Source organism: Somniosus microcephalus, chromosome 1 (assembly GCF_052327205.1).
Source record: "Somniosus microcephalus isolate GS21.2 chromosome 1, FLI_Smic_1.0, whole genome shotgun sequence".
NCBI classification, from domain to species: domain Eukaryota; kingdom Metazoa; phylum Chordata; class Chondrichthyes; order Squaliformes; family Somniosidae; genus Somniosus; species Somniosus microcephalus.
Genome location: NC_140987.1, coordinates 454,548,939 through 454,621,027, shown reverse-complemented (window position 1 = coordinate 454,621,027; position 72,089 = coordinate 454,548,939).

Sequence of the window (72,089 nt, the reverse complement as noted above, 5' to 3'; positions counted from 1 at the left end):
ACTCGAGGAACGGGCGTCGACCGTCAATCATCGATTTAAAAACTTGCAGGAGCGACTTTCCAGAGCCAGGCTGGGTTCCTCGGTCCGTGGTTTCCCAGCTAATCGGGCTGGTGGCAGGTAGTGCTCTGATCCTTCCTGGGTTGCGGCGGGCTGAAGCTCGATCGGGTGGCCTTTCAACGGGGCCGGGCAGCGAGTCGGGAAGCAAAGAGAGAGAGAGAGGGTGGAGTATACAGGGCGTGGCCAGTGCTTCGAAGCCGGGCAGCGTTCGGACCTAAGAAGAGGGAGGGAAGTGTCCCAGAGGGTCCGCTCCACGACGGGAAAATAATAAAAGAAAAAGAATACGCGCAAGAAACCGTGGAAAGCAGCGCTAACAACAGCGGGGAAGAAGGCAAAGCGCGGGAGGTGCCATTTTGTTAAATCGGGGAAGAAGGCAAAGCGCGGGAGGCGCCATTTTAGATTTGCAAGATGCCGAAGACTGGCTGTATCACTGCTTTTGATAATACATTAGAGGACTGGACCACGTATGTGGAAAGAGTCGAGGTATATTTCGAGGCAAACGATATAGTGGAGGGGAAACAGGCATCGATATTGCTAAATTTAATGGGCGCTAGAACATACGGCCTATTGCGGGACCTGATTACTCCAGCCAAACCGAAGGCGAAGAGTTTAAACGAAATTGTTGCTGTCCTCCAGGAACACTTAAACCCTGCACTGCTGTAGATAGCAGAAAGATTTAAATTCCACAGGAGAACTCAGCACAAAGATGAGAGCAATGCTGAGTATCTTACGGAACTACGCAAGCTATCAAAGCACTGCCAGTTCGGAGCAGGACTGGCAGATACCCTACGGGACAAATTTGTCTGTGGACTCCTGAGTGAAGGAACACAGAAGAAGTTACTCGCAGAAAAAGAGCTGACGCTAGATAAGGCTTTCAGCGTGGCAGTATCGTATGAAGCAGCAGCCAGGGGAGCTGCAGAAATTCAACAAAAAACACAGGAATACGGCACCCACGAAATGACACGGGGATTTGCAAAATGTTATCGCTGCGGCAGAACTAACCATGACCAGAAGGACTGCTGGTCCAAAGACAAAATATGCAGACAATGCGGGAAGATTGGACACATTGCACGAGTTTGTAGGTCTGGGAAGAAGACCAGCAACAACAAAAAGGCTACTAAGGAACCGTACAAGAAAGTACAAAAGATGACGGACAGTAGTTCCGAAGACCAGATGAGCGATAGTGAATCCGAGAACAGGAGATTAAGCTGTCTCAAACTTCACAATGTAATCGCAAAAGAGGATCACCGAACCATTTGGGTCACCCTCACGATAGCAGGGTCCCAAGTTAAAATGGAATTGGATACAGGATCAGCGCTAACCGTCATGAATCGATGAGACTACGAGCGGCTATTTTCACACATACCCTTGAGAGAGACATCCATCGTCTTGACGACGTATACAGGGCAAAAAGTATACCCCAGAGGAAAAATAAGGGTGCCTGTCGAATACAATGGCAAGAAAATACGGAAATTGTATCTCTACATACTGCCAAATGGTGGACCACCGTTATTGGGATGGGAATGGATCAGGAAGATAAACTTAGATTGGCATTCCATTCATGCAATGACGGTGGACGGTAAAAAAGTTGAAGACGTCACTCCTGGACGATTGTCAACAATCTTAGCTAATGCCAAAGAGGTATTTCAACAAGAACTGGGCACGCTTAAAGGCGTAACCGCCTCGATAAAAATAGAAGAGAATGCAGTTCCCAAGTTTTTCAAAGCGAGACCGGTACCATATGCAATTCGCCCAGCTGTCGAGGCAGAGCTGGAGAATCTGGAGAAGGCGGGCGTGTTGTCTAAGGTCGACTGGAGCGAGTGGGCGACACCCATCGTTCCTGTCATGAAGAAAACGTTAAGCAATAAGTCCGGAGAGCCAAGGAAGATTCGCATCTGTGGGGATTTCAAGGTGACGGTGAACCCTGTCCTTCGCACAGTACAATATCCTCTTCCAAGGATAGAAGACATCTTCGCCTCGCTGTCTGGAGGAAAGCGTTTTACAAAAATTGACCTGGCACAAGCATATTTGCAGATGGAGGTTGAAGAGTCCTCTAGGAAGTATCTCACGATAAATACTCACAAAGGCCTTTACCAGTATCATCGATTGGTATTCGGAGTAGCATCGGCTCCGGCGATATGGCAAAGAGCGATGGAACAAGTCCTGCAAGGGATTCCGGGGACTCAGTGTTACTTGGACGACATCCTTGTAACAGGTGAAGATGACAGTGAATACCTTAACAACCTAGAACAGGTGCTCACTAGACTACGGGAACATGGGCTGCGAGCCAACCGCCCCAAGTGTGAATTTTTTAAGAAACAGATATCGTATTGTGGCCACGTGATTGATGAAGAGGGGTTACATAAGTCCCCTGACAAAATTGAAGCGGTTGTTAAGGCCCCAGCACCTGAAAATGTGTCGCAACTGAGGTCATTCCTTGGGTTGGTGAATTACTATCATAAGTTTTTGCCGAATTTGTCGACAATTCTGCACCCACTGAACGCCCTGCTACGAACGGGGGTAGCATGGAAATGGAGCGATGATTGTAAGCGTGCTTTTCAGAAGAGTAAGGACTTAATCACTTCAAAGGAAGTATTGGCTCACTACAACCCAGCACTGCCAATCAGGCTGGCGTGTGATGCGTCTCCCTACGGCATTGGGGCGGTACTGTCACATAAATTCCTTGATGGTTTGGAGAGGCCGATAGCTTTTGCGTCACACTCGTTAACTTCTGCCGAGCGTAACTACGCCCAGATTGACAGAGAGGCCCTCAGCCTAGTGTGGGGGGTGAAGAAGTTCAATCACTACCTGCACGGTCAAAAATTTACTCTACTAACCGATCATCAACCTCTTGTCTCCATTTTCAACCCTCAGAAGGGCATACCGATAATGACAGCACAACGGCTGCAGAGATGGTCCCTTTTCCTAGGGGCACACCAATATGACATCGAGTACAAAGGAACTAAACAGCATGGAAATGCTGATGGATTGTCACGTCTACCATTGCCGACGGTGGAAGAAGAAGACCTTGCAGTGGATCCAATGGAGTTATTCCACTCGACCATAGTCGAATGTCTTCCTGTGACGAATGCAAACATAGAAAAGGAAACACGGAATGACCCGACACTATCACGGGTCTATGATTTAACGGTGAAGGGATGGCCAGCGCATGGCGAACCACTGCTGCCAGCATTCTCGCCGAGAAGAGAACAGCTGTCAGTGTGCAGCGGAACCTTGATGTGTGGATCCAGAGTAGTAATTCCACCTAAGTTGACAGATAGAGTGCTCAATGAGCTTCATGAGGGTCATCTGGGTGGGGTAAAAATGAAGAGCTTAGCCAGAGCGTTTGTGTGGTGGCCGGGAATCGATAGAGAAATCGAAGAGATGACCAAGAGCTGTGTAGGATGCCAGAAGGTCCAAAACGCCCCACCACAAGCTCCTCTGCATCCATGGGAGTGGCCCTCATCTCCATGGCAAAGGGTGCACATTGATTTTGCTGGTCCCTTCATGGACTCGATGTTTTTAATTGCGGTGGATGCACATTCAAAGTGGCCAGAGGTAATAAAAATGTCCTCAACCACCACGGAAAAAACTATCACAGTTTTACAAACCATATTCGCCAGGAATGGGCTGCCTGAACAGATTTGCTCTGACAATGGACCACAGTTTGTGTCTGAAGAGTTCCGGAGGTTCTTAAAGAACAATGGTGTTAAGCATTACACATCTGCCCCATATCATCCAGCCACTAATGGATTGGCCGAGAGGTTTGTCCAAACATTCAAGAAGGCTATCAAGGCAATGTGTAATGAAGAGATACCCCTACAACACAAGGTGGACAACTTCTTGTTTGCCTACCGGAATGCGACACATGCGGTTACCAACCAAACTCCAGCCATGATGTTCTTCAATCGAAGACTACGATGCCGCTTGGATTTGGTTAAGCCAAACGTCCGAAGAGATGTGGAGAACAGGCAGTTTCAGAATATGAATGAAAGGCCGACCAGGAGTTTTAAGATAGGGCAACCAGTTTTGGCCCGGGACTACCGCACTGAGAAATGGCAGCCAGGAACGATTTGTACACGACAAGGACCTCTCATGTATACCGTGGACGTTGGGGAGAGCATTGTAAGACGCCATGCTGACCAGATTCTAGAGTCACTGGAAAACGTCAACTCCACACCACGATCTGATACACCTGGTAATGAAATCGACGTTCCAATTGCAGCTACCACAGAACCGATAATATTGGAAGCAGATGAACCAAACAACGACATTGATTCCGACTCAACATTGCCAGAAGAACCTGTTACCCCAAAGAGGTGTTATCCAGACAGAATCAGGAAGCCTCCTCAAAGACTGAACTTATAATTGCTTAAACTTAACCAATGTATCTAGCAACAGTAATTGTGATTGTAATTCGTTATCATTTAGTTGTTAAATGAATGTTTTGTACTGTTTATCTAAAAGGGGAGGAATTGTTGTGTATGTACCTTTAAGAGAATAACTGGTCTCAGACTGCAGTACCGGCAGTGACCACCCCTGTATAAAAGGCACTAGAGAGCCTCTGTTGTTTAGTTTCGTTATGGACTTCCACCAGTAAAGATCTGTTTGTTTTCACTCCTGCTAGTCCGTGTCTCAATCATTCATGGACTTAACAGTAGCCATGTCTTTTCTCTGCTTGTTTACCAGTTTTTTGTTTAATTTGTTCATGGGATGTGGCTGTCGCTGGCAAGGCCAGCATTTATTGCCCTGGAGAAGGTGGTGGTGAGCCGCCTTCTTGAACCGCTGCAGTCCGTGTGGTGAAAGTGCTGTTAGGGAGGGAGGTCCAGGATTTTGACTCTGCAACAATGAAGGATCGGCTGATATATATTTCTAAGTCAGGATGGTGTGTGACTTGATGGGGAACTTGGAGGTGGTGGTGTTCCCATGCGCCTGCTGCCCTTGTCCTTCTAGGTGGAAGAGGTCGCGGGTTTGGGAGTTGCTGCCGAAGAAGCCTTGGCGAGTTGCTGCAGTGCATCTTGTAGATGGTACACACTGGGGATTAAAGAGGTGCTGTATCTTTTTAATATAATGAAAGGGGGGAGTGATTATTAATTTAGATTTGAAGGACAACTGGGCATTTCCCACAATTTGCCAGCAGTCACGGTGAAGTGAGAGCCTTAAATGTAAAGTACGACAGATCTATCTGAAACTGGAGTTGAGGTGCAGAAAGAAAGAACGTGCATTTCTATAGCGCCTTTCCCGACCTCAGGAAGTCCCGGAGAGCTTTACAGACAATGAAACACTTTTTATAGTGGAGTCACTGTTGTAATGTAGGAAACGCGGCAAACAATTTGTGCACAGCAAGCTCCCACAAACAACCATGAGATAAATAATCAGATAATCTGATTTTTTTAGTGATGTTGGTTGAGGGATAAATATGGCCCCAGGGGAGAACTACCCAGCTCTTCTTCAAATAGTGCCATGAGCGGGATCTTTAACATATGCCTGAGAGGGCAGACGGGGCCTCATCCGAAATGCGGCACCTCCGACAGTGCAGCACCCCCTCAGTACTGCACTGGAGAGCCTCCCCCTAGACTTTATGCTCGAGTCTCTGGAGGGAGACTTGAACCCACAACCTTCAAGGTTGACTCTGTGATCAGCCATGATCTAATAGAATGGCAGAACAGGCTCGAAGGGCTGAATGGCCTCCTCCTGTTCCTATGTTCTTCTGTCCAGCACATGCTGCCTGCTTGGGACCACAGGAGGGCCAGAAGACCACAGTGTGACCTGAGGATGATTATATCAGAACATAAGAACATAAGAAATAGGAGCAGGAGTAGGCCTTAATTGAGAATGCTCCGCCATTCAATAAGATCATGGCTGATCTTCTACCTCAGCTCCACTTTCCTGCCTCATTCTCAAATCCCTTGATTCCCTTATTGCCTAAAAATCTATCGATTTCTGTCTTGAATATACTCAATCACTGAGCCGCCACAGCCCTCTGGGGTAGAGAATTTAAAGATTCACCACCCTCTGAGTGAAGAAATTCCTCCTCATCTCAGTCCTAAATGGCCGACCCCTTATCCTGAGACTGTGACCCCTGGTTCTAGATTCTATGCACTTGCACTCTTATTTTTCTCAATGGGAGAAGAAATAGTGAGGGGTCATGTAGGGAATGTGGTGAATAAATAGAATTTCTTACCGACCTTCTTCTCTTCTATCACCCGTGGGACTGACTGGAGTGAGCATGGCACAGGCGCCAACCGGTTCTGATCAAAAATGGCAAGCTGGGTCCTATTTACGTCATAGGACCCCGATTACCACGTTAAAAGGGGCCAGAACCAGGGGTCACAGTCTAAGGATAAGGGGCAAGCCATTTAGGACTGAGATGAGGAGGAATTTCTTCACCCAGAGAGTGGTGAACCTGTGGAATTCTCTACCACACAAGGCAGTTGAGGCCAGTTCATTAAATACATTCAAGAAGGAGTTGGATATATTTCTTAAGGCTAAATAGATCAAGGGATATGGGGAGAAAGCAGGGACAGGGTACTGAGTTTGGATGATCAGCCATGATCTCATTGAATGGCGGAGCAGGCTCGAGGGGCCGAATGGCCTACTCCTGCTCCTATCTTCTATGTTTCTATGTTTCTATTGCCTGAAACAGGCGGGCATTTTGGACTCCTGGTGGAAGGCCGCATTTCACTATGGAGCCTGTCTCATCGCCGGTGTTAATGGGACGGTGAGCCTCCCGACCCTCATTACCGACCCCCATTACCGACGTCATTACCGACCCCATTCTGAGGATATCACTGTCCCCCCATTAACGCCCGGCGAAGAGAGTCAAAATCGACCCCCAGTGACATTTAAGTGAGAGTACAAGGAGGAGCCCCTGCCTCTGTCACGCTGTAACGCTATGATTCACCAGGCTGATACCTGGGATGGCAGGAATGACGTATGAGGAGAGATTGTGTCGATTGGGCTCATACTCACTGGAGTTTAGAAGATTGAGAGGGGATCTCATCGAAACCTATAAAATTCTGTCAGGTCTGGACAGACTAGATGCAGAAAGGATGTTTCTGATGGCCGGGGCGTCCAGAACCAGGGGTCATAGTCTAAAGATAAGGGGTAAGCCATTTAGGTCTGAAATGAGGAGGAATTTCTTCACCCAGAGAGTGGTGAACCTGTGGAATTCTCTGCCACAGAGGGCGGTGGAGGCCAGTTCATTAAGTATATTCAAGAAAGAGTTGGATATATTTCTTAAGGCTAAAGGGATCAAGGGGTATGGGGAGAAGGCAGGGACAGGGTACTGAATTTGGATGATCAGCCATGATCTCATTGAATGGCGGAGCAGGCTCGAAGGGCCGAATGGCCTACTCCTGCTCCTATCTTCTATGTTTCTATGAAAAGGCCACAAAATGTCTCTGAATTTCCCCACTCCCTCTGGGGAGCTCCCTATCTCTCATCCCACAGCTGAAATAAATAATTCGCTATACAACAAGCAATAGGTTATGACCAATACCCAGCCACCCTATGGCAAAGCTTGTCCAGGAACTATTCTAACCTTCAAACGTTTTCTGCCAACTGAAAACAAATGACGCGTAACTCTTTTTTCCCCACAATGAAACCATGCATGCAAAAATTCTGGTAAGTGCTTCTGAGGGGTGAGGCTCCCCACCAGCAGCTCGAGATCAGGAAATTACCGGCACAGAGCTAACTTCAGACAGAAGGACAGATGGTCCACTTTGAGAAAGTGCTTTGGTCTGTAGCCGAACTGTGCATACAATGAACATAAAAGTAAATTTAAAACAAGTTCACCTGAGCTGCAGTCGTTGATGTAATCGTTAGTTCATCAGAGTTGACCTCAGCACATTGGGATGGTGATAGGGGAACTGAATGCCGCATATACAATTATAAAATCAATAGCAAGGTAAACCAGAGGAAATGAAACTCCCCAGAGCTTGAATAGGGGAAATAAAACTGATTACCAGTGCTGTACCTCTTCATTAAACAATGCTACTGGGTGAGAATAATCTCAATTGTCTTAAAGCGATAGCATTCTACCTACTCACCCAAGCAGTGCTTAGCGAGCTGTTGTGATCTGGAACGCGCTGCCTGAAAGGGCGGTGGAAGCAGATTCAATATAACTTTTGTGGTGTATGTAACCTGTTCCACCTTAAGAGAACTTAAGCCTGGTCCACCTTAAGAAAGGTACTACTTTCTTTGGCTGCTGTATACGTAATACCGGTGGTGACCACACCGGTATATAAGCACAGTGTAATAATATTGTATTCAGTTCAGCCCTGACCTTCGACTAGTAAAGACCTGTTAAAGTTATTCTTGTGGTCTGTGTGCAGTGATTCATATTAACCATAACTGGAACACACAGACTTAACAGTGGCGACGAGTACGATCTTACCCTGCGGCAGAGATACATCCAAGGCAGTTTAACGGGCGTCGAGAAGAGGCATCCGCCCTCATCATCCTGCTGAGAAAAGACTCGGGTCTGAAGAGCAAAGGAAGAATCCTGACTCGAAGCCTTCCATCAGCGACAGGCAGTGATCATCCCTTCTACCACGGTGGTGGGTAAGCCGATCAGCGACGAGCAGCAAGTCGGCCACGTTGGCTGTGGAGTAGGGGAGGGAAAACGGAGGATATAAGGGCGGAGAACTCGACCGCGGCCGGGGAAAAGAGCCGGACAGAAGTCGGGGCCAGAGGCGCTGAGACTGGGGCAGCGTAAGGCACGGAAGCCGCGGTGAATGCAAATGCAGCCGGTGTAAAAGACCGGGCTGCAAGCGGGCTGGGAGACGCAACAGCGTCGAGAGAGAGCTCGACCGCGACCGGTGAAAAAGGCCAGGCAGCTACCGAGGCCGCGAGGCGCAGCGACCGGGACAGCGTAAGGTGCGGGAGAAAAAAAAAAAAAAAAACTGCGGAGAACTCAGCCGCAGCCGGTGGAAAGGACCGGACTGCAAGAGGGGCTGGGAGGCACGAATTGAGAACTGCTGGGGAGGCGCGAATGGCAGCAATACGGCAATCGCCATTACAGCCAGCGGGGGAGAAAGGCAAACGCGGGAAGCCGCCATTTTCGTAGGCAGGGGAAGAAGACAAGCGCGGGAAACCGCCATTTTAAAATAAAAGAGAATTTTTTTTTTTTGTTCTCAAGAAGATTGCAAGGATGCCTAAACATGGGAACATTAATGCCTTCGACAGTGATATAGAAGACTGGGCTATGTATGTAGAACGCATACAAAACTATTGTAAGGCAAATAAAATTCCTGAGACAGATAAAGCACTAACATTACTAAACTTAATGGGTGCGAAGACATACGGGCAATTGAAACACCTGTTATCACCAGATGAACCGGCGGATAAGACGTTCGAACAGATTGTTACTGTCCTAAAAAATCATCTTAGCCCCACGCCGCTGATGCTAGCGGAACGATTTAAATTTTACGATAGAAGACAGCGGCAAAATGAAAGCAATGCTGAATATTTGATGGAATTACGTAAGCTAGCAATATATTGTCAGTTTGGAACGGGACTGACAGAGGCACTTCGAGATAGATTTGTGTGTGGTTTATTTAAACAGGATACACAAAGGCGACTGCTCGAGGAGAATGAGCTGTCTCTCGAGAGGGCGGTCACTATGGCAGCAGCACACGAGGCCGCAGCGAGAGGCACGGCAGTAATGCAACTACGGCCACCGGAACTCGGTACAAACAAATTGGGTTTGAGTTCTGTCAAATGTTATCGTTGTGGAAAGGCAACGCACGATCAGAACCAGTGTTGGTTTAAAAACCAAGAATGCAGAACGTGTGGCAGGTTTGGCCACATAGCTAAAGTATGCCGGTCAGGAAAGAAGACCAGCAATAAAAAGTCACCGCAAGGAAAATATGCAAAGGTACACAAGGTGACAAAGAACAGTTTGACTGAACAGAAGTCAGATTCAGACGCTAGCAGTAATGAACTGGATAGCTTAAGAATACACAACGTTGGTAAGGATACAGACCTCCAGACAATTTGGGTCACTCTTAAGATTGCAGGAGTCCAAGTAAAAATGGAATTGGACACTGGATCGGCATTGACGGTCATGAATAAGAAAGATTACAGAAGGTTATTCCAACATATTCCCTTACAGGATACGGAGATTATATTGAAAACGTACACGGGGCAAAGAGTGTACCCCATCGGAAAAATAGAGGTAGAAGTGGTCCACAAGGGCGAAGGAAGCCAAGTAATGGACTTATATGTGCTACCTGAAGGAGGTCCACCACTACTAGGACGGGAGTGGATTAGGAAAATGAATATGGACTGGCACTCCTTGAAAGCACTAACCGTAGATTCCGGGGAAACAGCTGTCAAACCTAAACGATTGTCCAGAATATTGGATGAGGCTAAAGAGGTGTTCCAGCCGGGACTGGGAACACTGAGAGGAATTACGGCAAACATCAAGATTGATGAACATGCACAACCAAAATTTTTTAAAGCCAGACCGGTTCCCTATGCAATACGACCTGCGGTTGAAGCGGAGCTGGAAGCACTAGAACGTTCAGGGGTACTGTCTAAAGTAGATTGGAGTGAGTGGGCTACGCCCATTGTTCCCGTTATGAAACGTCCTGCGAACAATAAGCCAGGAGATCCAGGGAAGGTTCGCATCTGTGGAGATTTCAAGATCACCGTTAATCCGGTGCTTCACACAGTGCAGTATCCGCTTCCACGGATTGAGGATATTTTCGCTTCACTGTCTGGCGGGAAACACTTCACCAAGATAGACCTGGCGCAGGCGTACTTGCAGATGGAGGTTGAAGAAGAGTCACGCCAATACCTCACGATCAACACGCATCGAGGGTTGTACCGGTACAATAGGCTGGTTTTTGCTGTGGCATCGGCTCCAGCAATTTGGCAGAGGGCCATGGAGCAGGTATTACAGGGAATTCCAGGCACACAATGTTACCTGGATGACATTCTGATCACAGGTGATGGTGATGAACAGCATCTCGCTAACTTGGAACTGGTGCTCAACAGACTGAAAGAGTATGGACTTAGGGTAAATCGGCAGAAATGTGAGTTCTTCCAGAAGCGGATCTCGTACTGTGGTCATGTCATTGACCGGGAGGGGCTTCATAAGTCTCCTGACAAGATAGCGGCAGTTGTAAAGGCTTCCGCTCCGGAGAATGTCTCTCAGTTGAGGTCGTTTCTAGGATTAATTAACTACTACCATAAATTTCTGCCAAATCTATCCACGGTGCTGCATCCGTTGAACGCTCTTTTACAGAAAGGGGTACCATGGGACTGGGGCGAAAACTGTAAGAAGGCATTTCGCAAAAGCAAAGAATTGATCACCTCAGAGGAAGTGTTGGCTCACTTCAACCCGACACTGCCTATTCGGTTGGCTTGTGATGCTTCTCCATATGGTATTGGGGCCGTACTCTCACATAAATTGCCAAATGGCACGGAAAGGCCAGTCGCGTTTGCATCCAGATCATTCACCTCCGCTGAGCGCAACTATGCGCAGATCGATAGGGAGGCCCTTAGCCTTGCATGGGGAGTGAAGAAGTTTAATCATTACCTACAGGGCCAAAAATTCACACTTCTGACGGACCATCAACCGTTGGTGTCCATTTTTAACCCTAAGAAGGGTGTTTCGGTGATGACAGCACAGCGTCTCCAGAGATGGTCTCTTTTCTTAGGGGCACATCAATATCAGATAGAATTCAAAGGTACGAAACAGCATGGCAATGCTGATGGCCTGTCGCGCCTGCCACTACCTGAAGATGAAGACACGACGGAAGTTGATCCTGTTGAGTTATTTCATTCGACCATTATCGAGTGTTTACCTGTCACCAACGCAAGTATTGAAAGAGAAACCAGGAATGACCCGACACTGTCCAGAGTCTACGAGGTGACAGTGAAAGGATGGCCAACACGGGGTGATCCTCTGTTACCGGCATTCTCGGCAAGGCGAGACCAGCTGTCCGTCTGCCATGGTACTTTGATGTACGGGACAAGAGTGATTATTCCTCCCAAGTTAAGGGAAAGAGTTTTAAAAGAACTACATGAAGGTCATCTGGGGGGAGTTAAAATGAAAAGTCTTGCTAGGGCTTACGTATGGTGGCCGGGTATTGACCAACAGATTGAGGAGTTAACGAAAAGCTGCGCTGGGTGTCAAAAAAGTGCAAAATGCACCTCCGATTGCACCGCTACACCCATGGGAATGGCCTTCAGCCCCATGGCAACGCGTACACATTGACTTTGCTGGTCCATTCATGGACTCCATGTTCCTAATCGCGGTGGACGCACATTCCAAATGGCCAGAAGTCATCAAGATGAATACCACTACTTCAGAAAAGACAATTGCGGTGTTAAGAACAATATTCGCAAGGAACGGATTGTCAGAACAGATCTGTTCGGACAACGGACCACAGTTTGTATCGGAAGAATTCAAACAATTCTTAAAGAAGAATGGAGTTAAACATTATACCTCTGCCCCATATCATCCGGCGACAAACGGGTTGGCTGAAAGATTTGTCCAGATATTCAAAAAGGCTATTAAGGCCATGAATGATGGTCAGATTCCACTGCAACACAAGGTCGATAAGTTCCTGATGTCATATAGAAACGCCGATCATGCCGTGACTAACCAAAGTCCTGCTATGATGTTTTATAACAGGAGGTTGCGGTCCAAGTTGGACTTGTTAAAACCAAATGTGCGGAGGGAAGTGGAAAACAAACAGTTTCGGCATATTAACAGCAAGACCACTCGAACTTTCGACGTAGGACAACCAGTGATGGCAAGGGGCTATGGAAACGACAAATGGCAGTCCGGAACAATCCGGGCCAGACAAAGACCTCTGATGTACACCGTAGATGTTGGTCATAATGTGATAAGGCGTCATGCGGATCAACTGGTAGTGTCGAGAGCAAGGGTCGAACCCATGGTTGTGACAGAGACAACTGTGGAAGACGTTCATGAACCTAAAGCATCTACCTCGGCCGAGAATGTATTTGATGATGATGACACCCAATACATTGGCAAACAACTAGAGGAGGCACCTCAACAACAAGAATCAGAGACCACTGAAAGGCGTTATCCAAGCCGAATCAGAAAGCCTCCTGAGAGACTGAACCTTTGAACTGTTATACCTGAAGTTATATATGTATATATGTTATGTTTATTTGGGGATATGACTGTTAAGCTAAAAAGGGAGGATTGTGGTGTATGTAACCTGTTCCACCTTAAGAGAACTTAAGCCTGGTCCACCTTAAGAAAGGTACTACTTTCTTTGGCTGCTGTATACGTAATACCGGTGGTGACCACACCGGTATATAAGCACAGTGTAATAATATTGTATTCAGTTCAGCCCTGACCTTCGACTAGTAAAGACCTGTTAAAGTTATTCTTGTGGTCTGTGTGCAGTGATTCATATTAACCATAACTGGAACACACAGACTTAACAACTTTCAAAAGGGAATTGGATAAATGCTTGAAAAGGAAAGATTTGCAGAGCTACAGAGAAAGAGCAGGGGGGAGTGGAATTAATTGGAGAGCTCTTTCAAAGAGCCGGCACAGGCACGATGGGCCGAATGGCCTCCTTTTCTCTGCTGTATGATGCTATGATTCTGTGACATGCAACAAAAGCAGCATATAATCTTTGGCCCTGAAATTCTACCGTGTATGAATACTTAATGCAATTTTTTTAATTCAAGTGGGCATTGCTGGCAATTCCGGCATTTATTGCCCATCACCAGTTGCCCTTGAGAAGGTGGTGGTGAGCCATCTTCTTCTTGAACCTCTGCAGTCCGTGTGGTGAAGGTGCTCCCACAGAGCTGTTAGGGACGGAGTTCCAGGATTTTGACCCAGCGACGATGAAGGAACGGCCGATATATGTCCAAGTCAGGATGGGGGTGTGTGACTTGGAGGGGAACTTGGAGGTCATGGTTTTCCCATGCACGGGCTGCATTTTGTCCTTCCAGGTGGTGGAGGTCATGGTGCATAGGTCATGAAGCCAGATGCGTTGTCTGTGACCTTGATTCTCAGCACGCCATATTTTGAGGTAATCAGGTTGGGGGGTTTTGGCTGCAGGAATGAGTAAGTCTCATTACATAAGGACATAAGAATTAGGATCAGGAGTAGGCCATACGGCCCCTGAAGCCTGCTCCGCCATTCAATAAGATCAGGGCAGATCCTCGACCTCAACTCCACTTTCCTGCCCAATTCCCATATCCCTTGATCCACTGAAAGTCCAAATATCATTTGTTTTATTCATTCCTGGGAAGTGGGCATTCCTGGCAAGACCAGCATTAATTGCCCATCCCTAGCTGCCTTTGAGAAGGTGGTGGTGAGCTGCCTTCTTGAACCGCTGCAGTCCGTGTGGTCATGGTGTTCCCACATTGCTGTTAGGGAGGGACTTCCAGGATTTTGACCCAGCGACGATGAAGGAATGTGATATATTTCCAAGTCAGGATGGTGTGTGACTTGGAGGGGAACTTGGAGGTGGTGGCGTTCCCATGTGCCTGCTGCCCTTGTCCTTCTAGGTGGAAGAGGTTGCAGATTTGGGAGGTGCTGCCAAAGAAGCCTTGGTGAGTTGCTGCAGTGCATCTTGTAGATGGTACACACTGCAGCCACAGTGTGCCAGTGGTGGAGGGAGTAAATGTTTAAGGTGGTCGATGGGGTGCCGATCAAACGGGCTGCTTTGTCTTGGATGGTGTCGAGCTTCTTGAGTGTTGTTGGAGCTGCACTCATCCAGGCAAAAAGAACATAAGAAATAGAAGCAGGAGTAGGCCATTCGGCCCTTTGAACCTGCTCCGCCATTCAATGAGATCATGGCTGATCTTCTGCCTCAACTCCATTCACCGGTTCTATCGCCATATCCCTTGATGCTTTTCCTAGTCAGAAATCTATCGACTTCAGTTTTGAATATACGCAATGACTGAACCTCCACATCCCCCTGGGGTAGAGAATTCCAAAGATTCACCACCCTCTGTGTGAAGAAATTTCTTCTCATCTCAGTCCTGAATGGCCTACCCTTTATCCTGAGGCTGTGGCCCCTGGTTCTAGGCTCCCCAGCCAAGGGAAACATTCTCCCAGCATCCACCATATCAAGCCCTGTAATAATTTTGTATGCTTCATTGAGATCCCCTCTCATTCTTCTGAATTCAAGAGAATACAGGGCCAGTTTACTCAATCGCTTCTCATACAACAGTCCGCCATCCCAGGAATCAATCTCGTGAACCTTTGTTGCACTCCCTCTATGGCAAGTATATCCTTCCTTAGGTAAGGAGACCAAAATTGTACACAATACTCCAGGTGTGGTCTCACCAAGGCCCTATATAATTGCAGTAAGACTTCTTTACTCCTGTACTCAAATCCTCTTGTAATGGAGGCCAGCATACCATTTGCCTTCCTAGTGGCTTGCTGCACCTGTATATTTACTTTCAGTGACTCATGTACAAGGACACCCAGGTCCCTTTGAGCATCTGCATTCTCCAATTTTTCATATTTTAGGAAATACTCTGCCTTTCTGTTTTTTCTACCAAAGTGGATAACTTCACATTTATCCACATTATGGCCTAGAAATTGAGTAGCCTTAGCGCCGCATTTGAGGCGCTAGAGGGCCTAGCGCCGGAGTTATGGCCAGTTGGGAAATTGAGTGGGGCCCTTCCGTCGGCGTTAAGCCGGTAGCGCTGCGCCGGCACCGATGACGTCATCGGTGTGCGCAGCGTCCCGGTTGCCATGCCGACGGGCCCCAGCGCCGAAATTCAGTTGCGGCCGCCTCGCCCGTGGCAGCCGCAACTAAGACTCTGGCAACCGAGTCTTCCCCGAGTTAGCGCCGGCGCATTAAGGTCGCGCGGCGGCCGGCCGCTTTCCCGTCGGCTGCCTGCCCGCACCTCCCTCCCCGGACTCCTCCACCCCCCCCCCGCGGAACAGATGCGTCTGGCCTGCAAGCCCGGCACTTGTCCGAGGTGCCGGGCTCATTTTTTCAATATTTGAACGGACAGCGGGCGGGTGCAGGCAGCTCCTCCTTAACTGAAGGAGGAGGCCTGCACTTCCCCAGCCTGCCGCACCGCATCGGGTGCCGCAGCGCCGGATTAGCGCCGCAATTCGGCACTCAGCGCCCATTGGGAGGCGCTCACGCCCGCCAGTAGCGCCGGCAGCCGTCTGGGCGCGGCGCTACTGAATTTTTGGCGCGCGCAAGGGAATTAGCGCCGGCGCTAAATTTCCGGCGCTAAAGCCCTGGCGCGGCGTCAACTCAATTTCTAGGCCTATATTCCATCTGCCATGTTCTCACTCACTCACTGAGCCTGTCGAGATCCCCTTGAAACCTCTTCACAACTGACACTGCCACCTAGCTTTGTATCATCAGCAAATTTGGAAATGTTACATTTAGTCCCCTCATCCAAATCATTGATATAGATTGTGAATAGCTGGGGCCCAAGCACCAATCCTTGCAGTACCCCACTAGTCACAGCCTGCCATCCTGAAAAAGACCTGTTTATCCCTACTCTTTGTTTTCTGTCTGTTAACCAATTCTCAATCCATGCTAGTATATTACCCCCAATTCCATGTGCCCTAATTTTGTTCACCAACCTCTTGTGTGGGACCTTATCAAAGGCCTTCTGAAAATCCAAATACACCACATCTACCAGTTCCCCTTTGTCTACTCCACTAGTTACATCCTCAAAGAACCCCAAAAGTTTGTTAAACAGGATTTCCCTTTCATAAATCCATGTTAACACTGCCCAATCTTACTATTAGTTTCTAAGTGCCCACTTATTGCATCCTTTATAATAGATTCCAGCATTTTCCCAGCTACTGATGTGAGGCTAACAGGTCTGTAGTTCCCCATTTTCTCTCCCCCTCCTTTCTTAAATAGCGGGGTTACATTTGCTATCCTCCAATCTGCAGGATCTGTTCCAGAATCGATAGAATTTTGGAAGATGACAACCAATGCATCCACTATCCCAATGGCCACCTCCTTCAAAACCCTAGGATGTAGGTCATCCGGTCCTTGGGATTTATTGACTTTTAGTCCCATTAATTTTGCTAGTACTGTTTTTTTACTAATAGTAATTTCTTTAAGTTCCTCATTCTCGCCACACCCTTAGCTTTCTCGCATTTCTGGGAGGATTTTTGTTTCTTCCTCCGTGAAGACAGAAACAAAGGCCTAGAAATTCATTATAGCCACTTTTGGGGCGGTAAAGTCGGGCGGCCGCTAAAGTTTGCGCCCGGCGCAAATTCGAGGCCACTTCCCCGATATTCATTAGCTTCGCCCTAAGAGTTTGCTCGAGCGCTAAAACTGGCGATGCACGCCGCTCTTTAGGTGCTAAGCCGGAGGTGCTGAGCGATAGCGTCGAGGCCGGGTGCAGCGCAGGTGCGGCCATTTCTTGATTGACAGCAGACACCCTGGCGCCGGCCAGCTCTTAAGGGGGAAGGGTCGACTTGGTCTGCTGCCACGCCCTGGATAGTGGAGCCCTCCAGCTAGGCCTGAACACTGCTGCTGAACCCAAATAGCGCCTGAAACCATGGAGAAGGCCCGTGAACGAGCGCAGCGCTTCTCAGAGATGGATCTGAGGGTGCTGGTTGGTGCTGTGGAGAAGAGACGCCATATTTTGTTTCCGGACAATGGCAGGAAGCCGCCGGCCCGCGTCTACCGGAGAGCCTGGAGGCATGTCGCCACCAAGGTGTCATCCAACAGCGAGGCCCCCAGGAGCGGTGTCCAATGCCGCAAAAAGCTGAATGACCTCGCCAGGATTGTCAGGGTGAGTACCCTTTCCAGTGTCCTCCTCATCCTTGCATGTGCACCTCACATTACGGGCAAAGGGACCTGAAAGCCCTAATGGCCAGCCCTCATGCAGCAGCTATGGGGCACTCATGAACATCAATTGCACATTGTGCACTTAACAAACTGGCCAGGCTATTCGACCATGGGAGGCAGTGCACACAAGATCAGGGCTACACACTGGCCAGGCTATTCCACCATGGGAGGCAGTGCACACAAGATCTGGGCTACACACTGTACTTAGAGGCCGTCCTTTCTCTTGCAGGCCAAGCTGGCCAATAATAAGAGGAGCCAGAATGCGACCGGGGGAGGCGGCCCCCAGATCCAGCCGCTCACCGAGCTGCAACATCGCATGGAGCGCATCATGGGTGCCCGGGTGACTGGGCCCATTGCATCTGGAGATGCCGACCCTGTTCTGGGCACCAATGGTAAGGACATCACCTTTTGGACCTCTCTCGTCCCACTTGCGCATCAGATCTACATCCTTTGCCACTGTCCGACCAATGCGCTGAATGCCACCACTCATGCATCCCTCACTGACGCCCTCTCCTCACTCTAAAGCTACTCTTGTGCCTTCCTGCTTTCAGATGGTGAGGTGGAGGTCCCTGAAGTTGCCAGTGACAGCCCCTCAGAAGAGGAGGAGGAGGAGGAGCAAGAGGAAGGCGGCCCATCAGGGGAACCCTCAGCCGTGGCAACCCATGCCAATGTAGGGGACACGTCTTCCCTGGAGGGGAGCGTGGGGGAAGTGTCGGAGGGGAGGGTAGCTCCTGGGACCAGCGGCCTGCAGAAACGCGGGAGGGGGGTGGAAGCTCAGCGGCCTTCTCCCCAGAGGGGGGAAGGGTCGGAGGGGAGTCCAATTGCTGGGCCCAGCGGCGTCCAGCAACGCAGGAAGGGTCGGCCAGCTCGGCGGCCTTCTCCCCAGAGGGAGAGTCCGGCCTCCGGTCTGGAGACGGCCAACGCCGAGGAGATGCGCCGCATCGAGGACTTGTCCGCGGACTCGGAGCGCCGGCACACGGAGCTCATGGGGGTAGTGGCACGGTTGCCTGAGGCCATCGAGTCCCTGTCTCGGAGTGTGTCCGAGTTCGGGCCCTCAGAGGCCACCAGTCGGGCGGAATTCCGGGCAGATCAGGCAGCGAGTCGGGCGGAATTCAGGGCAGCTCTGGCAGCGACTGGCCAGGTGATCAGTGGTGCCGTGCAGTCACTGGCTGCTCTGATGCGGTCACTGAACAGGTCAACACGGGCACTCACTGCTGCCACACTCGCTGTGTCAGCCAGGCATCGCCAGGGCACCCGGCGCGCTGCAGCAGCACAGCGGTCTGTCCCTCGGCAGATTGGTGCGCATGCTGCAGTGCTGGCCCAGGCGAGTGCCAGTGTCTCAGGCAACCAGCGAGCGCCTGCCACCCGCCAGCTTGCCCCCATTCCTCCAGCCGCCACTGCCACTCCCCCAGTGGAGCTGCCAGGAGCTGCTGCAGCGACTGATGCTGGCCAGCCACAGCTGCAGCATTCACCAGCCGGCCCCTCGACGGCCAGACGTCGTCTAGGCCGACCCCCAAGGGCATCTGCCGTCACGACATGTGCCCCTCAGGAGCCTGCCCCCAGCCTCGCAGCAGCCAATGGCCTCACTTTGAGGAGGAGCAGCAGGGCGGGCAGGGGCCACACAAAGATGCCCAAGGCATCGCCCTCGCGGGCCAAAAAGTAGAATGTGTGGGCAGTTGTGTTTGTTTTTTGAGGCCGAGAATTTGATGTTTGTTTTTTGAAGGCTGAGGATGTGATGTTTGTTTTTTACGAAGGCCGAGGATGACGGCCATTTTTGTTGCACTGTTTTGTTAATCCTCTCCAGGTTGTGGGAGCGCGTAATGTGTGTGAGTGTTTTTTGGGGGTTTCGTCTGTTTTTGGTTTTCATGTGGGAAGGGCCCTGAGTTTGTACAATAAACCATTTTATTTATTCACATTGTCCATGTTTGATCTTTGAAGTGTTTGTTGCCTTAACCGGCTGAGGGCTTGCGGAGCGGCTGCAATCATGTTCATTCATTGGCACAAGCCATTCCCTGACAGGGGGCCTAGAAGTGACGGTCAATAAGTCGCTGACGGGCGGCCCTTGGACCTTCTGCCTCCCTCCTGGGCTGGTACTCCTCATCCTCCTCCTCCTCCTGCTCCTCCTCCTGAGGTGGTGGTCCAACGTGAGGTGGCAGTGCCTGAGTCCTGCGGATAGCCAGGTTGTGCAGCATGCAGCAAACGATGACGAATTGGGAGACTCGCTCCTGCGAATACTGGAGGGCTCCCCGGGAGCGATCCAGACAGCGGAACCGTTGCTTGAGGATGCCGATTGTTTGTTCTTTGATGTTCCTAATCGCTTGATGGCTCTCGTTGTATGCCTCTTCAGCAGGGGTCGTGGGCGCGTGGAGCGGGGTCATGAGCCAGGTACACAAAGGATAGCCTTTGTCCCCCATAAGCCATCCTCTTGGGGGAGGCTGTGCCTGGAACATGTCAGCCACAGTTGTCTGTCGCAGGATAAAGGCGTCGTGGCTGCTGCCTGGAAAGCGGGCATTGACAGCTAGGATGCGCTGCCTGTGGTCACACACCAGCTGTACGTTGAGGGAATGGTAGCCCTTCCGGTTGCGGTAATCCTCGGCATGCTCCAGATAGCAGGCCTAAAAATGGATAAATCCCCAGGCCCGGACGAAATGTATCCCAGGCTGCTGTGTGAGGCAAAGGAAGAGATTGCGGGGGCTCTAACACACATATTCAGAACCTCTCTGGCCACAGGGGATGTGCCAGAGGACTGGAGAACCGCTAATGTAGTTCCATTATTCAAGAAGGGGAGTAGGGAAAAACCGGGGAACTACAGGCCAGTGAGCCTAACATCAGTGGTGGGAAAATTATTGGAAAAAATTCTGAGGGACAAAATCAGTCTCCACTTGGAGAGGCAAGGATTAATCAGGGATAGTCAACATGGCTTTGTCAAGGGAAGATCATATCTGACTAATTTGATTGAATTTTTTGAGGGGGTGACTAGGTGTGTGGATGAGGGCAACGCAGTGGATGTGGTATACATGGATTTCAGTAAGGCCTTCGATAAAGTCCCGCACAGGAGACTGGTCAAGAAGGTAAGAGCCCATGGAATCCAGGGTGCCTTGGCACGTTGGATAAAAAACTGGCTTAGTGGCAGAAGGCAGAGGGTGATGGTCGAAGGTTGTTTTTGTGACTGGAAGCCTGTGGCCAGTGGGGTACCACAGGGATCGGTGCTGGGTCCCTTGCTGTTTGTGGTCTATATTAATGACTTGGATATGAATGTAAAAGGTATGATCAGTAAGTTCGCGGATGATACAAAAATTGGTAGGGTGGTAAATAGCGAGGAGGGTAGTCTCAGTCTGCAGGACGATATCGATGGGTTGGTCAGATGGGCGGAACAGTGGCAAATGGAATTTAACCCGGAAAAGTGCGAGGTGATGCACTTTGGGGGGACTAACAAGGCAAGGGAATACACAATGAATGGTAAGACCCTAGGCAAGACGGAGGGTCAGAGGGATCTGGGTGTGCAAGTACACAGACCCCTGAAGGCGGCGGAACAGGTGGATAAGGTGGTAAAAAAGGCATATGGGATACTTGCCTTCATTAGCCGAGGCATTGAATATAAGAGCAAGGAGGTTATGATGGAGCTGTATAAAACACTGGTTAGGCCACAGCTGGAATACTGTGTGCAGTTCTGGTCGCCACACTACAGGAAGGATGTGATAGCTTTGGAGAGGGTGCAGAGGAGATTCACCAGGACGCTACCAGGGCTGGAACGCTTCAGCTATGAAGAGAGACTGGGCAGATTGGGTTTGTTTTCCTTGGAGCAGAGGAGGCTGAGGGGGGACATGATTGAGGTGTACAAAATTATGAGGGGCATAGATAGGATTGATACTAAGGAGCTTTTTCCCTTAGTAGAAGGGTCAATAACTAGGGGGCATAGATTCAAGGTAAAGGGCGGGAGGTTTAGAGGGGATTTGAGAAAGAACTTTTTCACCCAGAGGGTGGTTGGAGTCTGGAACTCACTGCCCGAAAGGGTTGTGGAGGCTGGAACCCTCACAACATTCAAGAAGCATTTGGATGAGCACTTGAAATGCCATAGCATACAAGGCTACGGACCAAATGCTGGAATATGGGATTAGATTAGACAGGGCGTGATGGCCGGCGCGGACACGATGGGCCGAAGGGCCTCTATCCGTGCTGTATAACTCTATGACTCTATGACTCTAGGTGCCCGCAAAGCCACATGCGTGCAGTCAATGGCGCCCTGCACCATGGGGAAGCCCGCTATTCTTGCAAATCCCACTGCACGCTGCTGCTGCTTGTCCAGGGTCATGGGGAAGGAGATGAATTGATGTCTCCTTCTGAAAAGGGCATTGGTCACCTGGCGGATGCAGCAATGCACGGCGAAATGGGAGATGTTAGCGATGTCCCCAGCAGCGGATTGGAAGGAGCCGGTGGCATAGAAGTTGAGAGCCACCGTCACCTTCACTGCCACCGACAGAGACGTCCTGCGCATCAGCTGTGGCTGCAGATCTCTGTGCAGCAGCTGGCAGATGTCTGCAACCACCTCCCTTCTGAATCGCAGCCTCCTAACACACTGCGCGGCAGACATGGTCAGATAGGAGGACTGCTGGCGGTATACCCTGGGTGGGTAAGGCCTCACTTGGCGACGCCTGTTGCCCCCTCTGCGTCTAGCCAGGGCTGCCACTCTCTCACGGCGTCTGTAAGCCCTTCCGGCATAAGGCTGAAACTCAGCGTTGGCACCCAATGCAGCCCCCATTATATGCTGGCAAACACTGAGATCTCAATGAAGGCAAAGATAATTGCTAAGCTCTGGCCTGAGCCAAAAATACCTGTCCTAGTGTTGGGCCAAAGCAGTAAGCTCTCCTCCTTGGTCTCTCTCCAAAAAACCATTACACAAGAGTGAATGCTGCAAAATGGCTGCCATTTATAGTGCAGGGTAAGTGCCCTTTAATTTGCGCTCCTCGCGGCCCGCCTCGGCTGTGTACCGTTCCACTTCACAGTCGTTAGGGCCGCCCGGCACACAATGGGGCGGCGCGAGTGAAGTTCCGGTTCCGGCCGCACAAAGGGCGTTGCATGACGAAATGACGTCATGATCTGCGTGCGCAGCAGGGCGCGCGCTAAGACTTTGCGCCGGCGCTAAATGTCTACTGAAGTTGGGGCGAGGCGCAGATCGCGCTGCGCCCGGGCGCTAAGCGCCTAGCGCTCGAGATCTACTCCTCCTAAGGCGCTAACGGCTGGCGCGCCCAACTGAATTTCTAGGCCAAAGTATTTATTTAATTTCACTGCCATTTCCTCATTCACCATTATAAATTCTCCCGTCTCTGACTGTAAAGGACCTACATTTACCTTCACCAGTCTTTTCCTTTTCACATGCCTATAGAAGCTTTTACAGTCCGTTTTTATATTTTTCGCTAGTTTGTGCTCATATTCCATTTTCCCTTTCTTTATCAATTTCTTGGTCCCCCTTTGCTGATTTCTAAAAAGATCCCAATCCTCAGGCTGACTGCTTTTTCTGGCAACATTATAAGCTTCCTCCATTGACTTAATACTAGCTTTAATTTCTTTTCTTAGCCATGGTTGGATCACTTTTCCTTTTGGGTTTTTATGCCCTAGAGGAATATATGTTTGTTGCAAATTATGCATTATTTCCTTGAATGTTAGCCATTGTATGTCCACCTTCATACCTTTTAGTGTAGTCTCCCAATCTACCGTGGCCAACTTGTTCCTCATACCCTTGTAGTTTCATCTGTTTAGATTGAAGACCTTAGTTTTAGATTGGACCACATCACTCTCAAACTTAATGCAAAATTCAATCATATTATGGTCACTTGTCTCTAAAGTCCCCTTTACCACAAGATTATTGATTAGCCCTTTCTCATTACACAGTACCAGATCCAGAATAGCCTGTTCCCTGGCTGATTCCTCAACATACTCATCCAGGAAACCATCTCGCATGCATTCCAAGAATTCGTCCTCCACACCATTAGTGGTAATTTGATTTGGCCAGTCAATATGTCGATTAAAGTCCCCCATGATTACCATATTGCCCTTGTTAAATGCACTTCTAATTTCTTGATTGATACTGTGCCCTACATTGCCACTACTGTTTGGTGGCCTATACACAACTCCCACCAATGTTTTCCGCCCTTTGCTGTTTCTTAGCTCCACCCAAACTGATTCCAGTTCTACATCACGATCTGCCAAGCCAAGATCTTTTGGGCTAAAAATTCAGTTTGGGGCGCCAAGCTCGCCTGGGCGCCGGAATTACCGCTGCGCGCGGAGCCACTTGCGCCATCGGGATATTCAGTTTCAGCGCCCCAAATGGAAGCCGGCCGCTAAACAAGGCTTTCGGCGCCCCGCTTGGGGCGCTGAAACTGAATATCGGAGCGCAAAGTGCCGCAGCGCCACCCGCTGCGGCACGGCAGGTTGCGGTACTGCAGGCCTTCCTCCCACTGTTAAGGGGGAGGTGCCTGCAACAGCGCGATCCCCGCTCGCGAGTGCCGGCAAATGAGCCCGGCACCAAGGAGAAGTGCCGGGCTCTCGGGAAACAGCCGGCAATGCCGCGGGGGGGGGGGGTGTAGGAGGCCGGGGACGGAGGTGCGGACAGGCGGCCACCGAAAAAGCGGCCGGCCGCACCTCCACCTTAACTCGCCCCACTACCGCCACAGGTAGGCCCCTGTGTACCGGTCGCTATTTGCGGCCGGCGCGGAAGAGGCGGGCGCGACCTAATATGGCGCTCGGGGCGGTAGCGGGGCGCTGCGCACACCGATGACGTCATTGGTGGCGGCGCAGCGCTACAGGCTAACGCCGCCATTAGCGCCCCGCTAAATATCGCGGTGGTTGTGGCCAGTGGCGCTAAAGCCTCTGAGTGGCCTCTTTGGGTGCAAACTGGTGGCGCAAGCAACTGAATTTCTAGGCCTTTATCTCTACCGTACCGATCTCATCCCTTATTAACAGCGCTACGCCACCGCCTTTCCCTTTTTGTCTGTCCTGCCTAAATGTTGAGTACCCTGGAACATTCAGTTCCCAGCTTTGGTTACCCTGCAACCATGTCTCTGTAATGGCAATTACATCATACCCATTTACTTCTATTAGTGCCATTAATTAATCCACCTTGTTGTGAATGCTACTTGCATTTAGATAAAGTGCCTTCAACTTTGCCTGATTAATATTTTTCTGCACTTTGACCCTCTTTACTGTTGGCCTTTGTTTTTGCTCCCTACTAGTTTTGCTAACTACTTTTCTAACTTGCACTTCCAGCTTTGTTTCTCTCTGTGCTGGGCCCCCATTTAGGTTCCCAGCCCCCTGACAAACTAGTTCAAATCCTTACCAACAGCACTAGCAAACCCCCCTGCGAGGATATTGGTCCCGGTTCTGCCGAGGTGTAATCCATCCAGCTTGTACAGGTCCCAACTTCCCCAGAATCGGTCCCAATGCCTGAGGAATTTAAACCCCTCCTTCTTACACCATCTCTCCAGCCATGCATTCATCTGGTCTATTCTCCCATTTCTGCTCTCGCTAGCACACGACACTGGGAGTAATCCTGAGATTACTACCTTCGAGGTCCTGCTTTTTAATTTATTTTTTAGCTCCCTATATTCTGCTTGCAGGACCTCATCCCTCTTTCTACCTACTTCGTTGGTACCGATATGGACCATGACCTCTGGCTGTTCACCCTCCCCCTTCAGAATGTCCTGCAGCTGCTCAGTAACATCCTTGACCTTCGCACCAGGGAGGCAACATACCATCCTGGAGTCACGTCTGTGGCCACAGAAACGTCTATCTGTTCCCCTTACGATAGAATCCCCTATCGCTTTTGCTCTCCTACTCTTTTTCCTCCCCTTCTGTGCAGCTGAGCCACTCATAGTGCCATGGACTTGGCTCTTGCTGCAATCCTCTAAGAAACCATCTCCCCCAGCAGTATCCAAAATGGAAAATCTGTTGGAGAGGGAGATGGACCCAGGGGACTCCTGCATTACCTTCCTAGTTATTTTACTCTGTCTGGCGGTCACCCATTCCCTTCCTACCTGTGCACTCTTTACCTGCAGTGTGACCACCTCGTTAAACATGCTATCCACGTAGATCTCAGCCTCACGGATGCTCCACAGTGACTCCAACCGCAGCTCCAGATCCGAAACGCAGATTTCGAGTAGCTGCAGCTGGAGACACTACCTGCACATGTGTTCGCCCTGGACAATGAAAGTGTCCCTGACTTCTCACATAGCACAGGAGGAGCACTCCACGCTGCCGAGCTGCCCTGCCATGTCCTACCCTTAATTTACTCCCTTTACTTCCTCTAAATTAAAGAATATTAAATACACTAGGGACCTTACTTCACTTTACACACTACTTACTCTAAACTAGAGACCTTCCCTTTACTTTAACGACTGGATTGTAGAAATACTCACCAGGTCCTACTTACCAATCAGCTCCTTCCCTGGTTGTGACGTCACTTTAGTGGTTTTGCAGTTGTTGTTGTTTGACTGCTCCTGCTCTCAGACTCTTTCCTTGGTGTAAAGTAAGAACCAATTCCTACAGAGTGAAAAGTTAGTAAAAGCAAAGGTGAAGCAAGGAAGCTCCTCTTTCCACTCCTCACCTAATTCCCTCACTCACCCAACTCCAGCACCCTGTTCAAACCACACTGCAAAGCCTGTTTTTATAGGCCCTGAAACAAAGGAGCTGGCTGAGCTCTGCTACAGGAAAACCAGTTTAATCTAGTTTCCCTAATTAACTGCCTTCCGCTGCTCTGAAGTGGAGAGTATGCCAACACACTCCTGACTTGTGCCTTGTAGATGGTGGAAAAGCTTTAGAGAGTCAGGAGGTGAGACACTCGCCACAGAATACCCAGCCTCTGACCTGCTGTCATGGCCACAGTATTTCTGTGATCTCAGTTAGAGTATCATGAAGCATATTCGGCTCCGCACTATAGGCAGGATATTGAGGGTAGATTTACATGGATGCAGTCTGGTATGAAGAAAGACTTGAATAGTTGGGTCTTTATTTATTAGAACATTGCCAAATATGGGGTGATATAATATTTTGTTTTTAAGTTATGACTGGAGTGATCAGGGGACGGGGTAGATCAAAACAGACTGTTTCCAGTCGTTGAGGAGTCCAGAATTAGGGGCCATCGATACCAGATTAAATGTAAGAGATTTAGAACAGAGGGCAGGAGAAACCTCTTCACACAGAGAGTCGTGAGGCTGTGGGATTCACTCCCAGATTTAGTGGTTGAGGCATAAACTAGGTCAACATTCAAGTTCAGATTGGAGAGGTGGAGGAAATAAAAGTGAGGAAGGGCTATGGGAACAGGGTGGTGCCGAATGGCCCAGTTCTGTTTTGTAGATTCTACACCAGAGGTGCCCTTAATAAAAATGGATCAGTTTTGATTTTATTGGATTAACAGTTCAAAGTCATCTCTAAGATGAAAAAATAAAGAATTATCCAGCGACAACAACTTGTATTTATATAGCGCCTTTAACGTAGTAAAACGTCCCAAGGCGCTTCACAGGAGGATTAGAAGACAAAAAAAACCAAATTTGACACCGAGCCACATAAAGATAAAGAGGTAGGTTTTAAGGAGCGTCTTAAAGGAGGAAAGAGAGGTAGAGAGGCAGAGAGGTTTAGGCAGGGAATTCCAGAGCTTAGGGCCCAGGCAACAGAAGGCACGGCCACCAATGGTGGAGCGATTAAAATCAGGGATGCTAAAGAGGGCAGAATTATAGAAGCACAGATATCGCAGGGGGTTGTGGGCCTGGAGGAGATTACTGAGATAGTGGGGGACGAGGAAGCCATGGAGGGATTTGAAAACAAGGATGAGAATTTTGAAGTCGAGGCGTTGCTTAACTGGGAGCCAATGTAGGTCAGCGAGCACAGGGGTGATGGGTGAATAAGTAACATAAACAATATAGCAAAGATGATGAAGAAAGCAAATTGTGTTCGATTGGAGAGTTTGTTCCAATTAAATAGTTTAGGGAGAACCAGGGGTCACAATCTGAAATAAAAACAGAAAATACTGGAAACGCTCAGCACGTCGGGCAGCGTCTGTGGAGAGAGAAACAGAGTTAACGTTTCAGGTTGATGACAGGTCATCGAGCTGAAACGTTAAGTCTGTTTTTCTCTCTCCACAGATGCTGCCCGACCCGCTGAGCGTTTCCAGCACTTTTCTGTCTTTGTTTCAGATTTCCAGCAGCCGCAGCATTTTGCTTTTGTATTAGTGTCACAATTTTAAGTTGTAAGGCGAGCTGTCAGGAGGTGGTTCTTTTCCCGGAGAATACTGGACCTCTGGAACAGGCTGCCGGTTCGTGCGGTGGACGCTGTTTCACTGAATTCCTTCTGGCTGGGGCGGAGATCACCTCTTACAGAAGGCAGGTACTGCAGGAAATTCAGGGCCAGAGTGAGCTCTCGGAGTAGTTTTGATCGCCCAGATTTCCCACATTTTTCCCCTCCAGATTGGCTCGGGTTTTTATCTGTTTTCTTGCAACTACCAGGAGAGCACCTGGTTTTGGGTACGGTGGGGATTATATGTATCGTGAGGCACAAGGTATGTTGTAACTGTTATAAATGTACTGTTTGTAACGAGTACTGTTCATTTACCTGTTTAATGCGAAATAAATTGACCTGTTAGTTGATAGCCTGAGCTCCATCTGATAGAGTGTGCATTCAATCTGTCCTCCAAAGACAAGGAAGTCATGTGCAAACATCTGAAATATTCCAGTGAGCTGGCAGAAAAGACGAGCATACGAACAATGACGGACAGGAAAAGACCCTCTGGTCCATCGAGCCTGTCACCACACAATTACAATACCTTGTGTATCACAATATATACACTCCCCACCCCACCCCACCCAGAACCTCCTGGGAGAGGCAATAACCCAGGCCACTTTGAGGAAAGAAATCTGGGAAATTCCTCTCCACTCCATCTAGGCAATCAAAACTAGTCCAGGAGATTACTCTGGTCCTGAATTCCCTGCCGTACCTACCGTCTGTAAGAGGTGATCTCCGCTCCAGCCAGAAGTGACTGGAAGCCTGTGTCCAGTGGTGTACCGCAGGGATCGGTGCTGGGTCCTTTGCTGTTTGTAGCATACATTAATGATTTAGATATGAATGTAGGAGGTATGATCAGTAAATTCGCAGATGACACAAAAATTGGTGGAATGCCTCAGGCTACAGGTAAATCATGCTTGACTAATCTACTGGAATTTTTTGAGGATGTAACTGATAGAATAGATAAGGGAGAACCAGTGGATGTGGTGTATTTGGACTTTCAAAAGGCTTTTGATAAGGTCCCGCATAAGAGATTAGCGTGTAAAGTTAAGGCACATGGGATTGGGGGCAAGGTATTGACTTGGATAGAGAACTGGTTGGCAGACAGAAAGCAAAGAGTTGGAATAAACGGGTCTTTTTCCGAGTGGCAGGCAGTGACTAGTGGGGTACCGCAGGGATTGGTGCTGGGACCCCAGCTATTTACAACATATATTAATGATCTAGAGAAAGGAACTAGATGTAATATCTCCAAGTTTGCAGACGACACAAAGCTGGGTGGGCGTGTGTGCTGTGAGGAGGATGCCGAGAAACTCCAGGATGATTTGGACAGGTTGGGTGATTGGGCAGAAGCATGGCAGATGCAATAAAATGTGGATAAATGTGAGGTTATCCACTTTGGTGGCAAAAACAGGAAGGCAGATTATTATCTGAATGGCAATAGATTGGGAGAAGGGGAAGTGCAACGATACCTGGGTGTCCTTGTGCACCAGTTGCTGAAGGTAAGCATGCAGGTGCAGCAGGCGGTTAAGAAGGCAAATGGTATGTAGGCCTTCGTAGCGAGAGGGTTTGCATATAGGAACAAGGATGTCTTGCTGCAGTTGTACAGGGCCTTGGTGAGACCGTATCTTGAGTATTGTGTGCAGTTTTGGTCGCCTTATCTGAGGAAGGATGTTCTTGCCATGGAAGGAGTTCAGCGAAGATTCACCAGGCTGATACCTGGGATGGCAGGAATGACGTATAAGGAGAGATTGGGTCGATTAGGCTTATACCCGCTGGAGTTTAGAAGAATGAGAGGGGATCGCATTGAAACTTATAAAATTCTGACAGGACTGGACAGACTAGATGCAGGAAGGATGTTCCCGATGGTCGGGGAGTCCAGAATCAGGGGTCACAGTCTAAGGATAAGGGGTACGTCATTTAGGACAGAAATTAGGAGGAATTTCTTCACCCAGAGAGTGGTGAACCTGTGGAATTCTCTACCACAGAAGGCAGTAGAGGTCAATTCATTAAATATATTCAAGAAGGAGTTGAATATATTTCTTAAGGCTAAAGGGATCAAGGGATATGGGGAGAAAGCAGGGACAGGGTACTGAATTTGGATGATCAGCTATGATCGCATTGAATGGCGGAGCGGGCTCAAGGGGCCGAATGGCCGACTCCTGCTCCTATCTGCTATGTTTCTATGTTTACAGGATGATATAGATGGGTTGGTTAGATGGTCAGAACAGTGGCAAATGGAATTTAACCCTGAAAAGTGTGAGGTGATGCATTTTGGGAGGACTAACAAGGCAAAGGAATACACAATGAATGGTAGGACCCTAGGAAGGACAGAGGATCAGCATGGTGTGCATGTACATAGACCCCTGAAGGCAGCAGGACAGGTAGATAAGGTGGTTAAAAAGGCATATGGGATACTTGCCTTCATTAGCCGAGGCATAGAATATAAGAGCAGGGAGGTTATGATGGAGCTGTAAAAAATGCTAGTTAGGCCACAGCTGGAATACTGTGTGCAGTTCTGGTCACCACACTATAGGAAGGATGTAATTGCATTGGAGAGGGTGCAGAGGAGATTCACCAGGATGTTACCTGGGCTGGAGCGCTTCAGCTATGAAGAGAGACTGGACAGGCTGGGGTTGTTTTCCTTAGAGCAGAGAAGGCTGAGAGGGGACCTGATTGAGGTGTAGAAAATTATGAGGGTCATAGATAGGGTCGATAGAAAGGAACTTTTCCCCTTAGTAGAGGGGTCAATAACCAGGGGGCATAGTTTCAAGGTAAGGGACAGGAGGTTTAGAGGGGATTTGAGGAAAAACTTTTTCACCCAGAGGGTGGTTGGAATCTGGAACTCACTGCCTGAAAGGGTGGTAGAGGCAGGAATCCTCACAACATTCAAGAAGCATTTAGATGAGCACTTGAAACACCATAGCATACAAGGCTACGGACCAAGTGCTGGAAAATGGGATTAGAATAGACAGGGCTTGATGGCCGGCGCGGACACGAAGGGCCGAAGGGCCTCTTTCTGTGTTGTATAACTCTATGGGCAGGATTTTCATTCAGGAGTCGGGAAGGAGGCGGGACTACAACTTTCGGGGTTGTAGTCCCGCCTCCATCGAGATGCGGCCAATCCACGCAATTTTAACTTGATTGACCTTGTTGAGCCCGCCCAGCGGGCTCAGCAGGCCAATTAAGGGCCACTCGGCAACAGGTGACATCACAGACTGAAATTTCATCTGTCAAGAGCTTTTGACAGATGAAATATCAGCATTTCAACGCTGTTTGAAGCTGTCAAACACTGACAGTCTTACTTCAAACATGAGTCCTTCTACACAGACTCAGTTAGAAATCTCTCCTGCATAGAAAGCTGAAGGCTGTCACTTTTGACAGTTCGCAGCCATTCTGCTTTCTGTGCCGGTGAGATGAGGGACTCCTGGAACCTAAAGGAAGGAAGGCTGAAAAGGTAAGAAATGGTCATTTAAACTTCTTTAATCACTTTAGACACACCAAACACACTGACCTTTGCACTCATTGCACACATCACTCACCTGAACACCGACATCTCGACCCCTCCAAGTCCTTCAACCCGACGGCCCACCTCCTCTAACTTGGGGTGGTTCGGAGCCGTCGGGAATCCCACAATTCAACCTTAAAAATAGGGATTAGTCTAAAAATTCCATGTTAACTGCTGTTAACAGGCAGTTAATTGGCACTAATCCCTTCCCGCCTCGGGTAGGCGGCTCCCAGTGTGGGTCGGGTACCCGCCTCCTTTGAATCTGGCATGGAGGCTGTTGAATCCGTGATTCTTAAAGTATGATGTTTTCCAATAACTACACGGAGGCTGTAACTTAACAATCAACAGGTGTTTACTGGAGTAGGGTAGTCTCAAGACTGACAGTACAGTGGCATGCTCAAGGCTTATATACAGGTGTGGTCACTGCCGGTACTACAGTATACAGGAGCTGTAAAAGTAGTTCTCTCTTAAAGGTACATACACTACAATTCCTCCCCTTTTAGATTAGCAGTACCCATAATATTCAAATAACAATTAACACTTTAACATGCACATTAAACAGAAATAGTCCATTTATAGATTCAGTCTTTGGGGCGGCTTCCTGATCCTTTCTGGATAGCGCCTTTCCTGAGGTTCTTGTTCTTGGTGCGGAGGCGATTCTGGCCCCCTTTCGTCGGTTAGTTCATCAGTTTCCACTGCTACTGTTTCTGAGGTAGATGCTACCGGTATGTCGGGTTCATCCCCAGGTACGCGAGACATGGGGTTGACTCGTTCCTGTGACACTAAGATCTGGTCGATGTGGCTTCTCCCAATGTTCTCCCCGACATCCACTGTGTACATTAATGGCCCCTGCCGTGTGCATATCGTTCCGGGTTGCCATTTCTCTGTTCGGTAGTCACGGGCCAAGACTGGTTGACCTACATTGAAGCTCCTTGTCGGCTTCTCATTGATGTGCTGGAATTGTTTATCCTCAACATTTCTTCGCAAATTTGGTCTGAGCAAATCCAGACGAGATCTCAACCTTCGGTTAAAGAACATCATGGCTGGGGTCTGGTTGGTAACTGCATGTGTCGCATTTCTGTAGGCTAACAGGAAATTGTCCACCTTGTGCTGTAGTGGAATTTCATCATCACACATGGCCTTTATCGCCTTTTTAAAGGTTTGTACGAACCTCTCAGCCAATCCATTTGTGGCTGGATGATACAGGGCGGATGTGTAATGCCTTACCCCATTCCTTCTCATAAATTTCTGAAACTCTTCGGACACAAACTGTGGTCCATTATCAGAGCAAATCTGCTCTGGCAAGCCGTTCCTGGCAATTATGGTCCGTAGGACTGCAATCGTTTTCTATGTAGTGGTTGAGGACATTTTTATCACCTCAGGCCATTTCGAGGGAGCATCCACTGCTATTAAGAACATTGAGTCCATGAATGGACCAGCAAAATCAATATGCACCCGTTGCCATGGAGAGGAGGGCCACTCCCATAGGTGTAGAGGGGCATGTGGTGGTGCATTTTGGACCTTCTGGCATCCTGAGCAGCTCTTGGTTAGGTCCTCGATTTGTTGATCGATCCCCCGCCACCACACATAAGCCCTAGCAATGCTTTTCATTTTCACCCCTCCCAGATGACCTTCGTGAAGCTCATTGAGCACTCTCTCCCTTAACTTGGGTGGAATTACCACTCGAGATACACACATCACTGTCCCCTGGCATACTGACAGCTGTTCTCTTCTGGGTGAGATGCTGGCAACAGTGAGTCGCCATGTGTTGGCCATCCCCTCACCGTCAAATCATATACCCGAGACAGTGTCGGATCATTGCGGGTCTCCTTCTCTATATCCGCGTTAGTTACTGGCAATCGTTCAATTATTGATGAATAAAATATCTCGATAGGGTCCACTGCTGGTGCTTCCTCCACAGTAGGCAGTGGTAGGCGTGATAGCCCATCAGCGTTTCCATGCTGTTTCGTGCCTTTATATTCTATTTCATATTGGTTCGTCCCTAGAAAAAGGGACCATCTTTGTAACCGTTGTGCAGTCATCACCGGAACGCCCTTCTTTGGATTGAAGATGGAGACAAGTGGTTGGTGGTCAGTCAGCAAGGTGAACTTCTGCCCATGCAGATAGTGGTTGAATTTTTTTACTCCCCATACTAGGCTGAGGGCCTCCCTGTCAATCTGGGCGTAGTTGCGCTCGGCTGAGGTTAGTGACCAAGATGCAAAGGCTACTGGCCTCTCCAACTTGTCTGGGAATTTGTGCGACAGCACCGCTCCAATACCATAGGGCGATGCATCACATGCCAACCGAATTGGTAGTGCTGGGTTGAAATGGGCCAACACCTCTTTTGATGTGATCAATTCTTTGCACTTCTGGAAAGCTCGTTTACATTCGTCATTCCACTTCCATGGTACTCCCATTTGCAGTAGGGTGTTCAGTGGGTGTAATACCGTAGACAATTTTGGTAAGAACTTATGGTAGTAGTTTACCAACCTGAGGAACGACCTCAGTTGTGACACATTTTCCGGTGCTGGAGCCTTGACTACTGCCTCAATCTTTTCTGGGGACTTATGTAACCCCTCTTCATCAATGACGTGGCCACAATACGAGATCTGCTTCTGGAAAAACTCGCACTTGTGGCGATTAGCTCGTAGCCCATATTCCTTCAATCTAGTGAGCACCTTCTCCAGGTTGGCGAGGTGATCACTGTCATTTTCGCCCAGGACCAGGATGTCGTCCAAATAACACTGGGTCCCTGGAATCCCTTGCAGGACTTGATCCATTGCCCTTTGCCAAATAGCCGGAGCCGATGCTACCCCGAACACCAGCCGGTTGTATTGGTAGAGACCTTTATGAGTGTTGATCGTGAGGTATTGTTTCGAGGCTTCTCCTACCTTCATTTGCAAGTACGCCTGGGCCAGATCAATTTTGGTGAAGCGTTTACTTCCAGATAGCGAGGCGAAAATATCCTCAATCCGTGTAAGCGGATATTGTACCGTGTGAAGGACTGGGTTCACTGTCACCTTAAAATCCCCACAGATGCGGACCTTCTTTGGTTCCCCAGGCGTATTACTCAACGACCTCTTCATTACAGGAATGATGGGTGTAGCCCACTCGCTCCAGTCTACTTTGGACAGTACTCCTGAACGTTCCAACCCTTCCAGCTCTGCTTCGACGGCTGGTCGGATCGCATAAGGCACCGGTCTGGCCTTAAGAAACTTTGGGCTTGCATTTTCCTCTATTTTAATCGTTGCTGTTATGCCTTTTAGTGTTCCGAGTCCCTCCTGGAACACTTCTTGTGCGTCAGTTAGCATTTTTGACCGTCGTCCAGGTGTGACGTCGTCATCCTTTTTGGCCTCAACCTTCAGTGCCTGTATGGAATGCCAATCTAATTGTATCTTCCGGATCCATTCACGTCCTAATAGTGGTGGTCCTCCATCTGACAATACATATATGTCCATTTTAGGTATTTCCTGGCCTTTGTATGTCACTTTCACCCTTATTTTTCCTTTGGGGCAGACTTTTTGCCCCGTGTACATCTTCAAGACAATCTCTGTAGCTTTCAAGGGTATGTGTGAAAATAGCCGCTTGTAGTCACTTTGGTTTATGACTGTTAGGGCTGATCCTGTGTCCAATTCCATTTTCACTTGGACTCCGTCTATCTTGAGTGTGACCCAGATAGTCTGGTGATCCTCCATTTTGGTTACCTTATGTAGTTTCAGACAACCCAGCTCCTTGCTTCCGGAGTCTGTATCACTTTTCTGCTCGTCTGAACTACTGTCCATCACCTTATGTACCTTTTTGTACTTCTCCTGTGGAGATTTCTTGCTGTTGGTTTTCTTCCCTGACCTGCAGACTCTTGCTATGTGTCCTGCTTTTCCACACTGTCTGCACACTTGGTCCTTGAACCAACAATCCTTCTGGTCATGTGTTGTTCTGCCACAGCAATAACACTTCCCTGCTCCATATGACATTTCATTGGTGCCGTATTCTTGCGGTCTCCGTTGTATCTCTGCAGTGCCCCGTGCGGCTGCTTCATGTGATACTGCCATGCTGAAAGCCTTGTCCAGCGTAAGATCCTTTTCTGATAGAAGCCGTTTCTGGGCTCCTTCATTTTGAAGCCCACACACAAACTTGTCCCTTAATGTATCTGCTAGTCCCACTCCAAACTGGCAGTGTTTCGATAGCTTGTGCAGTTCCGTTAAGTACTCAGCATTACTTTCGTCTTTATGCTGGTTCCTTTTGTGGAACTTAAATCTTTCTGCTATCAGCAGCGGTGTGGGGTTTAAGTGGTCCTGTAGGATTTCTACTAAGCTTTCAAAATTCTTATCCACGGGCTTCTCTGTGGTTATTAGGTTTCGCAGTAAGCCATAAGTTTTTGCACCCATGGAATTTAACAAAACCAGTGCTTTCCTAGCATCTAGCACTTCATTCGCCCTGCAGTACACCTCAATGCGTTCCACATATGTCGCCCAATCTTCGACTTCATTGTCGAACGCAGTGATACTGCCGCTCTTCGGCATCCCTGGGTGTGATTTAACTGTCTAAAATGGCGTCTCCCGCGCTCTCCCTTCTTCTCCGCTGGCACAAAATGGCGTCTCCCGCACTTTCCTTTCTTCCCGCGCTCGCCCTTCTTCTCCGCTGCGGCTTCTAAAAATGGCGTCTCCCACGCTCTCCCTTCTTCTCCGCGGCTCAATGGCATCTCCCGCGCTCTCCCTTCTTCTCCCCGCGGACACGGTTCAGCCCTTGAGCCCTGGCTGTGCTCTGCGCGTTCTCCTGTGCGCCTTTCCCGTTGCTGTCGTTCGGTCCTGAACCCGGCTGCTGCTTTACCCTCTCTCTCTCTCTGTTTGTTTTTCCTCGACGCCGCTCGGTTTTCAACCCCCGGCCGCGCCCTGTGCGCTTCACCCTCTCTCTTACCCCGTCGACGCTGCTCGACTTTTTCTATGCCGTCGGTCGGCTCCAGCCGCCGCTGTCTGGGAAGGGTCTGCACTGTACCTGTTGCCAGTCTGTTGCTGGATCGTCGTGGCTGGGGAACCAAGCCCGGCTCTCAACAGCTTCCCCTGCGATGTACACTATCTGCCGGATGACTGGGCGGTTGCTCGTGGTCGACGCCCGTGCTTCTGGCCTCGACTTTCTTCCACCGCCCTCCCGGAGCGAATCCTTGAAGGGAAATGCAGAGTTGCAGGCAGATTCGAATTGACCTCGTCGCCACTGTTGAATCCATGATTCTTAAAGTATGATGTTTTCCAATAACTACACGGAGGCTGTAACTTAACAATCAACAGGTGTTTACTGGAGTAGGGTAGTCTCAAGACTGACAGTACAGAGGCATGCTCAAGGCTTATATACAGGTGTGGTCACTGCCGGTACTACAGTATACAGGAGCTGTAAAAGTAGTTCTCTCTTAAAGGTACATACACTACAGAGGCGAGTTGGGGGCGGGATGGGGTCGGGACCCCCGATTTAGGGATTTTAACCCCCCGCATGCCTCCAATCCCGACTCCACGGCCCAATGAAAATCCTGCCCTATGACTCTATGATTCTAAGCAGGTCCAGCTCTCACTTTTAGGAATTCAACAAATCAGTGTCCACCGCACGAGCCGGCAGCCTGTTCCAGAGGTCCACTATACTCTGGGAAAGAACCTCCGTCTGTTTAATCTGTGAATTTAGCCATACTCACCTAAATGCTGGGCAGATAAAGTCTGGTTTATAGGGACGTGGGGCCTGATTATGGACCTAGTCATTGATACTGAACCTAAGTAGTACATCTCGCGCAAAAAAACCCAAGTATAACAGAGCCTCTTTTGATGCGTAGGTGGGCAAGAAAGATCCCCTGGGCACTATTTCGGAGAAGAGCAAGGGGAGTACCCCCGGTGTTCCGGTCAACCTTCTTCCTTAACCAACACCACCGGAAACTGCTCTCTCATTTCATTTGCTGCTTTCGGGCCAGTTGGTAGCAGTCTCGCCTCTGCGTTAGAAGGTTGTAGGTTCAAGTCCCACTCCAGTGACATAAAGCTAGGCTGACAGTAGTGAAGGAATGCTGCACTGTCAGAGGTGCAGTCTTTCGGATGAGACGTTAAACCGCGGCCCCATCTGCTCTCTCGGTTGGACGTAAAAGATCCCGTGGCACTATTTCAAAGAGGAGCAGGGGAGTTCTTCCCAGGGCCAATATATACCTCTCAACCAACATAATGACCCAGAAATTCGGGTCTCCACGGGTGAGTACGCACGGGTTACTCACCCGTGGGCCCGATGGAAGTGCCGATTTCCTGCATGCACTGCGCATGCGCGGGAAACCGGCACTTCAGTTCCTCTGAACGAAGAGGTTCAGAGGTCAAACACGTGCACGGGGGAGGTTGCGTGTGCGCATCAAACTTAGGCTTTTTTTACAGGTTTTCCCGGGAGGGTAAGCCTGCAGAATTTAGAAATATAAAAAGCAGGCATAAGGCCTGCTTTTTACAAGGTAATTGGTGAATTAATTAAAATTAAAACATTTTTTCCGCAGGTTTATTATTTTTAAATACTTTAAAGCAAGGTAAGTTTATTTTTCGCCCCGTTAGAATATAAAATTATTTTTTTCAAAAATTTAAATTATTGTTTAAAATAGTTATTTAATGCAATTTATAGTTTATTTAAAAAATGTGATTTAAAAAAGAATGTATTTGAAGATTTAGTGCTATTTTGGGGCTGTAGTATTTATAAGCCTTGACAGCTCTTCTTGTCAGACTTATGAATGGAGCATTCCCTGCTCCGATTGGCTGCCCATGGCCCACGTGATCCCAGGGGACGCATCGAACTAACTGCGCCCCTGGGATACGCAAGCACTGTGCGCCGGCAGCTGGACCAGGCCCCAGATCGGAATTCCACGGGGGCCCAGAGCTCAACGGCCGGCGCGCAAGGTAAGTGCAGATCGGGGGCTTACACCCGCGGGAAGCCCCCAACCCGAATTTCTGAGCCAATAAAAACAGATTATCTGGTCATTATCATATTGCTGTTTGTGGGAGCTTGCTGTGCGCAAATTGACTGCCGTGTTTCCTACATTACAACAGTGACTACACTTCAAAAGTACTTCATTGGCTGTAAAGCGCTTTGAGACGTCTGGTGGTCGTGAAAGATGCTATATAAATGCAAGTCTTTCTTTGTATACAAATAGGTTGCCGTGTTACATGACGGAGTATCCTCAGGATCTAATGAGGTTCTGTAGATATGCAAGTTCCTACTTTCTTTAACATAGACTGAGGTTGGCATGCAGCCATTGAATATTATCTTTTTAATTTGTTGGATATTAAACAATAGCAACAGACAATATAGCTGGAAAAAGAAAGAATGTACGTGCATTTCTATAGCGCCTTTTACAACCTCAGGACGTCCCAAGATGCTTTACAACCAATGAAGTACTTTTGAAGTGCACTCTCTGTTGTAATGTAGGAAACGCAGCAACTAACTTGTAGTGTATGTGTTAAGTCTGTGGGTTGTATTATAAATAATCACAGACTCCACTGTTAACAAAATAAAACACGTCTTTACTATTCAGAGGCTCGGGCGATTCTGCCCTAGTTAACGTATCACAACCCTTATATACTGGTGTGGTCACTATCGGTATTACAGTATACATGAGCCAATAGATAGTGCCACCCTAAAGTAGTGCTCTTAAAGGCGAACGGTTACATTCTATAGTTCCCTTAAAGGTAAACGGTTACATACACAACACTCCTCCCTTCCTAGCTTATTACTTACAGAATCCCGTTAAACATACAATCTTCAACTTTATATAAACAGTTTGCAGATATACTCTCGATGGAGTCAACGTCATATAACAATTTACAGATATACTCTCAATGGAGTCAACGTCATATAACAGTTTACAAACATACTCTCAGTGGAATCAGTTTACAGGTTCAGTCTCTGTGGGAACAGTTCATAAATTCAGTCTCTGGTATTAATTCGTTCCAGACAGCATCCTCCATAGCCTTTTTTTTTTTTTTTTTAACAGCTTGTACTTTCGTCCTGTTGAACCAGCAGTGCGGACTTATACAACCCACTGGCTGTCTTGATAATGTCCCTGGATTTTTTTTACAAATTTAGCACCTTTCGTAGTGTTCGGACTGAGGTAGTAGAAGTAATAATATTTTAAACAGTTATTATTTTCTGCTTCTTCTTTTTCTTTTCTGCCTTTTTGAAACTCTCCGAGCTCTTTTCCCGGCTGCCATCTGTAGCGCCACCAACTCTCTATGTTCCTTAGACCTTAAGTGCTTCCTCAGGATTTCAGCACTTTGGGAGTTCCCATCACAATTTGGGCAGACCACATCCTCATAACATTCGGTGTCACTCAACAGGTCAAAACCCTTCTTCAAGCAATCATATTCATCCTGCTCTTCCTCGGATGTCTGCCCTTCCTTCCCTCCTGGCCTCATTTGTGCGTTCAATCCTTTCCCTTCCTTCAGGGATTTCGTTATCAGGCTATTTAATCCTTCTACTGAAGTAGCTGTTTCCCCATTCTCCTGTTCCCCTGGACGTAATTCAGCGTACTCCTCCATTTCATCCATCATTTTCTCCAATGCTTTCATCTTCTCTTCCTCTTGTACTTTGGCTTCCAGTGCTTGGAGAAGTTGCGCCTCGATGCTCTCTAGCTCATGTTCAGGGCCCATTCCCAGTTGAAACTGTTCTTCAAGTCGGTCAACCTCGGTAATTGCCGCCTCATATTTGTCTTGGGCTTCCTTCCATATTTTTATGAGTTCTGCCATGTCTTTCACCTCTACATCCTCATCTATGTATGGAACTTCTACCGATGAGTCTGTCTTGGCCCTGAGCTCCTCAAGAATTTCCTGCAGCCTTTGGACTTCTTGCTCATGTTCAACCTTTAGTTGCTCATATACTTCCAACGAAACTAGCTTTTCGGAGGTTGCTGAGTTAACCCCCTCCAGAATTGTAGTCTGGGCCTGTTCATACTGTTTTTTCAACTTCTCGCACTCTGCTTGTAAGGAGTCGTAGAGAAGAACTGGAATAAAATCCTGGCTTCCTGAAGATTCCTCTTCATTTGTTTCTTTCGCAATTTCCTGTTGGAGTTCAGCCAAGGCTGCTATGCTATCTGCCTCTCGAAGTCTCACTGCCATCAACTCTTCTTTATTCTTGCAGTCCATCTCAGCCATTTCCCGTTTACTTTCATTTAACTGAGTGAGTAGTCCCTTATTTTGGGCTGAGAGATATTGCACCTTCTCATGTAGACCCTTGCACTCCTTCTCTGCTTGACATAGCTGATTACCGCTGATTTGGTTCTGCGTTTCAAGTTCCAACATCCTTTGCTTAGCTTCTTTCAGTTTCGCCCCTATAAGCTCCTCTTGCAACATGGCCACATTATTCTCATCAGGTAAAGAAGCGTTTCTCTTTTCCATGTCCAAGATTTGTTTCTGCATCTCCTTAAGAGCACCCTGTGATTCAACTTCTCTTAACTTTGCCTGCACTAGCTCCGTCTCTAATTGCAGAACAAAATCCTCAGTGCAGCGTGATTTGCCCTTCTGCTGTATCTCTAGATCATGCAAATATTCTAACCCCTGAACATCATCAGGGAGATGTGATCGGTAATTGGTCACGATGGCTCTATGGTCGCTCTCTGCTTGAGCCAGTAGGTTCTGTTGTCTTTCCAGACTCTCCCATTCGGTGTCATAGAACTTCTTCATTGTTTTCATCTCTTGTACGAGGCGGTAACTTAATTGTTCTAATTGTTGTTGTACTTTGAAATAGCGTTGAGTTCGAGCCCGGTGTTCCTCCGTAATGCATATGTCTGTAGCTTGAACAGACTCAGAATTCTCTGTCTTTATGCACGCCATCGATTTTCCAACCTTAGTCTGTGAGTTAATGTTAACCTTGTTTTTCATACATAAGCTGGACTTATCGTCTTCCGGCTCAGAGTCTGAGCTGCTTGTCTGCACCGAGTCCTCACTCGTCATTGCTTGTCGGTAGTGCCATTCCATGTCTATTTTCTTGATCCACTCCCGTCCTAGAAGTGGTGGTCCTCCCTCAGGTAGTACGTACAAATTCATTCTTGGGTGTACTTTACCCCTATCTCTCACTTTGACTCTTATTTTCCCCATGGGGTATACGCGATGCCCCGTGTATGTCTGTAATACGAACTTGGTATTTCTTAAGGGTATGTGAGAGAATAGTCGGTGGTAGTCCTTTTGGTTGATGACTGATACAGCTGATCCCGTGTCCAGCTCCATTCGTACTTGGACTCCAGCTATTTTTAGTGTGACCCAGATCGTCTGTAGATCAGTTACTTTACCCACATTGTGGATTCTCAGACTATCCAACTCCTGGCTGTTTGGGTCTGAGTCTGAATTTTGTTCGTCTGAACTCTTTTCAGCCACCTGATGCACCTTGTTGTACTTTTCTTGTGGTGGTGGCTTCCTTTGTTTGTTGGTCTTCTTTCTGGACCTGCATACCTTCGCGATGTGACCCAGTTTGCCACATTTCCTGCACTCTTGATTCTTAAACCAGCACTGATTCTGGTCGTGCGTTGTCTTTCCACAACGGTAGCATTTGGAAATGCTTGCAGTCATTTGGTCCACCCCGAGTGCCGCCGCCTTTAGCTGCATTTCCGCCGTTCCTTTCACTGCGGCTTCGTGCGATGAAGCTATGAGGACAGCCCTGTCCAGTGTGAGGTCGTTTTCCTCCAGGAGTCGCTTCTGCGTTCCTTCTTTGGCCAAGCCGCATACGAACTTGTCCCGCAGCGCCTCTGTCAAATTCCCTCCAAGCTGGCAGTATTTCGCTAGCTTACGCAGTTCGACTAAGTATTCCGCATTGCTTTCATCTTGCCTCTGGGTTCTGGCGTAAAATTTAAATCGTTCAGCCAGTATCAACGGTGTGGGGTTCAAGTGATCCTTCAGCACTGCTACGATCTCTTCGAAGGTCTGGTCCACTGGTTTAACTGGTGCTATTAGATGTTTCAAAAGCCCGTATGTTTTTGCTCCCATCGAATTTAACAAAGTTATTGCCTTGTCGTATATGGCTACGCAATATATTCCTATGCGTTCCCCATACGTGGCCCTGTCTTCTATTTCAGCATTAAAATCATTAATATTTCCTCGCTTAGGCATCTTCTTCTCTTTTCGAGTACAGTACAAGTATTACTTTACTTATTATTAATTTTCTTCTCTCTTCTTGAGAACACCACAAGTATTGCTGTACTTATACTTATTTTCCCTCTCTTCTTGAGAACACACCAGCCTTTCTGAAAAATCTTATTACTTTCCTGAAATTCTTAATAATTTCCAAGATGGCGGTTTCCCGCTTCTTCCTTCTTCTTCAGCGGTTTCCCCGCGAAAAATGGCGGCTTTCTCGCGCTTCTCGCTCTCCCCGCCCACTTCGATGGCGGTTTTCCCGCGCTTCTCGGCGCTCTCCGCCCACTTCAATGGCGGTTATCACCCGTTCCCCGACGCTGACTTTCAGGCCGAGTGCGGGCCTTATCAGCGGATGCGATCGATGACCCGGCTGCGCCTCGCACTTGAAAGCGGCCCCCGGCCTCTGGCTCACCCGCTCGCGCGTTTCACCGCGGCTCTTATCAGGGATTGCGATCGCCCTGTCTTTGCAGCCAACGCTGCGGCTTACCCACGAGGTTATGGAGGCTTCAGGGTCCTAATGCCTGTCGCTTCCAGCCTGTCGGTTCCAGACTGGTGAGGATTGAAACCTCTCTTCAACGTCCTGTCTTCGGACGAAGCCGCCGTGGAACAACTGCCGCAGGGTTCGAATCCTGACTCGTCGCCAATGTTAAGTCTGTGGGTTGTATTATAAATAATCACAGACTCCACTGTTAACAAAATAAAACACGTCTTTACTATTCAGAGGCTCGGGCGATTCTGCCCTAGTTAACGTATCACAACCCTTATATACTGGTGTGGTCACTATCGGTATTACAGTATACATGAGCCAATAGATAGTGCCACCCTAAAGTAGTGCTCTTAAAGGCGAACGGTTACATTCTATAGTTCCCTTAAAGGTAAACGGTTACATACACAACAGTATGTACTTTGCAGAAGGAACTATATTCTGCAGCCCCTGTATACTGCAGTACCGGTAGTGACCACCCCTGTATATAAGCCTGTGCAGTAACTTTGCATAGTAGTTCCAGTGTTGTCTCCACTCAGTAAACATCTGTTGTAACCAACTCCTGTAGTCCGTGTCTCAATTACACACGGACATAATATAACTTATGCACAGCAAGCTCCCACAAACAGCAATGTGATACTGACTCGATAATCTGTTATTTACTGATGTTGGTCGAGGGCTAAATATTGGCCAGGACACCGGGGTGAACTCCCCTGTTCTTTTATTCCACCTGAGAGGGCAGACAAGGCCTTGGTTTGTCTCACCTGAAAGACGGCACCTCCGACAGTGGAGCCCTCCCTCAGTACTGCACTGGAGTGCTAACAACAAACAGCAACTTGCAGTTATATAGCCCCTTTAACGTAGTTAAACATCCCAAGGTGCTGCACAGAGGGGTTATCAGACAAAATTTGAAAAAAAATGAGCCACAGAAGGAGATATTAGGACAGGTGACCAAAAGCTTGGTCAAAGGGGTTGGTTTTAAGGAGCGTCTTAAAGGAGCAGAGAGAGATAGAGAGGCGGAGAGGTTTAGGGAGGGAATTCCAGAGCTTAGGGCCTGGCCAGCTGAAGGCACGGCTGCCAATGGTGGAGCGATGAAAATCGGGGGATGTGCAAGAGGCCAGAATTAGAGGAGCACAGAGATCTCGGAGGGTTGTAGGGCAGCAGGAGGTTACAGAGATAGGGAGGGATGAGGCCATGGAGGGATTTGAACACAAGTCAGCCTGGATTATGTGCTGCAAGTGTCGGGAGCTGTATTCCAATGGACGTCGTTGGCATTTACTAAAGGTTTAATTTGCTGTTCTTTATAAAAACGAAATCCAGATAACAACGACTGGTACAATCAGGGATAGTGTAGTTTCAAGAGGACACGTTCTCTTTAAAGAGCCGTACTTGTTGAGTCTGTGTGTTCCAGTTATGTTTAGGATCAATCACTGGACACAGACAACAAGAATAACTTTTAACAGGTCTTTACTATTCGAAGGTCAGGGCTGAACTGCCCAGCAGATCCCTACACAACACTTATATACCGGTGTGGTCACCACCGGTATTACAGTATACAGCAGCCAAGAGAAAGTAGTACATCTCTTAAGGTAGTTCTCTTAAGGTGGAACAGGTTACATACACCACAATCCTCCCTTTTTAGCTTAACAGTTATATCCCCATTTAACATAACATAATAACATATATATTATACAACTTCATGCAAAACAGTTCAAAGATTCAGTCTCTGAGGAGGCCTCCTGATTCGAGTTGGATAACGCCTTTCAGGGGTCTCTGATTCTCGTTGCTGGGGTGACTCATCTAGTTGGTCTCTTATGGATTGGACATCATCATCAGGTACATTCACTTCTGAGGTAGATGCTTCAGGTTCACTAACTTTTTCCACGGTTGTCTCTGCCGTAGCCATGGGTTCGACCCTTGTTCTCGATTCTACCAGTTGGTCAGCATGACGCCGTATTACATTTTCACCAATATCTACCGTGTACATCAGGGGTCCTTGTCTGGCCCGAATTGTTCCAGATTGCCATTTCTCGTTTTTATAGTCCCGGGCTAACACTGGTTGTCCTATTTCGAAACTCCGAGTGGTCTTGTTATTTATATGCTGGAACTGTTTGTTTTCAACTTCCCTCCGCACATTTGGTTTTAACAAGTCCAACCTGGACCGCAACCTCCTGTTATAGAACATCATGGCAGGACTTTGGTTCGTCACTGCATGAGTGGCGTTTCGATATGCCAGTAGGAATTTGTCCACCTTGTGTTGTAGTGGAATCTGATCTTCGCTCATGGCCTTTATTGCTTTTTTGAACGTTTGTACAAATCTCTCGGCCAACCCGTTTGTAGCCGGATGATATGGGGCAGAGGTATAATGTTTCACCCCATTCTTCTTCATGAATTTCTGGAATTCTTCTGACACGAACTGCGGTCCGTTGTCTGAACATATTTGTTCTGGCAATCCATTTCTTGCAAATATCGTTCTCAGCACCGCGATCGTCTTTTCCGAGGTAGTGGTAGTCATCTTAATCACTTCTGGCCATTTAGAATGTGCGTCCACCGCAATTAAAAACATGGAGTCCATGAATGGACCAGCAAAGTCAATATGTACACATTGCCATGGGGTTGAAGGCCATTCCCATGGATGCAGCGGTGCAATCGGAGGTGCATTTTGCACTTTTTGGCACCCTGAGCAGCTTTTCGTCAGATCCTCTATCTGTTGGCCGATACCCGGCCACCACACATAAGCCCTAGCAAGGCTTTTCATCTTGACTCCCCCCAGATGACCTTCATGCAGTTCCTTTAGAACTCTCTCTCTTAACTTAGGAGGAATAATCACCCTTGTTCCATACATCAATGTTCCTTGACAGACGGACAGCTGTTCTCGTCTTGCTGAGAATGCCGGTAACAGTGGATCACCATGTGCTGGCCATCCCTTCACTGTCACTTCGTAGACCCGGGACAGTGTCGGGTCGTTCCTGGTTTCTCTTTCAATACTTGCATTGGTGACTGGTAAACATTCGATGATGGTCGAATGAAATAACTCAACAGGGTCAACCGTCGGTGCCTCCTCCTCTGTAGGTAGTGGCAGGCGCGACAGCCCATCAGCATTACCATGCTGCTTTGTACCTTTGAATTCAATCTGATATTGATGTGCCCTAGGAAAAGGGACCATCTCTGGAGTCTCTGTGCTGTCATCACCGAAACACCCTTCTTAGGGTTAAAAATGGATACCAACGGCTGGTGGTCTGTCAGAAGCATAAACTTTTGGCCCTGCAGGTAATGATTAAACTTCTTTACTCCCCACACAAGGCTGAGAGCCTCCCTATCTATCTGAGCATAGTTGCGCTCCGCGGAGGTCAATGATCTGGATGCGAACGCGACTGGCCTCTCCAGGCCATTTGGCAACTTGTGTGAGAGTACTGCCCCAATACCATATGGAGAAGCATCACAAGCCAAACGAATAGGCAGCGTTGGGTTGAAGTGAACCAACACTTCCTCTGAGGTGATCAATGCCTTGCTTTTGTGAAAGGCCCTCTTACAGTCCTCGCTCCACTTCCATGGTACTCCCTTCTGCAAAAGAGCGTTCAGCGGGTGCAGCACCGTGGATAAATTTGGCAGAAACTTATGGTAATAGTTAATCAACCCTAGGAATGACCTCAACTGGGATACATTATCCGGAGCGGGAGCCTTCACAACAGCTTCGATCTTGTCAGGAGACTTATGAAGCCCCTCCTGGTCAATGACATGACCACAGTATGAGATCCGCTTCTGAAAGAACTCACATTTCTGGCGATTAACTCGAAGTCCATATTCTTTCAATCTGGTGAGCACCAGTTCCAAATTTGCAAGGTGTTCCTCGTCATCATCTCCTGTAATCAGAATATCGTCCAGGTAACATTGTGTGCCTGGAATTCCCTGTAATGCCTGCTCCATGGCCCTCTGCCAAATTGCTGGAGCCGATGCCACTCCAAAAACCAGCCTATTATACCGGTACAAGCCTCTATGCGTGTTGATCGTGAGATACTGGCGTGACTCTTCCTCAACTTCCATCTGTAAGTACGCCTGCGCCAGGTCTATCTTGGTGAAGTGTTTCCCGCCAGACAACGAAGCGAAGATATCCTCAATCCGCGGAAGCGGATACTGCACCGTGTGAAGCACCGGATTAACAGTGATCTTGAAATCTCCACAGATGCGAACCTTCCCCGGTTCCCCCGGCTTGTTGCTCGATGAACGCTTCATGACGGGAACAATGGGCGTGGCCCACTCACTCCAGTCTACCTTAGACAGTACTCCTGAACGTTCTAGCCCTTCCAGCTCAGCTTCCACAGCAGGTCGTATCGCATAAGGGACCGGTCTGGCTTTGAAAAATTTCGGGTTTGCATGTTCTTCAACCTTGATGTTTGCCGTAATTCCTCTCAATGTTCCCAGTCCCTGCTAGAACACCTCTTTAGCATCGTCCAATATTCTGGACAATCGTTTAGGTTTGACATCTTTTTTTACCGGAATCTACCGTTAGTGCTTTTAAGGAATGCCAGTCCATATTTATTTTCCTAATCCACTCCCGTCCCAGTAGTGGTGGACCTCCCTCAGGTAGCACATATAAGTCCATTCCTCGGCTTTCTTTGCCCTTGTGGACCACCTTTACCTCTATCTTCCCGATGGGGTATACTCTTTGCCCCGTGTATGTTTTCAATACAATCTCCGTATCCCGTAGGGGAATATGTGGGAATAACCTTATGTGATCTTGCTTATTCATGACCGTCAATGCCGATCCAGTGTCCAATTCCATCTTTACTTGGACTCCTGCTATCTGAAGTGTGACCCAAATTGTTTGGAGGTCTGCTTCCTTACCAACATTGTGTACTCTTAGACTATCCAGTTCATTACTGCTGGAGTCTGAATCTGACTTCTGTTCATTCGAACTGTTCTCTGTCACCTTGTGTACCTTTCTGTACTTTTCCTGCGGTGACTTTTTGTTGCTGGTCTTCTTTCCTGACCGGCATACTTTAGCTATGTGACCAAGCCTGCCACATTTTCTGCATTCCTGATTTTTGAACCAGCACTGGTTCTGATCGTGCGTTGTCTTTCCACAACGATAACATTTTACTGTACCCAAGACAATTGAGTGGTGCTGAGTTCCGGTGACCGTAGCTGCATTTCCACCGTGCCTCTCGCTGCGGCTTCTTGCGATGCTGCAATAGTGACAGCTTTATCAAGCGTAAGATCATTCTCCGCAAGCAGTCGCTTTTGTGTTCCTTCTTTTAACAATCCACACACAAATTTATCTCTCAGCGCATCTGCTAGTCCTGTTCCAAACTGACAGTACTTTGATAGCTTATGCAGTTCAATTAAAAATTCAGCGTTGCTTTCGTCTTTCAGCTGCGTTCTTCTGTAAAATTTAAATCGTTCCGCTATCATCAGCAGTGTGGGGTTTAAATGATTTTTCAGGACAGTAACAATATTCGCGAAAGTCTGATCCGCCAGTTTATTTGGTGATAGAAGGTGCTTCAATAGCCCGTATGTCTTCGCACCCATTGAGCTTAATAAGGTTAGTGCTTTCTCATCATCTGGTACCTTATTTGCTTTACAATAAACTTCCATGCGTTCTACATATGTGGTCCAATCTTCGATATCACTATCAAAGGTATTAATGTTCCCATGTTTAGGCATCCTTGCAAGTTTTTAAATTTTTCTTTTTCTCAAAATGGCGGCTTCCCGCGCTTGTCTTCTTCCCCCGCCTACTAAAATGGTGGCTTCCCGCGCTTGGCGGTCTTTCCCGCGCTCGTCTTCTTCCCCCGCCAACTACAATGGCGGATTCCCGCGTTTGCCTTCTTCCCCCGCTGGCTGCAATGGCGATTGCCGTGCTGCTGCCATTCTCGCCTCCCCAGCGGTTCTCAATTCCCCGACGCTGCTTTGCCTCGCAGCCCCGCTTGCAGCCCGGTCCTTTACACCGGCTGCGTTTGAGTTCTCCGCCCTTATTCCTCCGTTTTCCCTCCCCTGCTCCACAGCCAACGCGGCCGACTTTCTGCTAGTGTCGCTGATCGGCTTACCCACCACCGTGGTAGAAGGGATGATCACTGCCTGTCGCTGATGGAAGGCTTCGTGGTCAGAATTTTTCTTTTTAACCCGGGTTCTCGATGCCTCCCGTGCGATGGTGCTCAGCAGGATGATGAGGGCGGATGCCTCTTCTCAACGCCCGTTCTGAGGACGAAGCTGCCTTGGATGTAAAACTGCCGCAGGGTAAGATCGGACTCGTCGCCACTGTTGAGTCTGTGTGTCCCAGTTATGCTTATGATCAATCACTGGACACAGACAACAAGAATAACTTTTAACAGGTCTTTACTATTCGAAGGTCAGGGCTGAACTGCCCAGCATATCCCTACACAACACTTATATACCGGTGTGGTCACCACCGGTATTACAGTATACAGCAGCCAAGAGAAAGTAGTACATCTCTTAAGGTAGTTCTCTTAAGGTGGAACAGGTTACATACACCACAGTACTTAGCTATAAAGTATGATTCACCAGTTGCGTGCACGCTGATGAATTCACCTGTAGCAGAAATAATTGGTTTTGCACATTGCTGAGAAGGAAATAGTTGCTTTGGGGTGCTTCTGGTTGCCTGCAATGTGCATGCCCCACACAGAAGGTTTGCAAGCATCAGCTTAAGATCATTAAAAAAAATGGGAGGTTGCAACATCCAAGTAGCTGTGCAAGTGTTAGCGGTGGCTCAGTGGGCAGCAACTCTCACCTCTGAGTCAGAAGGTTGTGGGTTCAAGTCCTAATTAAGGAGTGTGATGGAATACTCTCCACTTACCTGGATGAGTGCAGCTCCAACAACACTCAAGAAGCTCGACACCATCCAGGACAAAACAGCCCGCTTGATCGGCACCCCGTCCACCACCTTAAACATTCACCCCATCCACCACCGGCGTACCGTGGCTGCAGTGTGTACCATCTACAAGATGCACTGCAGCAACTCGCCAAGGCTTCTTCGGCAGCACCTCCCAAACCCGCGACCGCTTCCACCTAGAAGGACAAGGGCAGCAGGCGCATGGGAACACCACCACCTCCAAGTTCCCCTCCAAGTCACACACCATCCTGACTTAGAAGTATATCGCCGATCCTTCATCGTCGCTGGGTCAAAATCCTGGAACTCCCTCCCTAACAGCACTGAGGGAGCACCTTCACCACACGGACTGCAGCAGTTCAAGAAGGAGGCTCACCACCACATTCTCAAGGGCAATTAGGGATGGGCAATAAATGCTGGCAGCGATGCCCTGATCCCATAAACAAATAAATTTTTTTAAAAACCCACGAAAATCTCGGCTGACACTCCAATGGCATCTTTCGGATGAGGCGTGACATCACTAAAAACAGATTATCTGGTTATTTATCTCATTGCTGTTTGTGGGAGCTTGCTGTGCACAAATTGGCTGCCGCGTTTCCTACATTGCAACTGTGACTGAGCTTGAAAAGCATTTCATTGGCTGTGAAATGCTTTGGGACGTCCTGAGGCAGTGAAAGGCGCTCTAGAAGTGCACGTCTTTCTTTCAAGTGCTGATGATGATCCCATCTTGTTTTATAGCCATACTCAATACGTGCTGAACTAAAGAGAGTCTTTGGCCTAGAAATTGGATCGCGCTCTGCCTGTTTTTACATGTGCAAAATTGCACGCCAAGGGTTCAATATGGCCGGCGGGGTACGTGCATTCCGCTCCGGAAAAGCAGCTCCCACCTTATTGGTTAAAACTCCTTTGTAGGTGTCCAGGGCGCTCGCCTGATCCCCTGTATGTGCAAATATATAGAAGATAGGAGCAGGAGTAGGCCATTCGGCCCCTCGAGCCTGCTCCGCCATTCAATGCGATCATGGCTGATCATCCAAATTCAGTACCCTGTCCCTGCTTTCTCCCCATGTCCCTTGATCCCTTTAGCCTTAAGAAATATATCTAACTCCTTCTTGAATATATTTAATGAATTGGCCTCAACTGCCTTGTGTGGTAGAGAATTCCACAGGTTCACCACTCTCTGGGTGAAGAAATTCCTCCTCATCTCTGTCCTAAATGGCTTACCCCTTATCCTTAGACTGTGACCCCTGGTTCTGGACTCCCCCGCCATCGGGAACATCCTTCCTGCATCTAGTCTGTCCAGTCCTGTTAGAATTTTATAAGTTTCAATGAGATCCCCACTCATTCTTCTAAACTCGAGCGAATATAAGCCTAATCGATCCAATCTCTCCTCAGATGTCATTCCTGCCATCCCAGGTATCAGTCTGGTGAATCTTCGCTGCACTCTCTGCATGGCAAGAACATCCTTCCTCAGATAAAGTGACCAAAACTGCACACAATACTCAAGATGTGGTCTCACCAAGGCCCTGTACAACTGCAGCAAGACATCCTTGCTCCTGTACTCGAATCCTCTCGCTATGAAGGCCAGCATACCATTTGCCTTCTTAACCGCCTGCTGCACCTGCATGCTTACCTTCAGTGACTGGTGCACAAGAACACCCAGGTCTCATTGCACTTCCCCTTTTCCCAATCTATTGCCATTCAGATAATACTCTGCCTTCCTGTTTTTGCCACCGGCGTGAGGCCCCGTTTCCAAAATTCAATTGAGTAGGGAGCACATTGCGAGGCGTGCACTCCCCCGTCCCTCCCCGGCTCCACATTAAGAAAAGAAAGGAAGACTGTCGTTTCTATAGTGCACCTCACCACCTCAGGATGTCCCAAAGCGCTCTACAGCCAATGAAGTACTTTTGGAGTGTCGTCACTGTTGTAATGTTGGAAACGCGGCAGCCATTTTGCGCACAGCAAGATCTCACAAACAGCAATGTGATAATGACCAGATAATCCGTTTTAGTGATGTCAGTTCAGGGATAAATATTGGCCAGCAACTCCAATATATACCCCAATATATAAGTGTTTAATCTCCTCCAGCCCTATAATCGCACCTCCCCCGAAAACTCCAATCCTCTGACTCCAGCCTCTTGTGAATCGCTCCTTTTGCCCCACCACATTGGCAGCTGTGCCTTCCGCTGTTTAGGCCCTAAGCTCTGAAATTGCCCCCCCCTAAGCCTCTCTACCTCTTCACCTCCATCTCACCAACAACAACAACAACCTGTATTCATATAGCGCCTTTAACATAGTAAAACATCCCAAGGTGCTTCACAGGAGTGTCATAAAACAAAATTTGACACCGAGGCACATAAGCAGAAATTAGGGCAGATGACTAAAAGCTTGGTCAAAGAGATAGATTTTAAGGAGCGTCTTAAAGGAGGAGAGAGGCGGAGAGGTTTAGGGAGGGAATTCCAGGGGTTCGTGCCCGGGCAGCTGAAGGCATGTCGGTTCAGGGATAAATATTGGCCCCAGGACAGCTGTTACTGTACAGAACCGTTGTTTTATATCTAGCACGGAGCATGCCGACTGTTTGCAGCAGTGATGCGGAATAGAGTGAGGAGTCTCAGAACAGCGCAACTGTGGGACCAACGCCAGCTGAGAGCATCAGACCCTCTTGACCACCCATCAGCTCGGCACAAGGTAACAAGATGTGAAAAAGCAGCAGAACCAGTTCTCTGGCGCTGATACTGTTGATTTTATTCCAACAACTTTACGCCTGTGACCGTACAGGTGGTTAACGCCCATCAGGCTGCCGCTCAGAAGCAGAGCAAAAGCAGGGGAACATTGTACATTGATGTACACCTCTAGGAATTCCACCCGAAGGCACAGACGATTAACCTTTCCATTCAAATGGGATTAGACTGGACAGGGATGGATGGGCGGCGCGGACACGATGGGCCGAAGGGCCTCTTTCTGTGCTGTAAAACTCTATGACTCTATGACTCTATGACTCAAACATCTCTCACCGACAGGAAACGACTTCACCACTTGAGGACTGTGCAGAGGGCATCGCGTGGTTTAGTTGCTCGGCCGTACAGGCCAGCAGGACCCAGCTTAGCTGACTGTAGCACGAGGGGGCAACTATCATTGGACTCTGGACTAAAGAAAGGGGGGAAAAAGAATCAGCCAAGTTCACACTCCTGCTCGCTGTCCGGCGACTCTTGCTGCCAAGAGTGTGTTTTTTATTTTATTCATTCTCGGGATGTGGGCGTTGCTAGCAAGACCGACATTTATTGCCCATCTCCTAGTTGCCCTGAGAAGCAGCAACGCACAACTGAGTGTCTCGCTTGGCCACATCAGAGGGCAGCTAAGAGTCAACCAGCCTGGTGTGGGACTGGAGTCACAGATAAACCCAGGCCGGGTAAGGACGGCAGGTTCTCCTTAGTTTCCGTGAGTGAACTGGTCGGTTTTTTGTAACGAATCCGACAGCCTCATGGTCAGTTTTACCGAGGCCAGTTTCTTATTTTTTTTGAAACTGAATTCAAATTCTCAAATGGCCGTGGTGGGATTTGAACTCATGTCCTACTGGTTTACTAGTCCAGTGTGTGTGTGAATGGATGGTTTGACCCAGACACAGTCCAGTTTTGAAGTTGACCATTTTTTGAAATGCTTTGCTCCTGATCATTTTTCCCAAATTCCAGCTCCGCTACACCCAGGAGACGTTCAGTAGGAGATCATCCCCATTCTCTGAGGGAGGCTGGGAAAATTGACAAGTGATTCAATTCCCGTCAATCTCATCCACGCATTAATTAAATCAATTAAAAGACTCGTAAATCCAAAACTTGAAAGTTTGCCTTCTCTTGTTGTTCAGGTTCCAACAAATCCCAATTCATGCGGGTAATAGAAACATAGAAACATAGAAACATAGGAGCAGGAGTAGGCCATTCGGCCCCTCGAGCCTGCTCCGCCATTCAATGCGAACATGACTGATCATCCAAATTCAGTACCCTGTCCCTGCTTCTCCCCATATCCCTTGATCCCTTTAGCCTTAAGAAATATATCCAACTCCTTCTTGAATATATTTAATGAATTGGCCTCTACTGTGTTAGAGAATTCCACAAGTTCACCACTGTAGTGTATGTACTTTGAAGAAGGAACTATATTCTGCAGCCCCTGTATACTGCAGTACCAGTAGTGACCACCCCTGTATATAAGCCTGTGTAGCAACTTTGTATAGTAGATCCCGTTTTGTCTCCATTCAGTAAACACCTGTTATAACCAACTTCTGCAGTCCATGTCTCAATTACACACGGACATTACACTGGCGACGAACAGATACGAACTTACCTACGGTTCTGCACCACCTCGCGGGGATCCATCCCTGAAGCGAAGTTGTTGGAGGTCGAGGCCAGAAGGAAGAGATCCAAAAAGAAAAAGAAGGAGCGAACAGAAGAAACGGGCGTCGACCGTGGGCAACCGCCCTCTGGTTCATCGAGTTCGAGGATTTGCAGGAGAGGCTGTCGAGAGCTGGGCTTGGTTATCCAGTCTATGGTGTTCCAGCTAATCGGGCTGGTGGCAGGTAGTACACTGATCCTTCCTGGGCTGCGGCGGGCTAGAGCTCGATCGGGTGGCTTTTCAACGGGGCCGAGCAGCGTTGTCGGGAAGAGGAGAGAGAGAGAGAGGGTGGAGCACACAGGGCGCGGCCGGTGCTACGAAGCCGGGCAGCGTACAGACCCGAGAAGAGGGAGGAAAGTGTCCCATAGGTTCTGCTCTGACGACGGGAACAGTAATTAAAATAAAAGAAATTAGAAGCGCAGAAAGCCGCGAGGAGCTGCAGTTTGCCACGGGGACCGCGGAGAGCGGCGTTGGCAGCAGCGCGGGGGGGAAGTGCGCGAAGACCATAGGGCGTCGCCATCAAGGCATAAAAATGCCAGCAACAGCGCTAGCAGCAGCGGAAAAGACAGAAAGCGCGGGAGGCGCCATCTTAGATCTCCAAGATGCCGAAGACTGGCAATATCACTGCCTTCGATAATGCAATAGAAGACTGGACCACGTATGTGGAAAGAGTCGAAGTATATTGCAAGGCAAATGAAGTAGCCAATGAGAAAAAGGCATCGGTACTACTAAACTTAATGGGCGCAAGAACGTACGGCCTATTGCGGAACCTGATCACTCCAGTCAAACCGATGGCGAAGAGTTTTAATGAAATTGTTGATATCCTACAGGAACACCTAAGTCCTACACCGCTGCTGATAGCAGAAAGATTTAAATTCCACAAGAGAAATCAGCATAAAGATGAGAGCAATGCTGATTACCTTATGGAACTACGCAAGCTATCAAAGCACTGCCAGTTCGGAGCAGGACTGGCAGATACCCTACGGGACAAATTTGTCTGTGGACTCCTGAGTGAAGGAACCCAGAAGAGATTACTCTCAGAGAAAGAGCTGGCGCTAGATAAGGCTTTCAGCGTGGCAGTATCGTATGAAGCAGCAGCAAGGGGAGCTGCGGAAATACAGCAAAAGCCACAGGAATACGGCACCCATGAAATGACACGGGGATTTGAAAAATGTTATCGCTGTGGCAGAACAACCCATGACCAGAAGGACTGCTGGTCCAAGGACAAAACATGCAGGCAATGCGGAAAGATGGGACACATTTCACGAGTTTGCAGGTCCGGGAAGAAGACTAACGACAACAAAAAGACTACTAAGGAAAAGTACAGGAAAGTACAAAAGATGACGGACAGTAGTTCCGAAGACCAGAAGAGCGATAGTGAATCCGGGAACAGGAGACAAAGCTGTCTCAAACTACACAACGTAATCACAAAAGAGGATCACCGAACCATTTGGGTCACCCTCACGACAGTAGGGTCCCAAGTCAAAATGGAATTGGATATAGGATCAGCCCTGACCATCATGAATCGATGAGGCTACGAGTGGCTATTCTCACACATACCCTTGAAAGACACATCCATTGTCTTGAAGACATATACGGGGCAGAAATTATACCCCAGAGGGAAAATAAGGGTGCCTGTCGAATACAATGGCAAGGAAATACAGAAATTGTATCTGTACATACTGCAAGATGGTGGACCACCGTTATTAAGACGTGAATGGATCAGAAAGATAAGTTTAGACTGGCACTCCATTCAGGCACTGACGGTGGCTGGTAAAAAGGATGACGACGTCACACCTGGTCGATTGCCAAAAATCTTGGCTAACGCTAAAGAGGTATTTCAACAAGAACTGGGAAATCTTAAAGGCGTAACCGCCTCGATAAAAATAGAAGAGAATGCAATTCCCAAGTTTTTCAAAGCAAGACCGGTACCATATGCAATTCAGCCAGCCGTCGAGGCAGAGCTGGAGAATCTGGAGAACGCAGGCGTGTTAACTAAGGTAGACTGGAGCGAGTGGGCGACACCCATCGTTCCTGTCATGAAGAAAACGTTAAACAATAAGTCTGAGGAGCCAAGGAAGGTTCGCATCTGTGGGGACTTCAAGGTGACTGTGAACCCAGTCCTTCTATCCGAGGATAGAAGATATTTTCGCCTCACTATCTGGAGGGAAACGTTTTAGAAAAATTGACCGAGCGCAAGCATATTTGCAGATGGAGGTTGAAGAATCCTCTAGGAAATATCTCACGATAAACACTCACAAAGGTCTTTACCAGTATAATCGACTGGTATTCAGAGTTGCATCAGCTCTGGCTATGTGGCAAAGAGCGATGGAACCAGTCCTGCAAGGGATTCCGGGGACTCAGTGTTACTTGGACGACATCCTAGTGACAGGTGAAAATGACAGTGAACACCTTGCCAACCTAGAGCAGGTGCTCACTAGACTACGTGAACATGGACTACGAGCCAATCGCCCCAAGTGCGAGTTTTTTAAGAAACAAATATCGTATTGTGGCCACGTGATTGATGAAGAGGGGTTACATAAGTCCCCTGACAAATTTGAAGCGGTAGTTAAGGCTCAAGCGCCTGAAAATGTGTCGCAACTGAGGTCATTCCTCGGATTGGTGAATTACTACCATAAGTTTTTGCCGAATTTGTCCACAATTCTGCACCCACTGAACGCCCTGCTACAAACTGGAGTAGCATGGAAGTGGAGCAATGAATGTAAGCAGGCCTTTCAGAAGTGTAAAGGCCTGATCACTTCAAGAGAAGTATTGGCTCACTACAACCCATCACTACCGATAAGACTGGCGTGTGATGCGTCTCCCTACGGCGTTGGAGCGGTACTGTCACATAAATCCCTTGATGGTTCAGAGAGGCGGATAGCTTTTGCGTCACGTTCGTTAACTGCAGCCAAGCGTAACTACGCCCAGATTGACAGAGAGGCCCTCAGCCTGGTGTGGGGGGTGAAGAAGTTCAATCACTACCTGCACGGACAGAAATTTACTCTACTAACTGATCATCAACCTCTTGTCTCCATTTTCAACGCTAAGAAGGGCGTCCCGATAATGACAGCACAATGGCTACAGAGGTGGTCCCTTTTCCTAGGGGCACACCAATATGACATTGAGTACAAAGGATCTAAACAGCATGGGAATGCTGATGGATTGTCGCGCCTACCGTTGCTGACGGTGGAACAAGCACCTGCAGTGGATCCTGTGGAGATATTCCACTCGACCATAGTCGAATGTCTACCTGTGACGAATGCAAACATAGAAAAGGAAACACGAAATGACCCGACACTCTCCACGGTCTATGATTTAACGGTGAAGGGATGGCCAGCACATGGCGAACCACTGTTGCCAGCATTCTCGCCGAGAAGAGAACAGCGGTCATTGTATCGAGGAACCTTGATGTGTGGATCCAGAGTAGTAATTCCACCCAAGTTGAAGGATAGAGTGCTCAATGAGCATCATGAGGGTCATCTGGGAGGGGTAAAAATGAAGAACTTAGCCAGAGCGTTTGTGTGGTGGCCGGGAATCGATAGAGAAATCGAAGAGATGACCAAGAGCTGTACAGGATGCCAGAAGGTCCAAAACGCCCCACCGCTAGCCCCTCTACATCCATGGGAGTGGCCCTCATCTCCATGGCAAAGGGTACACATTGATTTTGCTGGTCCATTTATGGACTCGATGTTTTTAATTGCAGTGGATGCACATTCAAAGTGGCCAGAGGTAATAAAAATGTCCTCAACCACCACAGAAAAAACTATCAGTCTTACGAACCATATTCTCCAGAAATGGGCTGCCTGAACAGATTTGCTCTGACAATGGACCACAGTTTGTGTCTGAAGAGTTTTGGAGGTTCTTAAAGAACAATGGTGTTAAGCATTACACATCGGCCCATATCATCCAGCCACCAATGGATTGGCTGAGAGGTTCGTTCAAACATTCAAGAAGGCTATCAAGGCAGTGTGTAATGAAGACATACCCCTACAACACAAGGTGGATAACTTCTTGTTTGCCTACTGGAATGCGACACACGCGGTTACCAACCAAACTCCCGCCATGATGTTCTTCAATCGAAGACTAAGATGCCGCTTGGATTTGGTTAAGCCAAACATCAGAAGAGATGTGGAGAACAGGCAGTTTCAGAATATGAATGAAAGGCCAACCAGGAGTTTTAAGATAGGTCAACCAGTTTTGGCCCGGGACTACCGCACAGAGAAATGGCAGCCAGGAACGATCTGCACACGGCAAGGACCTCTCATGTATACCGTGGACGTTGGAGAGAGCATTGTAAGACGCCATGCTGACCAGATTCTAGAGTCACTGGAAAACGTCAAATCTACACCACGATCCTATACACCTGGTGATGAAACCAAAGTACCAATTGCATCTACCTCAGAATCGGTGATATTGGAAGCAGACGAACCAAACAACGACGTTGATCCTGAATCAACCTTGCCAGAAGAACCTGATACCCCAAAGAGGCGTTATCCGGACAGAATCAGGAAGCTTCCTCAAAGACTGAATTTATAATTGCTTAACTTCAGCTAATGTATATAGCAACTGTAATTGTAAATATGTTATTTAATTATTAATCGAATGTTATGTACTGTTTAGCTAAAAGGGGAGGAATTGTAGTGTATGTACTTTGAAGAAGGAACTGTGGCCGAGAAATTCAGTCGCGTTTGCGCCCACTTATTGGCTAAAGAGTGGTTTGCGCCGGAAGTTTTTTAGTGCCCGAAATTCAGTTGGTCCCTAACATCGGCGTTAGCCAGTAGCGCTGCGCCGGCACCGATGACGTCATCGGTGTGCGCAGCGCCCCGGTTCCAATGCGATTCCGTGCCGACTGCCCAATTCAGTTGCGGCCGCCTCGCCCTTAGCGGGCGCAAACAGCGTTTGAAAAACGGGGCCTTGCAGCTCCGAGAGGCCGGCGCATAAAGGTGGAGGGGTGTCCGGCCGCTTTCCCGGCGGCCGATTGGCCGCTCCTTCCTCCCCGGACTCCCACACCACCCCCCCGCGGCATTGGTGTCTGACCCCCGCGAGCCCGGCACTTCTCCGTGGTGCCGGGCTCATTTGCCGGGGGAATCCAGCGGCGATCTCACGGCTGCAGGCAACTCCTCCTTAAGAGAAGGAGGAGGCCTGCAGTACCCCAGCCTGCCGCACCGCATCGGGTGGCGCAGCGGCAGCTGGACGCCTGAAACTGACTTTCAGCGCCCCAAGCGAGGCGGCCAAACCCTGCAATAGCGCCCGCCTCTGTCTTGGGTCGCTGCAACTGAATTTCAGGCGGCCGCTACGGGAATCCGGGCGAGCGCTAAATTTCGGGCGCTAAAGACCTGGCGCGGCGATAGCGAATTTCTAGGCCTATATTCTGCAGCCCCTGTATACTGCAGTACCAGTAGTGACCACCCCTGTATATAAGCCTGTGTAGTAACTTTGTATAGTAGTTCCCGTTTTGTCTCCATTCAGTAAACACCTGTTATAACCAACTTCTGCAGTCCGTGTCTCAATTACACACGGACGTTACAACCACTGGGTGAAGAAATTCCTCCTCATCTCAGTCCTAAATGGCTTACCCCTTATCCTTAGACTGTGACCCCTGGTTCTGGACTCCCCGGCCTTCGGGAACATCCTTCCTGCATCCAGTCTATCTAGTCCTGTTAGTATTTTATAAGTTTCAATGAGATCCCCTCTCATTCTTCTAAACTCCAGCGAGTATAAGCCCAATCGACCCAATCTCTCCTCATACGTCATTCCTGCCATCCCAGGTATCAGCCTTTTGAATCCTCGCTGAACTCCCTCCATGGCAAGAACATCCTTCCTCAGATAAGGCGACCAAAACTGCACACAATACTCCAGGTGTGGTCGCACCAAGGCCCTGTACAACTGCATCAAGACATCCTTGTTCCTGTACTCGAACCCTCTCGCTACGAAGGCCAACATACCACTTTCCTTCTTAACCGCCTGCTGCACCTGCATGCTTACCTTCAGTGACTGGTGCACAAGGACACCCAGGTCTCGTTGCACTTCCCCTTCTCCCAATCTATTGCCATTCAGATAATAATCTGCCTTCCTGTTTTTGACACCAAAGTGGATAACCTCGCATTTATCCACATTATATTGCATCTGCCATGCTTCTGCCCAATCACCCAACCTGTCCAAATCATCCTGGAGTTTCACGGCATCCTCCTCACAGCTTACCCTCCCACCCAGCTTTGTGTCTTCTGCAAACTTGGAGATATCACATCCAATTCCCTTGTCTAGATCATTAATATATATTGTGAATAGCTGGGGTCCCAGGACCGATCCCTGCGGTACCCCACTAGTCACTGCCCACCACTCAGAAAAAGACCCGTTTATTCCAACTCTTTGCTTTCTGTCTGCCAACCAGTTCTCTATCCAAGTCAATACCTTGCCCCCAATCCCATGTGCCTTAACTTTACACGCTAATCTCTTATGCGGGACCTTATCGAAAGCCTTCTGAAAGTCCAAATACACCACATCCACTGGTTCTCCCTTATCAATTTTATCAGTTACATCCTCAAAAAATTCCAGTAGATTAGTCAAGCACGATTTACCTTTTGTAAATCCATGTTGACTTTGTCCGATCCTGTCACTGTTTTCCAAGTGCTCTGCTATTGCATCTTTTATAATGGACTCTAGCATTTACCCCACTACCGATGTCAGGCTTACCGGTCTGTAATTCACCGTTTTCTCTCTACCACCTTTTTGAATAGTGGGGTAACATTAGCTACCCTCCAATCCATGGGTACAGTTCCAGAGTCTATCGAATTTTGGAAGATGACCAGCAATGCATCTACTATTTCCAGGGCCACTTCCTTAAGAACCCTAGGATGTAGATTAGCAGGCCCTGGGGATTTATCGGCCTTCAATCCAGTCAATTTCCCTAACACCATTTCCCTACAAATACTGATTTCTCTCAGTTCCTCCCTCTCATTAGACCCTCCTAGAGGCATGAATGATAATCCAGGGAACGTGAGTTTAGATTCTAATGTAAGATTCGAAATTTTCAGCAATAATCACGCAAGAAAACAGGATAAAATAAGACAGTTTATTGACCAAAGTAAGCTTGCACAGAAAAACCTTTGATAAAATGGCATACAAAATGGCCGCCGGGCCTCGTGATCAGTTTTCTGGACCATTTGATTTCTGTTACTGCAAGCCAGACAGGCTTGTGGATTGAAAACAGTAAGCCCGCGAAAGCCAGTATCGGGGAACCGAAACTCAGGGAAACAGCACACATATTCAATGGATTCTAAGTACAGGATGGGGCCCATCAAGATATGGGCGGACAATGCACGAACACTTATACCCATTTAATGTACAAAGGAGAAACCGTTTAACAGCCGTCAAGGGAAACCTCCAGACCGATCAATATGCGAACCGAGTCACGGTGACAATGTAAAAGACATTAAAAGACATTATCGGCCAGGAAGGCCAGTTAAGTTATCACCGGCTCCCGTTACAAGACAAAGCGCCCCTGCAGAGATTTCCGCCCGCCAAAATTAATACAAAGACAGGACTATGATTTGGCGGGAGATAAGACTGTCCCAAAAGGGTATACCTATGGATTGAAAGTCCATCAAAGTTACGGACGGTGACGGTTACACAGATCCAGGATCAAGCACGCCTCTTCTACCTCGGTAGCTTCGGAATCGATCAAGACGCTTCGTCTTTTTTTTTAAAGACGCTTCGGACGGAAAATTTCGGTGAAAAGACAACGTGGTCGGTGTTCAGCCAGACAAGGCTCGGTGACGGCGGGAAGACGACGAGGGTGGCCCGGGTACTGTTGTCGGGAGATCATCGACGACCCAGGCCGAAGGAGAAGACACCCTCAGGAAAACCGACGATCCAGGCCGGAGAGAAAGGACATTCTGGGCCTGACACTTCCGTGCCTCGACATCCCATCGGGTTGTTGTTCTGCTCCATGAACCCAAATCGACAACAGACCTAGTGGATCTCAACCTTGATGAGCGCTCATCGAGGCTGTGTCTACCCCGCCGCCTCGAGAGAGAGAGAGAGAGAGAGAGAATATCGACTGCGCCAGAAGTTTCCAAATCCACGTGACGACGGAAAGCTGTGCCAAAAGGCTGCGAACCCCTTTTTCGCGATTTTGAGAGTGGTGAGCATGATCCCGAGTTCCTCAGGTCAAAACTTAGTTTAGGTATAGGGGAGGGAGTTAAGGGTAATCGTAATGTGTTTTCCCTTGTACGATGTGCCGTGTGTTCCCCATTTCCATAGAGTCAAGTTCATAAATTTGTGCATGATTGTAGTTACTTTAATCTGTGCCTATGACATGTATTTTGTAATGCTTCAAACTGTTTAAAAATAAAAGCATCCATTTCATGCTATTCAACCTGGTCTATTGAGTCCTTTCTCTGCGCTGCAGTTCTCTGCATCTAAGTCCAAGGTCTAGAACCGTAGGGGAGAGTGGGTCGAACCACTCAAGGGTAATTATTGCACAAAGCCTGGCAGGAGACCAGAACGAGCAAGAGAAACCCCCTACAGAAATGGCGACCGCGGCAGGACCTTGGCAGCAGGAAAGTAGTGTGTTAGATCAAGGTCTGAATAAACGAAATGTGATGGATGAAAGAATAGCAGATTATGTTTTTGGAAAAGTCAACCTCACAAAACAATGGATATCTGACCTATTAAGGGATAGGCGCCCGCTAGACGCAGCCATCAAGTGGACAGAGGGTAAAGAGCATAAGAAATCTGTAGAAAAGGCGGTCTGGCTGATGTGCTACAAGAAGCAAGTCCAGCTTTTGGACCAAGTCGTTGCAGCACAAACAGCCTAGATAAAAGGGTTGCTTACAGACGTAGAGGAAAAGGTTGCGGGAGGTCAAAAACTGATTGAATCGCTTAACGCGCTGAATCAGGAACGCCACTCCACAACTCGCTGCCACGAAACCCGGGTAGAGTATTTAAAATGTCAGGTCATTGAAGCCAAGGCCTGTGAAGGTAGAATGAGAGAGAAGTGTTTCCGTCTAGCTAAGCAAATAGAGACCCAAGAGGAAAAACTTCTGGGAGCCAGGGCAGCATATAAGATGGCCATGGAGGATAGATCTGAGAGCACCGACCACAGCGCTTGCCGCCGGGAGCAAGAGAACCTGAGAACGGCCCTAGCCAAGGCAAACGGGTTGGTGTGTCTCATAAACCCACCAGCGAGCCAGCTATTGCTAGCCAAGGAATCCAAAAGACTGATTCCACAAGAGATAGTTCAGGTACCAACCCCCGAACCCTCTGCGCCTCCTGCTTATGATGAGTCTTGGACTCCGGGGAAGGAAACGGAGACGGTAGATGAAGAGATTCTTGAGGTAGAGCAACACCAGATAGTAGAGTCGGGGCCGGCGCCGATGTGTCCAACTCGACACCGGAGGCTCGGTCCGAATGAAGACAATGGCGAGGACGGACCCCTTGTGAATCAGATCATAATGCCCCACAGCGCACAACAGCTGAGGGCAATGATAAGTCACATCCCAAAACTCTCCGAGTCAGGAGATCCCTCCGTCCATTTTAGGGACGTGGAGCAGACCGCAGCAGTTAATGACTGCGACGGGGTTGAACAGTCTAAGATGCTGCTGTTCTCCCTGGACAGCTCGCTCCTCCAGTGTCTCCCTGACACGAGCAAGAGAGGGCACAGGGAATATGAGTTGTTACGGGACGAGATCCTGGAGATTATAGGAGAGGGTGACGGAACTCCATTCCTCCGTTTAGAAAAGACAGTGCAGCTAGAGGGAGAACCCCCACGGGTTTTCGCCGGAAGGTTGTGGCCCGTGTATCGGCGCAGCTGCCCGGGAGGACCGGAACGGAACGCGCTAAATGATGAACAAAGGGCTCATTGGCTCCGGTGCCTGGTAGCAGGTTGCTTGCCAACAGTGAGGGAGCAGGCCAAAGCATGGTTTGACCCCACTAATGCCCGCTCCACGGAGGAACTAGTACTTGATCAGCTCACGATCAGTTACAGGAACAACAAGGGTAGGAAAACGCCTGTTTTAAAAGGAAAGGTACATGAGGCAAGGCCCGCAGCTTCTGCTAAAAAGGAATGGCATCAGAAGGGAAATCGCCCTCCCCAAGCCAACAGCAGTTGTTACGGGTGTGGGAAGGAGGGTCATTGGCGCAAGGACTGTAGAAGTCCATGGAAGGATAAGAGAGAGAGAATGTTCGCCGCAGCCCAAGCCCGAGCCCAAGCCCAAGTCCAAGCCCACGCCCAGACCGTTGCCCCAGCACCAGTCCAAGCCCAAGCCCAGACCGCTGCCCCAGCACCAGCCCAGAACCCAACCATAGCCCCTGCCCCAACAGGGGGTGGTGCGTTTGTGGATCCCGCTACGATCGAGTCAGTCTTGGAGCCTATGCGGTCTCTAATGACCTGGCAGGGGAAGGTAGCGGTCGCCAACAGCCCTATCGCTCCCGAGACCCCAACCGAAACACCTAAATGACTGACGCCTGCGCAGCCCGTCTACTTGTGTCCGCTCCGCTATGACGCCTGGAGAAGACCTGTGGTGGAAATGGAGGTGGAAAGGGAAAAGGGTAGTTACCTGTTGGATACGGGAGCTTCGTGTACCGTGATCCACACAGATAGACCTTTTGCCTCACCTCTGTCCGCCCAGGCTCCATTCTTAGTAGCGGGTTTCACAGGCAGAGAACAGGCTGGCGCGTACTCCATCCCGCTCTCCATTCATTTGGGAGCACTCCACACCACATGGACGTGTATCCTATTGAAGTGGAGTGAGGGGGGTGGAAAAGGCATCCTCGGGGCTGATTTCTTGGTGGAACACGGGATCCTCGTGGACCTGAGAAACCACTGTCTCTGGGGAGCCGAGAGCGGTTTAGGTAAGGTAGTCGTAATCCCAGGGAGGGAAGAAAAGGGGGCCCTGTGCACCATGAAGCCGTCAGGAGGTTACGATCTCGAGCTCATGGTAGCGAACGTCCCAACGGACTTGCAGGCGTGTGTGTCGGAAAATCTGACCGCGTTTGCCACCCACAAGCACGACTGTGGGAGAGTCACTGGGTTTGAAGTCAGCGTAGACGGGGACCCCATGATCCGACCCCAAAAGCAGTATAATTTCCCCAAGGCGGCAGAACCCGACATGGAGACCGCAATATCTTCATTGGTGCAGCAGGGCGTATTGAGACCAATAGCCACTCACGTGAACTCCCCCTTATGGCCGGTAAAGAAGCCGGACAATTCGTGGAGAGCCACGGTGGACTACAGAGTCCTCAATAGTAACATCCCAGCCTGCGCGCCCACGGTAGCAGCAGTTGCAGACCTAATAGGGAGTATTCCAGCATCGGCGACCATGTTCACGGTGCTGGACATCTCGAACGGTTTCTGGTCCATTCCGCTGCGGCAGGAGGATCAGTACAAGTTTGCCTTTACTTTCAAAGGGCAACAGTACACTTGGAACTGCTTGCCACAGGGTTTTCACAACAGCCCCAGCATTTTCCATCAATGCATGGCGGGGAGTTTAAAAGAGTTTAGCCAGCCCAACCAGATAGTACAGTATGTGGACGACCTACTCCTGTTCACGGACACAAGGGAGGAGCACAGCCCACTATTAGCCGAATTATTGGAACTGTTAGAAAGGAAGGGTTTCAAAGTAAACCCAAAGAAAGCACAGATCGGCCAGCAGGAAGTCAAATTCCTGGGTCTGGCCATCCGCGCTGGAGAAAGAGCCATAGATAAGGCCAGAAGGGAATCAGTACAAGATCTGCCGATCCCCAACACAGTAACGGGTGTAAGGTCCTTTTTGGGATTGACCGGGTACTGCAGAGATTTCATCGAGGACTATGCTGCCACAGCAGCCCCGCTACTCCGACTCTTACACAAGGGAGTCGAGTGGTCTTGGGATGAGGGGTGCCAGGCAGCATTCGAGAAGTTGAAAAGAGATCTGCAGACCGCGCCAGCCCTAGGGGCCATAGATGGGGGAGAGGAGTTCTTCCTGGAGGTAGCCGCTAGTGGGGACAGCCTGAGCGCCGTGTTGCTCCAGGAGCGGCACGGCAAGCTGAGACCGGTAGTTTATTCCTCCAGGGTGCTCACGGATGTAGAGAGGAGTTTCTCCAATTGCGAACGGCATCTCCTGGCCACGCATTGGGCTGTGAACAGATCAGTGATCTTCACAGGAACCTCTCCCATCACGCTCCTCACCCATCACACCCCCACAAAGATGCTTCTGGATGGAAGGATTAAGGATGGGACCGTAAGCAGCGCTCGGATTGCACGCTGGACCCTCCTCCTTTCCCAGATGGATCTCAAAGTTAAAGGCCTCTGCGCGCCAAGGCTCGCAGCCAACATGGTATATCCTGGAACAGCCCATCGGTGTTCCGTAGAAGGGGTATGGGAGGTCAACATAGGTTTACGGGCCGGGATACACCCCACAGGCCGCGAAATCTACGTAGACGGTTCTAGCACTGTATCTGCTGGCGAACGACTCACAGGGTGTGGAGTTTATGACCCTGCGGCAAACATTGCCCTGGCAATTAAGCTCCCCAGCACTATGAGCGCACAGCAGGCTGAACTGTCCGCGGTGGCGTACGTGGTTACCCACCCCGAGATATTCCCAACCCCATACACGATTTGCTCAGACAGCATGTTCACATGCAATTCGTGTACGGAGTACCTCGCCATCTGGTCCCGACGCGGATATACCTCCGCGGACGGGCGGCCTTTAACAGTTAAGCCCTTGCTGGAAAAGATCCTGGCAGCTGTGGGAGAGGAAGGGGAGGTGTTCATCCATAAGGTGAAGGCTCATTCCACCACAGAACCCCGCAGTCAGGGCAACCAGCAGGCGGATGCGCTAGCCAGGGAGGGTGCCCGCAACGGCATTCTCTGGGACCCCTATGAGCCCGGACCCGTGGCGGCGATCCAAGGCAGGGAGGGAATTCCAGGGAACACAGGGGTGACACCGCCCCAGACCTAAAGACCGTCCAAACCCTGGATCCCGCCCTAAAAACAGTCCTAAAAGCCATCACAGAAGGCAAGCAGGTAGAGGGTCCGTACAGTACGGCAGCCCTCTCAGTCAAAGAAGGCATGCTGTTCCGAGAGGAGCAGTGGGTTGTGCCGCAGCAGCACCGGAGGGAATTCCTGCAACTGGCCCACGAGGGTCCAGGGGCGGGACACCCCGGGCCTGAGGTTACCTGGCAGCGGGTAGAGCAGGCGGGATGGTGGCCGGGACTTCGGGACGATGTCCGCGAATTCTGCACAAGCTGTCTTGTGTGCGCTGCAAACAACCCAGACCCCCACAAAAGGAAGGTGCCCATGGGGCATATCAGGAGGGTAGAGGGACCATGGCAGTCGATTCAGGTCGACTACATAGGGCCCCTGCCCGCCGCCCAGGGAGGATATAAGTACTGCCTTGTCCTGGTAGATGTGTTCACCAAATGGGTAGAAGCTTTCCCGTGCAGAACAGCTACGGCACTGGGCACTGCTAAGATCTTGATTCGGGAAGTGTTCTCACGGTGGGGACTCCCCCGTTTTGTAGAGTCCGACCAAGGGAGTCAGTTCACCGGTCAAGTAATGCAGAACGCCCTCATGCTCTTGGGCATTGAGGGGAAGTGGCACGTAGCATACAATCCCCAGTCATCCGGGATTGTTGAACGAATGAATCGGACCCTCAAGGAAAAGCTGAGGAAAGAGACAATGGGCTCGCCCCAGAAATGGGCGGAGGTCCTGCCTTTAGTCCTCATGGGGATCCGAGCCAGCCAGTCCAAAAGTACGGGGTATTCCCCGCACGAATTAATGACTGGAAGGATCATGCGAACACCCACCCATGTACTAGCCCCGGTGCTCACTGAGGGCCAGCTCCGAGAGGTGAAGCGAGACAAATTCGTCCAAACCCTTTTGGAGAGCCTGAAACAGATTTATGGGCAGGCGGCTGGGAACATGGGAAGACAGCACCAGGGAAATAGACTGTTACTGGAACCTCGCAAGCAACAAGAGTGGGTAGTCGGAGACCAGGTCATGGTCCGAAACTACGCCAGAGTAGGGAGTTTTGAACCATTGTACATGGGGCCTTACAGCATTGTGGACAATGCCAGCCCCATGGTTTATGCAGTGAAGGTGCCCTGACGTACCAAATGGTTTCACATTAACCAGTGTAAACTGTTTAAATCGGGTGCACAAGGGCCAACAAAAGGGACCAGGTCTGAGAACAAAGATCCTCAGCCTGTAACAGAGTCACAGACCACACAGGCTGGAACAGTAGCCTGCGTGAAGGGAGGGGCCACCCCATCGGAGTGGGAGGTCTCCCCTCTAATTTGGGATTCGGACGAGGAAGAGCCCGAACAGCTCGACCTCGCCTTAGACCCAATCACGGAGGAGGAAGAGTCAGAGGACGACGATCCCGCCCTCGACTCAAGCTTGGGGGAGGTAGGGAATGGGGGCGGAGACTCACTACCTGTAGGGAAAGGTGAGGTGGAGTCGGAAGCCACGAATCCCGGCCCCGGGGGGGCGGAGCCTGAGGGAGGGGAGTTGGAGCCGGCAGCTGCGGTGGAACCACAGGCTGTGACGGTGACAGTCCCAACCCCCGGTCCATCAGCTCCGGGAGCCCCACCCAAAGCAGCCCCTCGTAGGTCGACTCGAGCGCCCCAGCCCAGAAAGTTTTGGCCAGATTCTCCCCATTTTTCCCAACCTCGGTTTAGAGCAGCCCCAGAAAGGCATGGTTCCCGTTCAACAGCGACAGGCTGCGGGGGATCAAAGCCGAAGGCCAGTGCAGCCCCACCGCAGGGTGTGGCACGCTGCAGCCCTCACAGGAATTCAGTAGGCCACCCGGCGGAGGGCGGCGCTGTACATAAGTTAAGTTAGGTAATTATGATGATAGTTTAAGGAATATAAAGTTTACGGTGTTAAGAAATGTTAAGAGTACAATTTTGAAGTCTGCCCGGTATGTGTGCTTGTTTGGGAGCGGGGTCCAGGAACCCGCGCGTCCATTTAATTAGGCCAGCACCTATTTGGGAGCCTGGCTACATCATTTTATTGGTTACAGAAACCTGGGATATGATGAAAAAGATTTTCATCGTGTTCGTGGCGATCGGGTGCGGGTGGGCCTACCGAGGCCGCACCAAGGACGTCATCATCTTCGGGTGTTCCGGGGACACGGCCCCCATCGCAACGGATGGGACAGGGGAGCGAGAGGTTGAGGAAACCACCACCTACTTCCACCAGGGGAGATGGCCAGGTTGGCTGGGGACGAATTCTACGGAATACTCCAGCAATTTTGGTTTTGCCTACCAAGAGACTTCGTTAACGTGCCCTCGGGTGAGGATCCTTGCACCCAGAGTCAGCGTTACCGTGGGAAAGAGGATCTGTCTGGTGTGTAATGGGAACGTACCACTAAGGCGATGGTGGTGGCTGCGAAAGCTGGGAAAGGACATGAGGAACTCTACGGTCGAGTGGGAGCGACTGGGTAATAATACCCATCGGACTATTACGGGGACTCACGGACAATTACGTGTGTGTTGGGACAAATGGTGGGAACCAGATGAAGGAATATATGTCTGTATGTGGGGTTCAAAACACGTTTGCCCCAAGGGCGTATCCATCTTCTTCCAGAGGCAGTGGCAGGATGAAGGAAAGGGGATGAGATGGGATGTCAGCACTCGAGCGTGCGGAGCCCCGTACTCCCCTATTCCGGTAAACGCCACTGAACTCATCACCCGCCCACGCAAGCCCCTGCCCACGCTTCCGGTAGCACTAGCCCAGAAAGAAGGGTGCCCAACCACCACCAAGGGACCCGGGAATGGTTTAGTATTGGTACCCACCGGTCAGGTGCTGTACCAAGGGGTACACTACGTGGTGGCCTCAGTGATTTTAAACCTCACTGAGGTACGATTGCCGGAGTGGTGTCCCAAAGAAACGGAACAATTATACCAGGTCCTGTTAACCCGAATGTTTAGACAGTTTTACGAGTTTGACTTTGCCGACATCGACAAAGACAAATTATACACCACACCACCAGAAGTTTTGGATCGAGTCGGGAGGCAAAGAAGGGGTACTGTAAATGACATATTCACTGCTTTTAATACCGGGGCATCTGTCGTCAACACTCTAGATAACGTGGAGCTGCAGACACAGATCAACGGTTTAAAAGCCCAGTTAAGGAACATACTGACAGACGAAAATAAGGTAGTGGGTTCTGAGTTACATGAGGACCAGGCCATGACACTACACTTTAAGGAAATAATAGCTGAGCTGGAGAAACACGCGAGAACGGTAAATGCGCTCATTAAGGAGGATCGGAATGCGTCCGATCAAGCTGCGCAAAACGAGGCCTGTGTGCTATATGGGGCGTGGTTACTGGGCGAGGGCCGCAGTAATCTTGAGGATTTAAAACAGGGTTTGGTCCCGTCCTGGATCAGCAACAAGCACTTGCAAGCGCTCCACCCTTTTGAGAATGCATTAAGCCTGTGCCAGCTCAGACTAGCTGCAGAAGCGTACCCAGTCCCAGTGGACTGCGGACGTTCGAATCATACTATCATGGGAATAGTGGTAAGAATGCCGGTGTTGGGTCCCGCAGCAAAGCCCGCCCCGGTATACAGGGTGGAGAACATTGGAGTCATTCAGGGGGGTGCACACATTCGTTATGCAGTGGTCCCGCCTTACATCATCAGATGGGAGCGTACGATGACAGGCACCGACCTCTCGGGGTGTCGGAGCCGGGGAGCACACATCATCCTGTGTCCCCAGCACTTGAATGCCTTTTTGAAACCACAGTGCGGGTTCAGAACCGCTAGCGCGAAGCCGATAAATTGCACCATGCAGGCAATGGCAGACGACCATGTGCCCCCGCAGGTAGCATATATCGGGGGTGGGACATACTGCGTCACCACTGCAGCGCCTCACTACTGCTACGGACAACACGAGTGGTGTTCGATCAGTGATAGCAGTTTCTGTTTCAAACCCAGGGCTGAGGTTCAAGTGGCACAACAATGAATTGTCCCCATTCCTGCACCCTCCACCGTTCACCTCACTGTCAAAGAGAATTTCACGGACTTGCAACGATTCGTCGCGCATTTTGGTTATGTCATTCCCCCTCTTCCCGAACACCTCACCAAGATTTTAAAAGCCGTTATAGTTTCACAGAAACATTTTTACACACTGGAGCAGAAGACTTTAGAGATAGGAAAAGACATAATTGGACATAGTCATCCCACCATGGTGGGACTTGTTCACTAACATAGAGGTCCCGGCCTGGATTAGAATAGCATCCCACATCCTAGTAGTGTGTCAGGTTTTAATTGTGATATTTTTGCTATTCGTGCATTGCAAAAGAGGCAAACGCCTCCAGAGGCACGAGAACACAGGAGAATGGAGAGAATGCTATGTGCGAATGGGGGAAGAAGACATCCCACTTTAAGTTGCTAGTATTGAAGGTTAAGCGTCCCTCCATTTTTAGATTTTGGCCATTTGCGTGTTTTTTGTTTTAAGGATATGAATATTGTTATGTTATTAGTCGTTCTTAAGTTTTTGGATTAATAAAAGGTGTATGCAGGTGGTGCAAGAGGGTATCAACCCCTGCACATCTGACAGATGAATGTGTTACAGTTTAAGAAGTGCTGCCTATGATTATCCAAATGTGCACAAAGTAATTTTCGTTTTTTTCGGAAATGGGAACTG